This window comes from Brienomyrus brachyistius, unplaced genomic scaffold (assembly GCF_023856365.1).
Source record: "Brienomyrus brachyistius isolate T26 unplaced genomic scaffold, BBRACH_0.4 scaffold35, whole genome shotgun sequence".
NCBI classification, from domain to species: Eukaryota; Metazoa; Chordata; class Actinopteri; order Osteoglossiformes; family Mormyridae; genus Brienomyrus; species Brienomyrus brachyistius.
The window spans coordinates 3,651,927-3,717,702 of NW_026042310.1; the positions used below are offsets into that span (position 1 = coordinate 3,651,927).

Genomic DNA, 65,776 nt, shown 5'->3' on the forward strand with positions numbered 1-65,776 from the left:
GGTTAAGTGTGGCCGGCAGTAGATTCTTTGTTTAATTTTCTTTTGTGGAGCGAAACACTGCGATCCACGCTTTCAGGGGTGAAGACTTGGTCCATGTGTTCCCGGCAGCGTTAACCGCTTCTTCTTGTCTAGTTCAGCTAAAAGTAGTCCAGTGTGCGACGGGACATCAAACTGTGCATCTAGCATGGTTTGTTGCTACGGTGAATGTTATTATATTCACCTCCGGAGCTATCAAATCAGTCTCGTTTTTAAACTTCCCATTTGAGGGCATGCAGGCAGGCCGGAGATAAGACATGGTATAGATAGGAGTGAGCACTTCTGTTTTTTTGTGAAGTACCAACGGAAGAAACTCAATTGATCTGATAGTTCCCATTGAGAGTTCAAATGATAAATTCTTCAAACAAACGCAAAACACGGGGGGAAAAAATCCCACGCTTTTGATCCAGAGGAAAGCAAGCTACAATTGCGATATAACAACTTGACATGACAGTTTAAAGCAAATATGCCTAAATGGGTTACCACTCGGGCAAATTTCCTAGACAATGCATTGTACGCATTTTTTATACTACGTGTCTGACAGCCAATGAGCCGTGCACATTTCTTATATTTTATTCTTGTAATAAAATAAAAATGTCACATCCGGCCATCAGAGCAGAAGCCAATGAAAACAATTTACAGGAAACTGAGGCGGGAATTTAGAAACGATGGAGGAACAGCTGCGTCCTCCGCATAATCTCTTTTGCAGGTGTTATTTTTCCCCGGGAAGCTTTTGTTAGTGTGGTATAACTACAGTCCAGGCCACTTCGCATTGTTCGCAATATGTCTCCATCACCATTGTTGGTAAACTGTTAAATCACTTATTGCATTGTTTCGTCGCAGTAAATACCAACCGACTAATAAATAAATCGATAACACACAAAGTTTACGCCCCCGCGCACGCATCCACAAGCACTACAGTTCACATAGTGCCCTGGGATGCACTGGCCAAAGAGGTTGGGCCGTGTTACAGTACAATTTCACTATAAAACAACCCTGATAGGGAATTAACGAGGGGAAAGGTAAAGGATACTTAAAAAAAAAAACAGTTCTTGCCGCATTACTTTCTATTTACTTTTATAATGAATAGCCCTGTGCTAAGAATTAAGTCCGAGATCTTGCAATAAGTTGTGAGTGAATGGTGTGTGTGTGTGTGTGTGTGCCCTGTGATGGGCTGGCCCCCCATCCTGGGTTGTTCCCTGCCTCGTGCCCATTGCTTCCGGGATAGGCTCCGGACCCCCGCGACCCAGTAGGATAAGCGGTTTGGAAAATGAATGGATCTTGCAATAAGTGACCGGTAGAGGGCGCTAAGACTACATATTAAGTGTAAAGTAGAAATGCACAGGTGTGTAAGTACCGATAGTAATCCCCTCATTAAAAATCGTTTCGTTATATTCTGGCAAGATTTTCTACTACATTAAAGTGATATTCGTGGCTTTTACCATTTTGTTAAGGATTTCTTGAAATCCATATACCTCGCAGTGACTGCCGCAGTGTGCGACGAACAAGAAACACACAGTTGATTATTCATCACTTTATTGTGAAAAAGGTGAAAAAACAAACGATCGCACACCTGGTTCTTGAATGTGTGTAGAAAAAAAAGGCAGTTATTTTCCCCCCATTTGAAACCAGTCTTTCCCTGTCCTATATCACCAGTGACTAGCTACTGGAATGGGTGCATGTACAGCAACCATAACCCAAACAGGAATGTCTTCCGCTTGATACCACCCCACACAAAATGACCCACAGACCGTAACAGGCACACTAGGTGAAAAACTGCTGCTGAGGACTTCAGTCGTATCTACAAGGACCCTGAGAGGATGCTGATCGAGATCTGAGGTTGTACTTAATATAGACGAGCAGCCTGTTGGACAATCTGCCACTAAACAGCATTAGAAATAGCGGGCAGAGGGAGATGCGACTGACTTCCGGGTCAGTAATACTTTGGAATAATTTGACCAAATGCTTATATACATGAACAGACGTCTAGAAATGACAGTGTTCCTAAAGTATGGATGCAAACAGGTGCCAGACTATTCATGAGGTAACAGACATATTTTCAGCTGGTCTTCCATCCCTCTCCTTCTAAACACACACACACACACACACACACACACACACAATTAAAGCTCATCTTTCATCTTCTTGCCACTGGGGCGCACCATCCTCCCGATGAAGAGGATGGACTTGCTCCGGTTGTCCTTCACGAGGAAGATGAACGGGTGATCGGCGTAGAACAGCTTGGGGTTTTTCATCTTCTCCGAGCCGTAGATGCTGGTGTCGAACGGGTTCCCCGGCGTGTCCCACTCCAAAGAGGAGACGTGTAGAACGTTGGACAGATACAGGTCCTTCTTTCCCGAGATGTTGGACAGGTCGGCCTTAGCTTTGTCCACGGCTTCTGTCAGGCCGAGCTCTCCGAGGTGTTTCTGGAAGAAACAGGGACTCATCGTCCTAATTGAGACTCTCAACAACAAAGTGTTGGACATGTCCTGCACAGTCAACTACATCAGGAGGAACCCCATAAATGTAGGATTCACACATGGAGGTGGTGGTCGATATTCACACTGCAGTCAGTGTTTCTCAACCCACATCCCCGGGGCCCACATTTTTGCTCCCTCTCAGCTCCAAACACACCTACATCAGATATTCTGTGTTCTTAATTGGCCGGGAGCAAAAACATGGACTGTCTGAGTGTCCCCATGGATTACCGTTTCTTATCCCAGTCCAAGTGTCTTGTCTAAGGCTCAGCACCCATTCATTTTTGTTGAGTACTGACCTTGGACTGACCCGGAAACCAACCCTTCATGACGCGTGACGGCCGGCAGAGAGGGGACGTGTACCTGTAGGTCGTGGCTGACTTCCACGCTGACTTTGGGCAGAGACACGGCCACCGCCTTCTCCTCCTGTTTGCTCAGCCAGTCGTCCAGTTGCTTGCGAGTCAGCAGCTTCTCCAGCCTCTCCAAGGGCTCCATTTGGTACGGCAAGATGACGACCAGGGTGGAGAGCTTGTGGGCCAGGGGCATGCTCAGCACATAGAGCTTGTTGTCCTTATCCTCGTAGAATGGATAGAGACCTGACAAGGAATTAGGATATTTATGGTGTAAATAGGCTCTTATTTGTATCACCCAAGGATTTAAATTACTCATGGGAGTTTTACCTGCACAAAAATATTCTGAGGGCAGAAAGAAAAATGATTGGTTATTTCCTTGAACCAATCAGATTTATAGGTGGGTTCAAGAAACTAGAAGTGAGACTAGCCAATCAGAGGTCTTGGTCCCACCTCCTCTGCATTCCAATGAGCATCTGAATTTGCCATCTCTATGGATGTCCCGGAAGCGCAAATATGAATCCATGTCGATAAAAACTCACCTGTGCGGTGCATCATGGGAAGGGAAATGGTTAAAGAGTGATGCACCAGGAAGACCCGGTCGTCAACCATCTTGTGGTGGAACTGCTCGTGCCAGTGCGCTGTGCAAAAGGATCAGCGTTAAAAATGTCAGTTAATGGCTGATGCTGGGCGTAGTCTGGTGGACCGTGTTCTCTTTCGGTCGCTTAACGTTGCAGCCCTCTTTGTTCAGGAATGACAGATTCCACGTGGTGCTGTAGTAGGAGTTAGACTCACGTTTGAAAAACATGGCGTTGATGATCACAGCTCCGTCCGTCCTCTCCATGTCCTTGATGACCTCGGGCAGCTTCCCGCCGGTGGATTTGGACGTCCACGTGTTGATGGACTTCATGGCGGTCTTCTTGTCGCGGAAGTTAATCTTGGAGTGCTCGACGTTGTAGAACTTCTTGCTGCTCTGGACGAAGTCGTCGGCGAAGCTGATGGAGGAGGGACCGTAGAGGCGGCTGCCCAGCTTCCAGGTGACGTTGCGGGCTGTGGAGTTGCTGACGTCGGTGAGGAGCTCAGCCAGACCTGCATGCAGATGCTCATCCAGCACCTTGTTGGCCCCAAGCACCGCTTTGACCTGGGAGGGGGTGGACTCCTTGCCAGCCAGAGCTACCAGACCCAAGGCGGAGGCCACCACCACAGGTGAGATAAGGATGTTCTCCAGGTCCTTCTCCTTGGCCATGGTATGGTAGAGACTGAAGGCCAGGCTGGCGCTGTTGTCAGCCATGGTGGCAGCGTGGCTGCTGAGAGCCTTCTCCTCGCTGGAGGCAGCCATGACCAGGAGGCATAGAATCACCACATTCAGCATCAGCATGGTCTCAAGAAGTGCTACCTGGAATAAAACAAGTGTGACAATTATATCTTCGGTCTGAACTGCTCGCCTCCACATAGCCATAGAACCATAGAAAGTGTCTGTAGTATATCATGTGGCCCTAGCTGGGACTAGACCCAACAACCTCCTGTTAAATATCTTAAGTTCTGAACTTGTGTCAGGTATTAAGGTGCTGCGAGCAGCTTAGTCTGATGCATAATTAAACTGTAGGTGTGGTTATGAACTGGGCAACCTGGGACATCTACTGTAAATCAATGCGGTCATTCTGGGCAGGGAGTAGACACTGTGCAATTAGCAGTAATACACCGAGTGTCTATAGAAAGTAATGCAATGTAGCAGAGCTGCGGTCTGGCAGCTGTGGGAAAGCATCCATGAAAGATAAACCTGGACGTTTTATGTAACAGCCACGTCAGCTGGTGAGGCGGGACAGCCCACTGCCCCCAGAACAGGGCCAGGAAGGGCCCCCATAATCCGGCTTCGGTCTCATTGTAAGGTGGAGAGGTTGAAGGTTCTATTGATTTTAGCTGGCAAGTCGCACTCCTCGAATATTACGATCGCAGTCAAAGACTGACCCGATCCTCCCGTTACAGGTTTATATCTAAGATGTGATATTTAACCCCGAGAGCTGCCCGCAAACGTGGTTCCGCAGACCCGCATGATTCTGCGCATGTATAAGGCGTGTAAGGACAAGCCGCGCTCCTGTGCAGCTCAACCAGTAGACAAAACAAGGTCATGTTTACGGTACTCGGCATCACGAACAAATATCTCCTCAAACACCCAGCCAAAATACGCATTCCTGGTCCAGAGATTCAAAGAACGCCTTAGACGATTTTAATCTACATTTCCAAAACTATTTGTGAAGGTGGTGCTCAGAGCATTTCAAATTTTTACCTAATGCAGCTACAAGTGAATGAATGGGGAAATTATGTTATTAATGTATACATGTGCCACTATAGCCGATTTAATGCAGTCGTTCAGCCATCGTGATAGATCAGGGTAATTCAAAACAAAAACAGTCACGTAATAGAATAATCCTATAGAAAAAGACAAATGTAAGCGTTCAGATAGCTTTAAATATCATTTTGCCCAACTAACCGTATATTTTGTCCGAGTCCAGTCCGAATTTTTGACGTGGGGGACAAACAAGGATTAGTTCGCCACTCCCCAGGAAGGAGAAACTTGGTATTCTGAATTAGTGTTTTATAGCCTATATGCCGAAAGTTAGTTTGAAGTTGAAGACCGAAAGCGACACACAGGCTTGCCGCTAGACACAATGCAAATAATGCGGGGGACCGTTACTTAATATTACCGTTAAACAGTTTCATTTCCCCAGTCACCTCCCACTACTTATCATATTCCGTGTTTGCACCCAGTTCACAGTTTCATTTTTTGTATCCTAGCATCAAATATTATTGACAAATGTTGTTTTCCCCCAACTTCTGCCGGTTCTTCATGGCATTGCAAGGTAGGTTTGCCCTATTCCAGTGCCAAGCCGCGCGCATATCACACCCTAAACGTCCTTACCTTCTCCGGCTTCTGCGTCGTTTCCTCCGGCTTCCCTTCCGGGCCGCTTGCAGACTGGCAGACTTTTCAGCGAGTCCTTTATACCCAACAAAAGAAACTTCTAGAAGTTGGGAACGGGTTAAAGCAACGAGAAGCCCCGTCGGGACCTGAGACCTCCCACGGTATCCAGTTGCCAGTGCCGGTTCGGCTACGCAGTCCTCCACGTCCTAAATCCCCGCCCCTAATTCCCAAGCGGGACTAACCAGACCCCGGCCGCTCACTGCAGGAAGCGTGTAATCAAAAGGAAGACGCGGATCTGTCTTATTTTACTTGCACCTGGTGAACGAAAAGTTAGGAAAACTTTATTGCTAGTAAATGCTATCATTTCTCCTTTAAAATTATTTCTCGCACATTCTTTGCAGTGCCAGGATCCTGGATACATCATAAGAACATAAGAAATTTACAAACGAGAGGAGGCCATTCTGCCCATAAGCTCGTTTGGGGAAAACTTAACTAATAGCTCAGAGTTGTTAAAATCTTTTCTAGCTCTGATTTAAAGGAGCCCAGGGGTTTAGCTTGCGCTACACTAACAGGAAGACTATTCCATACTCTAACTACACGCTGCGTATAAAAGAAGTGATTCATCAAATCCGTTTTTAAATATTATTAGAAAATCCAGCAGTATCAGGGAACAGAATCATAACGAAAAGTCATAAATAGTTTAAAGAGGCTTTAAAAACACATCTGATAAATTCAAAACATATTTGCTGCATTACTCAGTGCACTGTTGACATGCGCAGATTGCTCGCAGCCTGGTACTAATTTGTTGTAGAGTTACAGACTGATGAACTGCCAACCCGAAACACGGTTAGATTTGTTGCTATGCGCAGGTGTCGATGAATTAGGCCTATGAAGAAATAATCTCAGTACATGTCAGTGAGTAAAGGACACATGTTACACTGAGTATGGAACCAGAGATAGCCACGCCTTGGGTGGAACATCACTGCTCCCCGAGGTAGTTGTGCGTAGTGTACGTGTACGCGCACAAATCGTCGATCTGTAGAGAGAAACTGAATAACCAGGTGACGCTCAAAGGAATATAAGACACCCTGTAATTCGATGCTCATCATTTTAGTTTAATTTTATATTATAATCTCATATCCTTAATCTCCATTTTTATTGCCCACTTTGCAGTCACTTTATTTTTATTGTTATTTTAGTCTTATTATCTTTTTATGCTTTTTTGTTTTGCTTTGTATTACATAATTCCTTTGAAACATAATTCTGGAAGCAAGTGCAAACACGTGTCATGTCAATGTCCAGATGTGTGTTTGAATTTCTGCCAAACACGGCTTGAGACTTGTCAGCACTGGACACCGTTTTAGAAGCATTTCAGAACCAGTTAAACCATTGCGGTTAAACAACTCGAGAGGTAAAGCGGTTTTTACAGGGGTGAAAACCATCCACACGGCCAGCGAACCGTATAGCAGCAGAAAATCAGAACCGGGAGACAAGGAAGCTCATATGCAGCCCCACGAGAGGCACTGAGGCAGGAGCTTGCACCGTGGCGGAATGTACCGGGTGCTGCTATCGCATTGCATTGTAATGCGCATTGACTCCCCGGAATCCAAAACACGTGGATCACGTGACCGATGGAGCTGCCGATGAATGCCGGTGTAGGCAAACAAAGTGAATTCATGCTTTTTCATAATGTCTCCCAAGCCTGTGGACTTTGTGGAACAACAGGGCAAGTGGGAGGAATGGGGTCATGAGTGTGCTGTGGGGGGAGGGGGGAGATTATGGGACAGGAAGCATTTCCTGTAGAGGCACATCCTGCCTCCCATACACAGAACGGTAGCCGCGGAGACGGGAAAGGGCACCCACGCACAGCATCTGGTTTCCATGGGGACGTCTTCTGATTGGTCAGCCTGGCCTTCGCTAGCTAATCAGCCCGTTTGGTGTCACCCTAAGGTACAACAGCAGCTCCATTCCAGAGAGTGGAACCATGCGGCAATAGCCTTCATGAATGCACCCGCAGAGGGAGCCCAGGATGTCAGTCACGTGGAATAGTTACCCTACGGACACTGGGGTTTGTGTCCTCTGCAGTTGCTCAAGAAGCCTTTTCTGGGGGGGGGGGGGGCAATTTTCAGACTAACATCCACTGGCATCACTTCGTCTTTCGACGTGCTGCTAAAGCGGCCAGGGAAATGAGACCAGACAGATCCTTGCACCTTACAAGCCTCTCATATTAGCCCAGACATTAATAATCAACCTCTCTTTTTTTTGGAGAACATTAACCCAGACATTAATAATCAACCTTTTTTTGGAGAACAGGTGTTTTCCTTCTTAATATGGTTTGTCGGGCCATTGGTCAGGCCTGTGACCTATGCTGAAGTTCACATCATGGATTAAAGCCCAATCTGGGAGCAGCAGACTTTTCACTGGACTATCAAAATGGAATTAAGGAATTCAGTGTTAATTCTCATAGTCAGGGGATGTTGGACAGGGACAGAGCCCCCATCCCCCAGCATTCCAAGGAAGGCCTTGCATCCCATGATGTAATACTTTGAAATGCATTATGAACACTGGCTCAACGCGCCGCCCCTTAATGAACACACCCCACCCCACTATCCTTCCCTTAGGCTGACCTATGGATCTATTTTTACATCCCTGATTATGACAAAGGGCCTACAGCATTAATCCATCTGGAAATGTCAATGGTTCCAGAAAGGTTTAATAGGGAAAATATCTTGAACAGAACCTCCCTGGTTACCGACAGGAGAAACAAGCCTTTGAAAGAGAGTCAGAGTTATTGTGAGTCAGCGCCTGGCTTAATTGATGTATTTTTAAGAAATCTATTTCTACTTAGTGTTGCTAACTATACCCTTTATCGACTGAATTGTATGTCTGACCATCGTGGCGACCACCTGGAATTCACATTAGGTTGCGCTACACTAACAGTAATAGCACTAGCAGCAATACCGCAATAACATAATGTGAATTAATTAAAACCGCCAATCAATGTCCTTTAGTGAACAAAGTGCTTTGACAGAAGCGCGCTAAATCGCCCTCTAGTGGCTAAAATTAAAAGAGTTGGTGCCACCTTACGTATATACTAATAGCTATATAAACTATTACTGTGTATATACGATGGCACGTCATATATGTATGATGGTTATTTTCAGGAAAGTTTATATGGAAAGTTCTGTACTGAGTGTACTCAAATTAACAAATAGGATCCAGTAAATCCTTCTCGTTTTAGTGGAAGGTGACGCAGATGATGCTCCAGCCCCCACCGTATCTCTGGTAGTCATGCTGCGAATAGACCGGTTAATTTACACTGGAGTGACATGACACCATCGGTTTTCTCCTAGGCTTATGCGGCGGATGTCATTTCCTGTTTATTTAATTGGGTGACGCTTTAAGATGGTGTCTCTTCTGCATTCCGCAGTTTGCCATCCATTTATACAGCTGGGTATTTTACCGAAACGATTCGGGTTAAATACCAGCTAACGTTGGGCTACAAGGATTTATTTTTGACCACTGCGCCACCTACCGGCCCTAACCGTCAGTGACGGCAGCCCATTGAAACAGGTCTTCGCGATTCTTGAGCTTTTCAAATCTGTCACTGCTGACTACAAGTCATGGACATTTACTTTCCGTACAGGCTTCTTGATCTAAAGAAATGGACGAAAATGCAACGATAACGAGCAGGTTAATGTAATTAATAAGACACAAGGGGGATATGCGAGGGCGAACATGAACGGAACCGTGCAGATGCAATGACAAGGCGGCTGCGTGAATCCCAAGAGTCATTTCGTTCAAAACGGAAAACGGAATAAAATAGCGTGCCCGTTAGCGCATTCTGCCCATACTGACGTATTTTTTGTTGAAATATACAAAATCTCCTTTTATCTGACCATAAGCGGTTTATGATAAAGCAGTTATTATTTTTGAAGTAGCGGCTCGTGTCTTTTTATACGTCGCCATGGTAACGCCACAAACAGCAGCGCACCCCCTAACAGTAAGAAGTTTTTATTTTAATCTGGAGACACTTCGGCTCTTTAGAGACTTGCGATGATTCATGTCTTCGTAATAACCTCATATATTATAATAGAGGCGTTTTAAAACTTCCGCTTCACGTAGCCTGTACTGATTCCACAGCCGCGCTTTTCGAAACGCCCTTTCTTTCTAAGGCATGACAGGGTACAATAAACCTGATGTAAGAGAACATGCATAAATATACGCGACAATAAATGGAAAGTAAAATGTCAACGCACTTTTTGGGAATATGACCCGTTTTAGACTTTACATAGACCATTACACGGCCCTTAAGAGAAATTGCAGATTCAGGCTAATGGAAATGAAAGCAGCTGCTCTCTCGTTTACCACACGCACGGACCCTGAAATATTAATACTGAAGCTTCCTCCTTAACTGGGCGGACACCCGGCTTTTTATTTATTTAAAGTAGCCAGCGCCAATTTAAAGGTCTTAAAGACACGCATCGAGCACGTTAATACGAATGGTTAAGTTCTGATTTGTATGTAAGGTACTTTACAGCCGCCTGTCACATTAATCCTCTTAAATACGGGCGGACAGGAGCGCTCCAGCCGAACAGGTCCGGTTACGACTGAGAGCGGCGCTCAGACTGACGGGCAGCGCGCCCCGCAGCGCAGGCAGGGCGGAGGATAAGGGCAGCCGGCTCCCGGGCGGATCGAGCGCTCTTTAAATTGCTGTTTGCTCCTCGTAGTTATTAAACTGCAGGTTCTGGGCTGTCAGCTGGATTTGTGATTAAGACCCAAAGCGACAAGACTGGTGGATACAAACCCGCTCAGCTATAATCACAAAGCAGTCCTGATAGTGTTTTTGTTTTATTATTATTGTGGGATTTTGGCATCTATCTCCAGTGGAAAACCAAGACACTCCGGTCGAATTGGTTGGTGTAGCGTACCAGTGGAGCAGAGTTGAAATAGCAGGTGAGTATTTTCGGGACTCTACAAACGCTTTTGTCTTTAGCAAACATGATAATCTTGTGAGTTTAGTGAGTTCCAGTGGGCATCTTGTTTCTGGTAATCCGGCTCAAAGCGGCGTGTCCTGAGCCTGTGTACGGGAATAGCGAGCCTGCCTTTATCTGAAGTTCGCCAGGTTAAAACACGGTGTCCGGGTGTTGCGATCAATCGTGTAGTGGTAAATAGTCGCTTAATGCGAATGGTTTGCGTTACTCGCCCTGCTCCTGAGAAATTCTGTCAAGCCTTTGGTTTGTTTCCTGGACGACTAAGCGCTCAAATCCTCAAGATTAATTTGACGGGGTATTAAGTTCCCGAGCGAAATGAATGTCGCTGCTGAAAACTACAGTGCTTTCATTAATTACAAAGCTGCGTTATTTAAAACGAAGTTTTGGGTTTTCCCCAGGTGAGCGTTGGTCCTTTCTTGAGCTTTTTTGGTCTAGTTCATTTAATGCAGGCATGCTGTTAACCCCCAAAGCACCGTAGCCTACTTGTGGAGTATAAGCGAGTTTGTTTGCAACCAAGTGCCGCGATCTCCACGCACATTTACATCTTAATTGTTAAAACGTATTAAACGTCATATGACGAGATCAAGCTTGGTTACTCATTCCTTTCAATTCCGTCTGTCATGCATAAGTGTGTCATTAGTCACGTGTAATTGCTTCCATCGGACCTTTTATTGTACTTAAATGTATAGAATTGTGTGTGTGTATAACAGAGTGATTCAGTTTCTTTCGCCTATGAATAATAGTTTAGTGGTGTGTGAGGCATCACGAAAACAGAAGGTGCGTCCAAAACCGTCCGCCAGAAAGCGGGTTTCAGAAGTATTTCGTACCTTGATCGCCATAGTAAAGGTTGTATATATTTAAGAATCACGATTTACTTATTTCATACATGATAATGGATACTGCAGGTGAACAGCTTGAACAGAGGATCCGCTTGATTTTTTTTTTGTTTTTCCCACAGATGTGGCAGTTGTACCAAAACAGGAATCCCCCCCAAAAAATGCTGACAAATTCATGTCGTCCAATAAAACAAAACGTGTTGATTGAATCTCAGTTTAAACTCGAAATAATAGCAGATTACGGTGTAATTTATCAGATTTTCTATCTATATTTACTTTTCGTATGGATGTAAGGCGCGGTTCGTTAAGGTCTTGTCGATGTGGCGAGTTAAAGCTGAACATGAAACTCGGTTTAAAATCGATACTGGTGCGGATGATGCGCTCTTTGTTGCAACATATTGATTAAGAAGAAAAGTAGGCTGTTGTAAATCTCCGAAATCCCAACCCCAGGTCCTCCATCTAGAACACCCCCCCTTCTGAGGTCCAGATGACTAAACAATGTGCTATAGCTATTGTGGACCTCCCCCTTCCCCCCTCAGACATCACAGAATAAAATGCCTTTCAATGCCTAAACGTGAGACTTCATACTTCCTTTGCAGAGGCTCTGATGGACATGAGCCTAGTCTGATTGCTCGGTGTCATCTCTGGAAATACAAGCTGCGTAACATGAGCCGGCGATGAAGGTTCCGCGGCGCAGCGTGTGCGGTTACCGCGCCGGGATCCGCACGCAGATTGCGGCTTCGCCCGGGAAAAGACATCGCCATTGATCGCTGAATTTTTAACACTTCGGTTGAAGGATCCTTTTTATTGCCATGGCAGAAGACTCTGGGGAAACCATCCATAGATCAGTCACATTTTATAGATCCCTTTAGATAAGTGCCTGAGTAACAAAAACGGTTTTTGGACTGAGTGTAGGGACGTTTTTGAAATTGATTCTCGTCAGACTTATCCTCAGAATCCCCTGTCAGCCTGGGTCATGTCATACTATTTAGTCGTCGCTCTATAGACGACTATAGCTCTAAGGAATTAACCGGACCAAGGTGAGTTTCTTTACTGAACAACAACATATAAACTGAATAACTAGCATGCACGTTACAAGGATATGCAAATAAGTAGCCTTCTTACGAATCCCATCAGGACATATGAGGGGTCCCACCACCGGACCACACCTGACTTGCAGTAATGTACTACTAATTTAGTCAATAAGCAAAAACGGAAAAGAAGCCCTTAGTGCTGATTCTGGAACATGACCCTGGGTTTCGGAGGAGAGACTTAAACACTGTCTCTGGTTAGCTGCTGTTAGCTTTCTGTGTGGGTAGGTATTTATTAGCCAGTGCAATGAATCTTGGAAATTTACGACCGGGTTGCCAGTTCTCGCCCATCTGGCGTAACACTCACGCTTTCTTACTCCCACGCGCACGCAAGAAATCTAACGACAAATCTATATTATTCCATTATAAACCTAGAATTAGCTACATCAAAAGCGTTGGGGTAGTCTGCAAACTCTACAGACTACTCGTTCAACTATTTATAAGGCAATAAAACACGTTCATGTAAATGTGTGTGCAGACTAGTCGGGAATTGAAAATCTTACACCAGTCAGCTGACCAAAGTTGGGAACCCTGTTAAGGTGAAACAGAAGAGAACCGTTCTGGCCTTGTGGCCAGAAGGCAGCTTTCCGTGTGATTTGAGCGGACCCTCGTGTATCTGCGTCAGTTCACGCCCCCTGCTGTCAGTACGGCTGAGTGCGGGGGTTGCGGATGTCAGAGATGTGTTCTGCCCCTGAAATTAATTACATGTTTCTCGCTCTCTAAATTAGCACTACCGGCTCTTAGGTGGATCTGCAAAATGGATTAAAACCAGTGCTTGTTTGAGGGGGAAAAAAAGATTTCACCACAGTTTTCTCACATCGGCCTAAGTACTCTTTGGCTTTGTTCAGCTGCATTGGCTTTAGAGCTGCTAGGATTGATTGGTTTTTGACATTTACAGATAGCGGTGCTTGAGCCCGTCATGGGGAAATGTCATCTTTTGTTTTACGTGAAAATGTGTGCTTCCAGCATATCGACCGGAGCGGCCTCCATTTCTCATGTCCAGTCTAATTGGTTTGTTTTTCCCTCTAAATTTTCGGTCCGCACCGATCCCCACGGAGCTGTTTATCTCTGTTTGAATAGCCTATCAAGAGCTTCTCTCGTTCTCAGGTTGTTACGCAGGGAGACGCGGTTCTGGTTCAGATCGTTCTGTTCTTTCTGGTCTTCAGGGCGTCCCTGCCGCCTCTGAAATAACCTGTCGTAATTACCCTGCTGTTCTATCTGCTAATCGGTTCGCAATTATTCCCGTTGCCTCCTTACTGGCGACGGACCGCGTTTGAGGCGTGCTGCTGCTGCAGTCCCATACTTCACTAAACGACAGCGTGGTTTGAGGATCGGTTTCACGCGGAACTCATCGCGCTGTCTTCTGGGAGCAGAACGCAGAACCGGGTGATTTATTCCTACGAATTAGAAAAGCTTTTCTCGTGACCTTTTTGGTCGTAGCTTTAAGGCCCCCCACCTTACTGCGTGGAATTTCAGACATTAGCTGTGGTGTAACGGTGTCCTCACACAGGTTAAAGGTCAAACTCTTAGCACGCGTAGCAGACATGCAGGGTAACGTAGTACAGCTTTAATGGGCTCTGAAGTGAAATCGTGACCAGAGTACCAACCCCCCCCAATCAGGTGTACTGGGAATGGAGAACGGGACCTGAGGGACATCAGGTGAGGCTCTGAAAATGACCCCTAAGGGTATACGTTAGCCCGTTGCTAATGCCACATTGAGTCAGACATTATTCTCATAGCACAAGATGAAAGCAGGTATGCAAGTAGCTACTCATTAGCATACGTTATGGACTGTATGATCCACAGTTCTGGAATCTTCCTTTTGGGGCAGGACTTGTTCTGAAGGCGGAATGGGTGTTTGTACAGACGACGTACGGCTCTAGTTATGCGTAGCTCGAACCTGTTATTTAACAGGGATTTTAATCTAGTCCTTTATATGTTTTTAGATTTACTGTTAGCCGTTTTGAAAGTTTGGCCTTATTGAGGACGTGATCCCCGCCCCCTTGTTGGCAGGGTACCCCCCCCCTGGGCCCCGCCCCCTTGTTTGCGGGGTACCTCCATGGTTACCTTGTATGGATGGTGCTGCTATCTTAATAGTAAGCGGTCCTTCTTAGCCACCTCCCACACCCCACACAAATCCTGAAACGATGGAGGCCTCAGTGTCATGGAAACCATCGCACGGAGCCGTACACAAATTATGGCTGATCGGGACAGCCGGCTGCATATCTGCAAGCCGCTCTCGCAGCACGGATACCGTCTCCGTGGAGGCAAAGAGCTGCTGGGGGGTGGGCTACAGAGGCCCCTACCAGGGTTGCTAGGGCGGGAAACGGTTTACGATAAGCTCCCCTTGATCACTGAGTGTTTGCAAACCTCTCGCAGTGACTGCCGTGTCAGTCTGGTTTCCGTGAAGGGTTTTGAGAGACCAGTTTGCTGAGGTAGGTGTCCAGTGGGAGAACCCGGCTCCCAGTTTCACCAGTCTTCCCAGCTGATATGAGTACAGGATGTGTTGGAGGTTGGGGGGGGGGGGCATTTTTTGGTAAGCAGTACAGTAACTAGTTACCGTAAGGATTACAAGTGGATTGAGCTGCTTAACCAGTCCTGCTGTCATGGATATGAAACAAACAGTGGGTTAATCTCACTTCCTTATGTCAGAGTTAATTAACATTGCCGGCCTTATTGCCCTGGGGGGTTTAGTACTTTTAATTTGTACTCCCTGTTACCATCAAAGCCCAGATGTTTACTGTATACAGCAAGCCAGTAATGGGTGGACCAGTGACATTAAAACATTTTTAACGCTGCTGATATTGCCAGTTAATGGAGGCAAGGACTTTATGACGTTCTGAGCGGGATTGCTGAAAAACTGAGCCAATCTGGATGCTTTCGGCAACTTTCCTTTGTGTTTAATTTCCCGTCAGGGCTAAAAATAAGAGCGACACAAAGATGGATCTCCCCGTGGTATTTTTAGCCGAAATGTGATCGGCGAACCTGCCACAGGTGGAGTCGTGGGATGGATCTGGAGATGACGGCGGACTGCTGAATGATCAGGAAAACCGTGCCTGGTCTGGGAGCTCCTTCCTGGTCTCCCCACCCTGTCTGGGAAGCAGGGTACCTAGTCTGGCCTGTAGCTTAAATCCTGATTAATATGGCCCGGTTAGGAACTTCTCAAGGTAGAATTGGTGAAATCCCAGACCTCTTCTGGGGCCTGTCAAGATAAATCTGCTGAGATAAATTCACTAAATGTTGATTAGAGCTGCAACCTAATTATACTTCTGAAGGATGCCAGTTCTGCATTAGCGCCTGTTATCCCCCCCAAGGATGAGGAGTGTGTCAAGTAACAAATGGCTGAGCCGCTTAAAACTGTGTTCCTGTGCAGAGCATCAGTGGTTCTTTAAAAATGGCTGCAAACGCTCGTCTAGGGCGGGACCTGCTATGTAGCGTCTCATCCTCTGTAGCGATGTGCAGAATCGCTCCCCCCACACACCCGTTACTGGTGTCTGTGGCGGCCTATAAATGTAGGAAATTTGAGGGGTTAAAGATCTGGGGGAATCTTTCAGGGGATGGCATCTGATTGGCTGGGTTTCTCAGGTGGTGTCTGAATCCTCCAATCAGAGCCCTCAGGGGCTGTAATCATCACTGCCCAATGCCTGCTTGAGGGTCGCTGCCATAGGGCCCTTGAGTAAGGTGCTTAACAGGAAGCGCTTCAGTGAAGTGTTCAGCTGTTTGGGGGTGGGGGGGAGGGATTAGAGAGTGCATATGGTGCCAGATGCGGGTATCTGCTGAACACGACTCGTACGCCCTGTTGGACCAAGAGGAGATGCTGGTGGGTTGAAAGGAAAACATTATCTTTGGAGGAGAACATGCTGAGGGAGATTAGATTATACCCAGTATTTTGTTGATGGCGGGGGGGGCGCTAAAGAATAGCGAGCCTGAAACTGAATATGCCGACCGGTCTGAGGTGGGGGCAGCAGCCCCCTCAGTGACGGCTGCCCCCCCCCGATCTGAAATAACTGGGCCCTCAGGTCTGTCACGAGCTCTGTGTATTACTGTTGAATTCAAGCTCAAAGTTTTTGACATTCCCAGAACATTCTGGGTTCGGATCCCAAGTGCTCTTTAAGCAAACAAGCTCTCTGACACTGCCCAGGATGGCGTTGCCTGAGTCAGCTCTAATAAGGCCCCCTCCCCTCGGCAGGGGATGGGGGATTCTCGCTGGGGTTGCTGTGTGTCAGCAGTTGGACACTAAGTGAAATGAAATCCTTTGTTTTTGCTCCAAATTAATAGTTTTAAACTTGTGTTTTGCCAACCTCCTTCTGCTATTTAGGGTTGGCCAAATCATGCATGAGCTTTAACACGAATGTCGGCCGCAAAATGAAGGTACTCTCTCTGCAGTGGATCGTCTGATGTTTTATATCCTGATACTTTGTGGGGTTATACAACATAAATTTAAAAACGGTGAGTTAATGGTGGGAACAAAAAGTAATGTCCGCGCCAAGATGTTTTCTAGTGCCAAGACGCCAGGAATTTTGATGCACGTGATTGCACTTGGGGGCGTTGTTGGGGCGTGGGTGCTGCTCTTTGTCTCTTCCTGTCTCCCGGCTTTCGTGTAACACGCTTCACATACTTTCGTTTCACTCCCTGCTACCACGTGCTGTTCTCCAGGTTAGTTGGAGATCCAGGAGTGGTTTTAGCAGCCAGGAATGCAGTGTTCTCATAGGTGAACAACGGCAACATCATCTTCTGGCATAAAGCCCTGGACAAAGCCACAACCCCAAAATATAACAACAACATCTTGCCTAAGGCCGAAGACAAGAACAACAATCCCATAATGCAGCAGCATCTTTTTGACTATGGCCTTAGAAAGAACATCCATCCATGCATTTTCCAAACCGCTTATCCTACTGGGTCGCGGGGGGGTCCGGAGCCTATCCCGGAAGCAATGGGCATGAGGCAGGGAACAACCCAGGATGGGGGGGCCAGCCCATTGCAGGGCACACTCACACACCATTCACTCTCACACGCACACCTATGTGCAATTTAGCAACTCCAATTAGCCTCAGCATGTTTTTGGACTGTGGGGGGGAAACCGGAGTACCCGGAGGAAACCCCACGACGACATGGGGAGAACATGCAAACTCCACACACATGTGACCCAGGCGGAGACTCGAACCCGGGTCCCAGAGGTGTGAGGCAACAGTGCTAACCACTGCACCACCATGCCGCCCCCTTAGAAAGAAGAATAATCCCATAATGCAACAGCATCTTCTTGACTATGGCCTTGGAAAGAACAACAATCCCATAATGCAACAGCATATTCTTGACTATGGCCTAAGACAGAACAACAATCCCATAATGCAACAGCATCTTCTTGCCTATTGCCTAAGACGGAACAACAATCCCCATAATTCCCCCTGCCCTATCAACCTCTAAATTTCCTTCCACATCATGCTGTTCGTTTTCGTCATACACGTGCCTGTTAATGACTGCTGCTCTGTGTGGCACACGGGTATCTCCTGCCTGCTGTGGGAGGGGCTGTCTGCACTGTAGAGTCTGCAGGAAAATGTCGAGCCTTCAGCCGACTGGCGTGAATGAAGTTCTGACTGGGTGAGGGATCGTGCAGTTTGAACCGCGGAGGTTGTGAGTGACTAATGAATTGGACAAAGTATGGCGTTGCGATTATACTACAGGTTAAATGTGACACAGTGTCATTAGAAGGGAATCGCAGTGAAATATGATCATTGTATAAACTCCAGGGTTAAGAATCCGCACTCTAATTGCTGTCGGTTTTCATGCCGGTTCCGCCTTTTGCTGGATTCTACGGTTTCTGTTTAGTTTTTTTACAATTTACATATTTAGCATATAGATTCAATAAAAGTGACATACGTTTCAGAATGTTGCTCAGGGACACGGCAGCGAGACCGTGGGATCCGAACCAGTGACCTCCTGATCTTAAGTACGGCATCCGAACCCGCTGAGCCACACCGCGCCCTATGTTTCCTGGGGCCGGGTTCAAACTTGTTGTAACTGGATCAGTGCTTGTGGGAGCTGGAGGATAAATATCTGAAGGGCTGAAAGTCTGTTGACACGCCTCTTTTTTTTTTTTTTTTTTTTTTTCTTTTTTCATCTCCTCCAGGATCGACCCCCCCGATGGAAAGCTAGTGGCACTGCGGAGTCAGGGGACCGTGGAGATATGGTCAAGCACCAACCCTTGCAGGTGTACGAGAGGCAGCTGTGCTTGTCATGCCTGACTGGGATCTACGGCTGCCGCTGGCAGCGGTACCAGCGGTCGCATGACGACAGCACGAGGGTGAGCACCACCTTCTGGGGAATCGCGTGCTTCCATAAGGAAATCGCCGAAGGCTGAAACTGGATGCTAGGGGGTAATGTCGTGGTTAATTAGGGCTGCTTTAAAACTTGCTTGCTGATTGGCAAGTGCAAACGCAGAGTCGTAGCTGAGCCTTCGTTAACGCTTCCTAATTGCTGTCTTAAATATTTATGCAGTTCTGTCTGAGACCCTCTGCTGGTGCTGTGATCTTCCACACGCCCACTCAGTCACACGATATCTGCCATGAAGCTAAGTGTTCAGGAGAAGCTCCCACTGTTACGTGAGAACACGGGGACTCCCCAGACAGTTCGCATTTTTGCCCCCCCCCCCAGCATCCAGCGCCGCTGCACTTAGACATTCGGTGTTCTTCATTTGGCTGGAAGTTGAGAGGGAGCAAAATTGTGGACATGGCATGATCTAGTCAGTTTTGTGGATTACATTTCTGACTGTTGTTATGAGTTCAGAGTGCGCTTACTACATTTGCGAGTTGTGATCGTATTTTCCGGTCAGATTGTATCGCTTCTGGTAACTAGTATTGATGCACCTGTCCATAATGGGGGGTGGGGGGCGCGGATACCCCCATCCTTTATTGAAGTCTGGTCAACGTGGTTCTCTAAGGAGTGATTTATCTTAATTAGCACAGAAAAGCTCATTTTATTTCAGAGTACAGGCAATCCGTGCTGCTGGTCACAGTGATGGCTGTTACTTAAAAATATGTCCTGTGCGAATTGTCTGGCTCGTAGTCCTGGTCGCTGGGTGTATTTTTTACGTTTGCTTTGTGACTCTCATTATAATAGGAATGTTTTTTTAGGCAAATACCACTTCATATATTGGCCCACTGTGTTTTTTGTGTTACCAGCAAGTTGTTTAAAAACAACTAGCTTTGCTATCTCTGAGCTCTGCACGTAAGTAAATAGGAATGACTTCAAAATCTGTTTGTTAAACACGCGGACAGCTGATAAAGCACGGTGTTGAGAGTTCGCCATGGCGACGAAGCGCTCCCCCCCCCCACCCAGAGCAAGGTGCTGAGGTTCAGTAGGGGGTGAAATCCTGCCCTTTTTCTCGTGTTTTCTCTGCTTGTGGTTCTCTGATTACTGAGTACTCAACCGTTACTCGTTTTCAGTACTTAAATACTGTAGGGACCACATGCGTGCTCAAAGGGGTGTACACCTTGAAGGGCTGTGCACCTCCACCCATGGGAAGGATGGCTGGTAGGGGTGCAGATCAGGACATGTCACCGGGTCTGTTACTCGGGCCTCGAAGCTCACTTCGTTACTGCCAGGGCCTGCACGTGTCATTACGGGAGCCTATATTTATGGTAACACTCAGACTGTCATCCATTCCTTTTGGTTTCTCAGCCTCTGTTGCTGTTTTGCTGATTTTCTTTTTATCATTTTTCAGTTGTCTGCAGTAGTGGGCCATGGTCAGCAGGTGGCCCCTTTTGACGACAATGCCTTTGATCATGGCGCTTCTTGGGGTGCGCTTACATTAGGCGATCCACATCATGCCCGAGCACCTTTGACCCCCCCCGAAGTCCAGTTCATTTGACACATGTGATCGGTCCGTTACCGTAAGCGGGCACGGTTCAGTACGCATCCGTGCACAACCGCGGAACATTGACGCGACGGCAATGTCGCGACTGAGACACTGTATGTGTACCGGACCTGGAAGGAACGGATGGGGCAGGCTGTACAGATTGGGCATGCTGTACAGATTGGGCAGTGACAAACATTTAACAGACATTGTGGCAAATGTATCACTTTGGTAGAGATGCAGTGTTTGCTGGAAATGTGGGCTGATAGAGGATCTAGAAACACTCAGGGATACTATTTCCCCAAAAATCTTTTTTTCTATGTGCAGCACGATTAAATGAAAATCGTTGTATTGCATATTCTGTTAATCTGGAGTGCCATGTCATCGCCTCCAAAAATGGATCCAAATAGACCACAAAATAAGGAAATTAATCATGGACTCCCTCGTACTGTGAGAATTCTTTTCTTCCTGTTTACGTCAACACATAGTCGCACAGTGATGACAAAAGCGTGCTCAGGCTCGGAACGTCAAGTGCAACGTGAGTGCAGGCCAGTGGGGAAGGGGGGGACAGTCGTGCCTAGGTTACAAGGCAATCAGGCCAAGCGTGAGTATGCCCTAACATGCTCCCGATTGTCTGTGGTCACTCCTCGCAAGGTGTTGAGGCACATTTGCCAATCCGTGACCTTGAGAGCAGGCCGTCCTCCGCAGGGCTTCCCGTCTCCCCCGCTGAGTCGTATCGGAAACGGAGACGCCGCCGCTGCTGCCGCACGTGTGTCCCCAAGTCCTAGATTAATAATTCAGGACTGAGTGTGGTTTCCTGCTGCCTTAAAGACCCACACAGAACCTCGAATCTCCGCGCCCTGTGGCTTCCCAGCCTGTAATGCACCGGATTCAACCAAAGAATGGTCACTTTTTAGCTTTTGCATGTGGCTCAGCAGGTTGTGCCTGTGACCGGAAGGTTGTTGGTTCGAATCCCATTCTCTCCTAAATAGTCACATCTTCATTAGGCCATGGAGTATAGCTCTTAACCCTTCAAAAATGCTCCAGGGACAGCGGGAAAATGGCTAACCTTGAGCTTCAACACCAAGCTGCTGTATACGAAAACAAAAGCATCACTTTTTATATGTTGCTGTGTGGTTTTATTTATGGTGAAATAAACACACTACAGATTTGGTTTAGGGACCCGCAACAGGTGCTTTGAGGGTCCCTGGTTAAGATAAACAGCGTCCCTTCCCTGAAGCAACCCCTGCTTTCAGAATCTGGTCATATCACTATGTCTTGCATCCTGCCTCCGCCTCCCCTCAGTCTGCGAACTTGGGTGATTCTCAACCCAGCTTGCTGCACACCTGCCAATCCCAGCCAATCAGGAACACTGAATACCTGGCGCAGGTGTGCTGGGAGCTGGGAGGGGGCAAAAACGTGGACTATCTGGGGGACGGTCTCCCTCCTCCTGTGAGGCCGCACACTCAGCCAGCCAGATGCGGCCGGCTCTGTGGAATGAGCAGCCCTCACGGCTCTGACCTCTGACCCCAGCAGCTCCTTACATCACGTCCCATTGGATTGTGTAGCCGCTGTCAGATGTGTACCAGCCAACCCCTCCCCCGTTAAGATACCGGTCAAGTGTATTGTTGGCTTTTTGCCCCCTTCAGAAGTAAGCTTGCTCAGCCTTGTTGATGTTTCCTATGCTCTGTTCCCCACCCCGGAGAGCGGTGACCATCCACACAGATCCTCGACCACCTCCTGTGCATAATTAGTGTCATTAGCTGCACATGCATGGGAAGCATCAATTTGCGGGTCCCTTCAATCCTGACCCCGCTGGCATCTCCCTCTTTGGCCGGGTGAGGGGCGGGGCCTGTTGCCATGGTCACATGGTCTTTCCAGTCATCCTTCTGCTCCTCTTGGTGGTAGCACGCCTTATCCCGCATCCCAGATGGTCCATGTCAAATCACACGCATGCAGTGACTACATTCTAGAAAGCTCGTTTTCATCGGGGGGGGGGGGGGGGGGCTTGAAAAGTGCATGTGTGTGAGGATCCCTTTCTGGGGGGCTGGGGTTAGGATTTCTTTCTGGGGAACCTTAGTAATCCTCTGCTGAAAATATTCAGATGCCAATTTTGTTATATTGCGAGAAGGGTAATTGGAACAGGTTCCCTGAAGTCATGCATATTTGCTTTTTACAAGGCGGTTTCTGGGAATTTTATGGTGGGAGCTGTTTTCCTATGCCAGACAAGTTCTAGCGTGCTGGATTCTCACATCTGCTGCACACCAGTGTTTTCATCAGTGTCTGTTGGTGTTTTGCTGGTTCTCGATCCATTCTCTCTCACAGCGGATGTTCCCCTGGTTCCCGATCCGTTCTCTGTCGCGGCGGATGTTCCCCTGGTTCCCGATCCGTTCTCTGTCGCGGCGGATGTTCCCCTGGTTCCTGATCCGTTCTCTGTCGCGGCGGATGTTCCCCTGGTTCCTGATCCGTTCTCTGTCGCGGCGGATGTTCCCCTGGTTCCTGATCCTCTCTCTCTTCTGTCACAGTGGGAGCGACTCTGGTTCTTCATTCTCTGTGCCATCTTCCTCCTGGTCCTCGTCTGGACCTACTTCTGGTGGGCCACTCAGAATGACTACAGCGAACTGAACTGGTGAGTTTGGCTGGGATTAGACCCTTAGACCCTTCTGGTTCTCGCACCCTCGGCATACGTAACACCCTTTACCACTCGGCCCCAGAACGTCACAACTTCCTGAAAATACACTTAGTAATTAAATACTTCAGTCGATAAAATATTCATGGACACAAAAACAAGCATTCCATTATTTAAAGACATCTGTTAAGCAAAATAATAACGTAAGCTGAGGTCAGAAGTGTTTCATGGCTGAAGCATGTCATGAGTATCGAAATCGAAGCCTCGCTGCGTTGGGGAGACATTGGCCACTTTCCAGGCTCATCTTCATCTCCTCTCGCCATCGACCGTCTCCACTTGGACGGCAGTTCTCCTGGGTTGGGTTTCCGCCTGCTCCGGGACGACCTCAGGGTGTCTCTGGTGTTCCCCAGGACATTTAAGGCACCATTACCTCCTGCATTAGGTCGTACTGTTAGCTAGTTACCAGTTCCACTGTTTTAACTAGGTTACTGATCCTAACCCACTTACCCCCACCCACTCCTCTCCCTCTTGGAGATGTTCACATCTCCAAGCATCAGGATCCTTTATGGCTCTGAAACGTTCCTTTATGGGATTCAAGTGACGGCTGCTCGTATTTGCGATTCTCCTCCCGCGTCTCCTGAGGGCAGCTAATTAAATCACATGAGCTGAAATGCTTTCTGGCCACGGACCTGTAAGCTTCGGGGTCAGATGTATTCTGAAGTAAATTGCCCTGCACGTCAGTTTATTATATGTAAGCACTCTGCAAGCAATTAAGTGGATCGAAGATGGATAAATGTAAGCGCTTGATACGCATCTAAATTGCTCAAAATGGGACTGAATATTTTTTGCACGTGAAATTCAGGCGACTTGCTTTAAGTGACCAGCAGGGGGGGCTCTCCTCAGCCCTCCAGTGCACTTTCTCAGCCAATCTGAACTCGCTGGACTCGCAGAGGCTATTGCTGCCTGAAGGAGCTAGACGGAGTTCACCTAAGGGTCATCCCCTGACCACACAGGCATTGCTCTATCGTGTAGGCCAGACCTGCATGTCTCTAACGGGGAGGCCTTTCTCTAGAAACCCCTGTGCAACGAGGCCTGCTGGGAAATGTAGTCCTGCCTGTGAGTCCACTCTACAGCCTTCTCAATTCTTTCAGCCCTTTCTGCTAACCCAGTCGCTAACCGCTTTTGAACATTTCCGTCATCAAACCCGGTTACTTTAGGGTCCTTCCCAGTACCACAGTGGGCAAGGCACTGCTATAGTCCGCATTTCATCCATCTTGCCTTTCAGGCTGCTGTATAACAGATCGGGGGAGTGGACAGACGGGACTGTTACCATAGTTGCTGCCACAGCTGCCGGCTTCACCTATGTTACATTTTTAATGGTGAGTTGTCATCGCCGGTGTTCACACAAGCATCGCTGCCAGTCCCTGCAGTTTCCTCTCCCTGGGCGTCGGCTGGAGGACCATTTATGTCACACGGACATGTTTGTGGAAGCTGAAGTTTCCTGGGGTGTTTCCTCCCTCCCATACAGATTTTGGCAGTATGTCACATCCCGGTGGGACAGCAGCTGCACCTCTACTGGCTGCACAAGGTACCCCCCCCCCCCCCCAAAACGCGCTACCTCTCTTAGTCCACATGCTGCGTCGTTAACATAAGCTGCTGCACCTTTTAGCGTTGTGTGCCGCTGCTAGCATGAGATGCCATCCTTTAATATGGCATGCAGTTACCACATGACCGGTGAGCATCCAATCAGATCTGTCAAGTAATCGTAGCTGGCCAATCTGGAGATAATATGCAAACGATGCGATGAGTTCTGTCTGAAGTGGGCGGGGTCTCGTCCGTCTGCCCTCTGAAGGTCATGCTTACTGCAGCGTTCCTGACCACAGTCGTTGGGTTTATTTACATCAACGGCGTTTGGGGTGACGAATGGAAGACTGTGCTCATATCCCTGCAGGTGAGACGGGGTTCGACCCCCACTGCGGCTCACTGTGTACTCCTGCACGCTTGAGCCGTGTTGTGGCACTGACACGACAGTTTGTTTACAGGTCATGGGCCCTGTTCTGCAGCTGGGAGCCCTCACTGTCATCACACTGCTGGCCTGGGTGGTGGCGGGACAAGTCGTCCGTGCTGAGAGCATGAGTGAGTCACGGGGAGTCCTGATTAAAGGTCAGACCTCCCTATGTGGATGGGAGAGTTGCCAGAAGTGTAATTCGGTGTCTGTTCTGGATTTTCCAAATAAGACGACCTGGTCTAAACCCACTTTTTTTTTTTTTGTTTCCTGCCATTTCCTCATTGTTGATCAGGTGACTTAAGGAGTTTCAGGTTTTGTTTTTCGCGTACGGAAACCTACGCTGTACTTCCGCATAGTGAAACAACCTTTCCACCTGCTTCCTGGATTGTGTGCTATGGGAGTATGTAGAAGGATGCAAAGGCAAAATGGAACTGCGTAACAAAAATAAGAATAAATAATATTAGCATAAGAATAAAATTGCAATAAAAAAAATATAGATCGCAGAGCCGTAACATGGGTGGATGCTAATATGACACGGATGTCCTACCTCCCCAGACAGCCAGGTGGCGCTGGCACTGGCCTATCTGGCTGTTCTGCTCACCGTCTACTTGGCCCCACTCGCTATCTCTTCCCCCTGTCTGAAGGGCCAGGGGAACTTCAGTACACGGCCTGCTGTCCTTGGTCGCCGTGGTGCCCCCATGGTGAGTCGGTTGGCTGGGGGGGTTGAACGGGGCATCCTCTACAGCTTGTTCCCGCTTCCGTTGCTTGTTCTTGTGTGGCTGTTCCTCATGGCCGGTGTCTGCTCACTGTCGCCCCCTGCAGCTGGCGCCGGAGAACACGCTCATGTCTTTCCGCAAGGCCTTGGAACAGAAGGTCAGCGGGCTGGAGGCAGATGTGGCTATCAGGTGACTGTGCTGCCTTTTTTTTTTTTGTGGGGGCGGGGGAGAGTAACAGGGACCCTGTGCTGAAAGTCAGGGTCACTGCCCCGCATCTCGCCAGTGACTGCTCACGTGGGCGTATCCCGGGTGTGATTGACAGCCTGGACGGCGTGCCCTTCCTGATGCGGGCCGGCTCGCTGAGGAGGACCACGGACGTGCAGAAGGTGTTTCCCAAGCGCCAGTGGGAAGACGCCTCCTCATTCAGATGGGCGGAGCTGTCGGCCCTCAATGCCGGCCGCTGGTTTGTCAGGGTATCGCTTGTTATTCATTTATGCAAAGTGCTGGCTATGATTGGTCCTCGGCCTTGGGTAGCTGTCGCAAACCTTCACTGCTGACTTTGAACAGATCTTCTGTCAATATGACGTTATGCTTAATTTTAAAGGAATGTATATCTCCGGCAGGATGACCCCTTCTGGACAGTGAGGTCTATGACCCCCCAGGAGATCAGCTGGGCGGCCAACCAGACAGTGTGCAGCCTGGCGGAGCTGCTGGCGTTGGCGGTGCAGTTCAACACCTCCGTGCTGCTCCACCTGCAGCGTCCGCCGCCTGCGCACCCACATCACCTGACCTGGCTCAACGACACCCTGCAGACGGTCTTGCGCTCTGGTGTCCTGCAAAAGCAGGTAGGGATGGACTTCCCGTTTGCCACTGAAGCGATGAGAATTTGACGCCTTATCGCTGACAGCCGTAATCCTTGCAAAAGGAGACGTCGGGGCTAAACTGGTCTTCTCGCGATTCTTCTACGGGACCTCAGGTGCTGTGGACCCCTGACTGGGAGCGGGATATGGTCCGGCGTGTGGCATCTGGATTACAGCAGACCTCTGAGGAGAAACTTCCCGTGGATGCTCTGCATGAACGAGGCCTCCTCCGCCTCTATCTGCGCTATGACCGGCTTTCTGCGACCGAGATCCGGTACGGCTTTCCCGCCGCAAAGATGCTTGGACGTTTGAGAATGAACGCTTCATAGAGAGAGGCTGCATCGGCGCCCCCTTCTGGTGAAGTCGGCAGCTCTCTCCAGACTTACCTGGGCGTTTTTGCTTGCCTTTGTGTTCTAGGGAGCTTTCCTCGCAGAATGTGAGCGTCACTCTCTTCACAGTGAATGCGCCGTGGCTGTACTCGGCACTCTGGTGCAGTGGGGTCTCCTCAGTCTCTTCCGACGCCCCCCACATCCTAAAAAACGTGCCTTCACCTATCTTGCTCGTGGTGAGATCCCATTCTGTGTGTCTATATCTACAGGGTCTCTCTTTCTCCGTTACGCTGTTACTGATTTACACTTTGCTATGTTTCATTCTTGACCTATTATCGGTAGAGTTCTGAACTTTATTGACATCTAGTGGCGGAATGGTGTAAGTGGGCGTTTTTTTTTCTTCCATTATTTCAGAGCCCTGATAAATACTGCTTGGTCTGGATAACATCGGATCTCATCTCATTTGCCATTGTTATCACAGTGTTTACGTTCCAGAGGTAAGTAACGCTACAGTGAAGCAGGCTTTATTAAGCTCGTGTGGATCTCTTTGAGCCCGGAGTCAGGCTGTGCCTTTGAGTGATGTAATCGTTGTCATGGCGAATAACAAGCCCTTTGCCCGTCGGCTTCCTGTATTGTTCCCCCATGTCTGCGCATTGCCTTCGGGCTCAGTAATGGACTGGTCCCATCTGTGACTAAAATCACACCCTCTCAAAGCTTTACCAGTATATCCCTGCAAGTCATCTAGCAGGCAGCGCCCCCTTTAGGGGGGTGGACTGAATTGCTGTTTATAGGCTCCACCGGGCTCCACGCTCATGGCGTGTATCAGCATCTACAGCCACTACTCTGTTGTTTCCCAGCCTGTCTTGGTCTTTCTCTCTTCTGTGGCACTCATGACTCTCAGCTGTCGCATAACCAGGTAATAAGTTCCGCGATGCCTCCTTTCAGCATCCCCGTCCTTCCAAGTCTGTGCTTACTCCAGCTGCTCCTGGCTTACTCCAGCTGCTCCTGGCTTACTCCAGCTGCTCCTGGCTTACTCCAGCTGCTCCTGGCTTACTCCAGCCGCCCACCCTCTCTCAAATGCCCTTCTGTCGGTTCCGAAGCTTTAACCCTTTAACTGTCTCCTGCTTTTAGAAGCTGACTATAGATGGAACTGATTTGTTTCTACGGACATAACACTTCAGAGGATTTTTGGGAGGAATAATCTCACGTTTTAATCAAATAAAATGTTTGCTGCATGATGCTCTGACCTGTAGCTGGCGCCCAAACATGGTCAGGCAGTTGAGGGCACATGGACAGAGTCCATAGATGATCTGGGAGGGTCATCTTTAGACGCTTTAGAGTGACAGAATCACAATTTGGTGCCTCTGTACAAGTTATTACGCCTTTACGTAGTGATGGCTAAATGAAGCTTCATGAACCATTTGCTGTATTTTCTCTCCCCACTAGATGGTGCTCTTTTTTTGCTTTGGGGCATGCTTTGAGTCTTTTTTTTGACTAGAGAGCGTCATCTAGTGGGGTCAGAAAATACAGCAGATGGTTCATGAAGCCTCATTTAGCCATCACTACCTTTACAACACAGTGGCTATTTGGTAAATTGGTAGGAGTAATATTATGCTTTGATTTGGGACTGCTTGTGGCCACAGGTTCAGGAACAGCTTTTTCCAGTCTCTCTCCAGGCTTAACCTTAACTTATAGCTAGTGACTTGTTTGTGGTTGTAACACCTTAACCAGTTACCAGTACGCTTACATGGTGGTGGATGAGAATGTCCTTGATCTTTCTAAGTAAACCTGAAAATCCTGCTCTCTGGGCTGCAGCTCTAGCCCTCAGAGATGGGGACTTGAGTCACTGACTCACAACTCGTCACTGACTCGTAACTCGACTGAGGGAAAGACTCGACTCGACTTGGACTTTAGGGCACGTGACTTGAGACTTGAATTTGCAATGTTTTGACTCGAGACTCGCCAAGGAGTGACGTGTTCCCATCCCTGCTGGCCCTCTAACAGCAGATTGGTGTGAGGGCTGTGGGTGGTGGTGCAGTCTGTCGCCCTCTTGTGGTACAACTGTGTCTTGCCACAGGTGGCGAATGAGCGGCATGCACCGTTATAACCCTGAGCAAATCATGCTGAGCGCGGCGGTTCGGAGGTCCAGCCGAGAGGTCAGCCTCATGAAAGAGAAGCTCATCTTTACAGGTACAGAAAATAGGCAGGCGGGGCTTGGAGCTTCTCTCTGTGCTTCACCTTACTCACCACCAGGGGGAGCTGCTCCAGCCATGTATATATTTACTACTTGCTTGCTTGCTGAGTGTTTGAAAGTTGAAGGTCACTGGCTGCTTGTCCCATGAGTCTTGTACTACCCTCCATGTGTACTAGAGCCCAGCTACGCCCTCCCCAATCCCCCAAACCTCTTCATAATCCTCCTCCTGGATGAGTATGGTTGGGTGTTGGTGTCCTGCATGCACTCATGCTAATGGTACCGGACGAAGGTGGGTCCTGATGTGGTATGTTCAGAATCAGATTGAACTTCTGGTTCAGGACTTGTGCTCTGTTGCCCTCTTAAGCATGGGGGCGGTTTCATATTTGTATTTTATCACTTTTATCACAAGCTTTATCACTAACAGTGTGCATGTCCCACTCCGGTCTCCACAGAAATCGACAATGGCATGGGGGGCACCGAGGGACTGTCCCTGTACACAGAGAATGGGTACGACTGCTACACCAACGAAGGTGTTTCCCATTGACTGTGGTGTCACCTAGTGGCAGCATCTGGAACTGACGGGGAGGCACACTTTTTGAAGCGTCCCCCTTGGACGCGTGCAGTGCCTTTCCAGGCGGTGTGGACCATCTGAAATGGGTCGGCACCGCTCAGCTTGTGGACTTCGGTTTCCTTCTGGGACTGAGACGACTGTTCCGGCACGTTCTCTGTTGCGGCTGGCCCCTCCCCCGCCCCGTGGTCCCTGACTGAAACCACGGGACTCTTCAAGTATGAGGCCCCTGTCAGCTGACCGTTTGAATCGAGTCCGGTTTACGCTGGATATACTGTCACTGTTGTAAATGGACCCAGCAGATGCAGAATGTGGATCTGGGTATCCATGTGCAGTCACTGTCGCCCGATGATAGGCAGAATCAGTGGGTGTGTGTGTTTATGTGACGTGTTAACATGTAACCCCCCCCCCCTACACACACACATACACACGTGTGCCATTCTGCGTAAATTTTATTCTGTACGATTCCCATTTTAATGAGAAAATTGCGAGAACGACATTTGTTCTGTTTTTATACACACTTTCCCGGCATGAACCCCTGAATAACGACGTGCTTTCTTGGCTTTTTAAGAGGTGTTGTATTTATTGCAAATTTTATTAAATGTGACATGAAATCCAGTGGTTTAAGGCGTCCATCTGAGTACCACAGAGGTGTGATGACGTAATTGTAATGCTGGCTGTGGCTTTGTGGGGATGGCCGTGTTCAGAAAGGGATGCGCGTTCTGAATGAGCCTGTCCAGACTGAGCCTCACCAGCAGATGGCGGCAGAGTGCTTTCTAAAGGAATTCTGCTTCAGGCAGCTGAAATGGAGCGGACGGGCTGTGGCTTTCCAGGCTCCTCGTGACAGTCATTCAGAAAGTACGCAACTCTGAAGCCGGCAGGAAAATGAATCTACGACGGCGGTTCCCGCAGGTGTGGATTGGGGCTGGAGGACCGTTGGCTCATGGGAATGGCGTCGGAGTGCCGCAACGGCGACCTTCACGTGAGTGGGGGGGCAGGGGGCGGGGGTCAGACCTCCCATGTGTTCTTATTGTTAAATGCACATAACTGGCGCGTCCTGCTCTTAAAGTAGGGACATCAACAAACTGTACAGCGATGAAAATCACAATCGGAAACAAGTTATAGAGGAAGAACAGAACACGTGTGCAGAGAACCGCCCCCCCCCCCCCCCCCCCACACATGCAACTCTTACCACAACAAGTATCAGTCAGATCTGATTCATCAGCCAAAAACCCCATAGGTCAGTCATAAGGTCTTTGTTCACCGCATCCCTATGGCCTGGAAACTGCCCAGACTCTCAGTGAGTGGGTCATTCCAACTGCTGAGGCGGGACGGGGGACGTTCAGGTCTGTACTATGACGGCGTGCTGACAGGGGGCGCCGTCGGGGTAGTGTCTGCTGTTTTTTTCAGCGCTCTCCGGCGTGACGTCACTGCCGGAGTCGTGGGCAGATCCGGCGCCAGCCCCTTTCTCCTCGTGGCCGGCCCCTTTCTCCTCGTGGCCGGCCCCTTTCTCCTCGTGGCCGGCCCCTTTCTCCTCGTGGCCGGCCCCTTTCTCCTCGTGGCCGGCCCCTTTCTCCTCGTGGCCGGCCCCTTTCTCCTCGTGGCCGGCCCCTTTCTCCTCGTGGCCGGCCCCTTTCTCCTCGTGGCCGGCCCCTTTCTCCTCGTCAGCGTCTGTTAAAGGAACAGAAGGAGTGAGGGAGATACCTCTCTGCTACGGGTAACGCAGCAGTCTGTGTTCATCCCAGTAGCGGCGCCAGAAATGATAGCGTGTGTGAGCCAGTAGAAAATCAGGTGACTTTCACTTGGTGACAAGATCACATTACAGAGTCGACTACATACATACATACAGTATATATTTATCGGTGTTTAAATGGCATCACTAAGACCAAATGAAGAAGGTGGCAGAAAAGTGCTGCTGAGAAACAAATAGATTTTTCGTGCCCAGATCTAATGACGTGCCCAGATTCCTCAGACACAATCGTTTTATCGTACTGCGTTGCTCTCTGTGAACGTTGATGGGGGGGGGGGACTCATGCTGGTTCATTCCAATGAATTTAGTGATCATGTATGTGCCTGTTCATGTCCTAGAATTGCTGGCTATATGGCAGAATCTGTTGTCTGTTCCTAAACCTTCTAGGCCTTCTGTGACTTTTTGTTAAACCATCATTGACAGAGATGCCGCTCGGAGAACTTAAATTCACATGAAGCAAGACAGATCAAAAGAAAGCTAATGGCGAAAGGTGGTTAAAGCACTCGGAGGCATTTTAAAGTTTAGTTTAAAGAAGCGGTTCCGGGCAGTAGTTGTGGACACGCCGGTGACACTGACGCCACAGCAGCTTCACCACTGAGAAGCATGACTTCCTGCCTCTGTGTGACCATCACTTCCTGCCGGTGTCTTTCCTGAGTCGTGTTTGGGTGCAGTTGTCACTTTCAGGCCCCTTCTGGTTCACACACGAGCAAAACAATTCAGCACCGTCAAGCTTCGCCACTCTTAGGACCCCAGAATGCACCAAAGGGAACAAAATAAAACGATAAGATGATCGTCACGTGACGATATTGCTTCAGTATTATTTCAACCCTGATGTAAATGTACTTCATGGATTCAGGATGAGTAACGCAACAGGTCACGTGATTAGACGCTTCCAAAACATTATACTATTGAGAATGTCATGACTAAATTCATATGCAGAATGTTTCAGATTTTTAAGTGATCAAGAAATATCTAGGCAGGTATTTGACAAACTCATCAGTAAAAGCAAAACTGAATATATTAAATGTGTTAAGATTTCAGATAGATTGCAAAAAAATGTCCTACACATACATTTGTGCACAATCTGTGTTTCATAAATGTCAAGTACATTAAACAGATAAAGTATACTTTGAAAACTCATGAAGTATGTATTTCTTTGTTCTTTTGCTTCAACCCAACCGGAAGGGGACTGAGAGCGGCGGGTTTGAGAGAAGCGTGAGAGGAGCAGGACCTGAGAGTGGTTTGGTCTGAGTGGTCGAGCCTGATAGCAACGGGGCCTGAAAATGATGTGAGAATGATGGGGCCTGAGACCAGCCCTGTGAGTAGCTGGGCCTGAGAGTAGCTGGGCCTGAGAGTAGCTGGGCCTGAGAGTAGCCTTGTGAGTAGCTGGGTCTATGAGTAGCAGGGCCTGAGACCAGCCCTGTGAGTAGCTGGGCCTGAGAGTAGCCTTGTGAGTAGCTGGGCCTGAGAGTGGGCCTGTGAGTAGCTGGGCCTGAGAGTGGGCCTGTGAGTAGCTGGGCCTGAGAGTAGCAGGGCCTGAGACCAGCCCTGTGAGTAGCTGGGCCTGTGAGTAGCTGGGCCTGAGAGTGGGCCTGTGAGTAGCTGGGCCTGAGAGTAGCCCTGTGAGTAGCCCTGTGAGTAGCTGGCCCTGTGAGTAACAGGGCCGGAGAATGGCATTGAGTCTGCAGCCGTATATTGCTGCCTGTTCTCAGTGTCCTGACTGAAAGTGATACGACAGCTTTCATTTTCAGAATCATTCCACTTATGCTGGGTACATTTGTGCCCTTGAAAGGTAAAGTGGGCTATCCCACATTTTTGACCCCTACCCCCTTTTTATTGAATATTTTCAGTTGGATAAGTTATTATCTAGGTCATACCTCTGTGCTACCTATGATATATATCGATTGTAGGGTATAGGTTCACTGATTTTTTTGAAAAAATTTCAACTTTGGAGCTCATTTTCTCAAAACTTTGTTTATGTGGGATAGCCCACTTTACCTCTCAAGGGCTCACTTCTGAAACAGGCCATAATGTTTTCATCTGTTACCCTTTTTCCTGTGCAGTGTTTCATTAGAAGGTGATTATAAAGTGTATCTTGAGGTTTACACCGTCTAGCCTTTTACTGAGACTCTTGGTCTTTGGGTCCGCCTGTCATGCGTTAATTTCTCCGTCGCTCCCTGGCATCACTGGATCTTCTCTACATGCTTCAGTGTTCCAACATCACATTTTTCTTGTACTATACATCTCTATTCACTCTGTCCATAACTGTATGAAATGCTCTCATAGAGCTTTAAGCTCCACCCTGATGAGCCCAGTGTGCCCTGATTGGTCAGCTTGCCCTGCACGTTCCACACCTGTCTTGCAGTCTGTAGCCAGATCCTTGCAGGTGGGCAGCCAATAAGGTTACGAGGTGACCTCATCATGTTACGGAAGTAAAGGACGGAATTCCAAAAAGGCATGTCAGGCATATCAGAGCAGAGTAGTGTAAGTTACTCTTTGGTGTGTTCTTTGTACTTTGCAGACCGTTTACATGCACATAGAGCTACGTACATAACAGACTAAAGGAAGGGGGCAAACCACAAAAGCACAATAAGACCCCTTTAATTCCTTTGCACGTTTGCCCTGCTGGGGATGCATGCCACACCATCTGGGCCATGGTGCCCAGAAATAAGAACCGTGAGGTTCCTGGATTCACTTCAGTCTCCAAGGAGGTTCTTCCGGGCTTCCTCAATCAGGACGGGGCCGCTCCCTCTGAACATGTCATACCTGTCATTGTTAATTCTCTCTCTTTTCTATGTGATCCTAACTCTGACAACGGCTGGATGGGGAGGCCACGGCGATCAGGTCATAGTGCCGGTTCCTGATGGTACCGGTTTCGTTATGCCTGTCCCAGACCTCAGCCAAAGGGCCACGCTAAAAATACACAGCCGTGCGAACGTGCCTGAAGTTAGATAGCAAAAAGCAGAATAGGCGCAGGATGCTGGAAGAGGATTTAGGGGTTTAATAAAGTCAAACGCAGACAATTCTTGCAGCTGCACGACGACAGGCTCTGAAACTCGCTTTAGTACTTATTGTCGACCTTTAGCCTTCTGCCATCATTTGTTTGCAGAGCCACGAAGCCCACGGTTCACTCACCTTCCCCGTCGGAGAGGCTGTGTGTAGTAGCCAGCAGGAGGCGTCGCTGCTCCGGATCGGTCATGTTCAGCTCGCACAGGTGCTGCTCCGTCAGCTCGCGCAGGTCCTCCACGGTCTGGTAGCCATTAAGCAGCAGGGTGGAGGCGTGCTCCTGAAACAAGAGCATGAAAATTCCAAACTATAGGAAGTGACGCGTCTGTTAACTAGATAAGCCAAACTAAGCCTAATCCTATACTAGTTAAGTGGTTACGGAAGATGGGTGGAAATACGGCCATTCGGGCGCAGGTCAGACACGAGTTAAGATGGGTGTGCGGCCACCTAGTGGTGGATGGTGGGGCGTGCTCTTCTCAACTGAGGCAGGCCTCACCTCCAAGTGGAGCTTCTCGAGGAACTCCTGCAGGGTGGCCGGCTCGGGCAGCTTGCTCCTCCTCCGGTACAACTGGACTTTCTCCCGGCCAGCCTCCTCCAGGAGGTCGACGTAGATGAACTTGAAGGTTCCCACCTTGTCACGGAGGATGCCCGTCCAAATTCCCACGGGGGTCTTGCTGATAACGTTGATTACGTCGCCTACCTGGACGACGGAAGACGAAAGTGGCAATGCGTTCTGGTGAAACATGAAGGAGCCTGAACAAGACACACTGGGCGGAGCCTGAAGAAGGTCTAATGGGAACAGATTCACCTGCATTGCTGTAAATGCCTGAGATGTTGCATGTATGGTCCAGTTATTTATTAATTCACACGGCTGGTGTAAGATGCGTCAGAATTTGTCTGGTGGAGACTTAACCTGAATAGCTCCATGTGTCCCTTAATGTTCTTACAACCTAATTTAATCTTACGAGGTTCTTGCTTTGTTAAAAAGTTGTTGTATAGATCCTACTTCAATACTGCTTAGACTCGAACCTGGGCATTCATTGGAAGCTCAGCCTAGCTGCACTTATGCCTAGTCAACTCTGTGACAGCCGTACTGTATGTTTGTAATGAGCTATTTGCCTGTCTTAGTTTGCCACTTTGGACTAAGGCATCTGCTAAATCGAGAAAATGTAAATTCCTCTATTATGATATCCAAATCCATCTGACTGAACGATATTGGCGTTCCAATCAGCCGGTGGACGTCATTGGCAGACTACCTTGAGTCTCAAGGAGTCTGCGTCGTAGGGGCTTGGGACGAAGTCCGTGTGGACCCGGGCCCGGCCGCAGAACGGCCCGGCGTACGGCAGCTCCACGTCCAGCCACAGACTCTGCCGGTTCTTGGATCCACTGCCGACTCCGCCTGAAGAGAAGGTAAGCGAACGGTCCGAATCACTGCTGGGATCTGGGATTTAATAACCCAATAAAGGTGGAGGCAGCCCGGTTAAAATGTCAGAGGTCCTGTGGTATTAATACAGGAGAGCAAGTCTCTTTAGGGATGGACAGGATGATCATAAACCCACAGAAATTGGTTTCATTTGCAGGAAAGGACCTACTGCTGTACATTAAGGAGAAACGCATCAAACGAGATGAACAGGCAACGTGAAGGCACGCTGACACGAAGGTGTTCGACAGGAAGCTAATAAACCAGAGGTGGGAAGTTCAGGTCCGGAAACTAAAAATCCAGACCAAGGTTTTGCTTCAACCAACCAGTTGAGTACTCTGTGAATGAGACACTTAATGCTCGGCCGGTTGGTCAAAATCCAACCTCTACTAGAGGTTGGTCCACCTCTAGTAAAAATAAAATTAGGGGAGCGTGTTGGGGAGTCTGGGTGGGTTACTCACTGGAGGAGCTTGAGTCGCAGCTGAGGCTGTAGAGGGTCTCCAGTGAGCTGTTGCCCCTCCTGGACCTTCTCCTCAGGCACTGGACATTACCTTCAGCCTGGCCCCCATGCTTCTGTCCCGCTTCCTCGACCTGGGGGCACAGCGGTGCGTCACCAAAGGCTGTGGACGCTCCTTACTATTAAACTAAAGTCATTTCGTCTGTGTCACACATCCGAGGCTGATAAATCGCACGACCTTAATCGCTTGTGCGTTAATCTAGTCTCCGCGCGGCTGGTCGGGCTCCTCAGCGAACCCTTGAATTCTCTCTAAATCCCCACCTTCTCGTAACTGCTAAACTGACGGTTGTACGCTTTCCAGAGCACGCAAACGGCCATCTCACTTTCTCGTCAAAAAAAAATCTGTGGGCTGTTCGGCTCCTACGTCTTTACGGCGTCATACAGTCTGGTCCTCATTTCACCAAAGCGCCACCCTCCTGTGCAGGGGCTGCTGGGCAAACCAAGTTTGTGCCTGGGTGCCATTTCAAAACCACGTACGAGACGTAAGCAGAAATACATGTACGCAAATAGAAATGAAGTTAGCAAGTAGCCGCTGTTACATTTAGCTGGATGACGTGTGACGTGGAGATGGGGAAAAACCAGAGTTGTTTTGGGGTATGCGGCTAGGTAGCAAATACTGGGAAAAACTACAAGCTGGACTGGTCTGCCATCTACCTTGCTGGCTGAGGTTAGCTAACTGATATAAGATTAAACTCATAAAGCAGCTTCACAGTATGTCTGCTAACACCACAGATGGACTCTGAGGGCCCTCCAACGCACCCCGCCCGACATGATAAGATTAATAATATCAACAAAGAGAATTAATTAAACACAATTCCTTTATTTTCACTATGAAAACCAGAATAGACAAATAAAGCAGGTTTGTCATTGCAATTTACCCTGTAATCGGCTGTCCTCGGGGGCCCCCTGCCAGCTCAGGGGGCCCCAGGACATTGCCTGCCCTGTCCCTACGTCTGACTAGCACATTGATTACACAGCTACCAAAGTAGACATATGCATGATATACTTTGACAGTTTTAAGCTAATGCAGTACATAGCTGTGGGACAATAGCACAGAAACAATTCAGTTGCCTTCTCATACTTGGGGTAGCACATTTACTTAGCCAGCAATTGGAAACAGCTCGAAAGTAGGATTTATTCACAGGGATCAATAAAGTGTGATCTGATGGTGGAAACTCACTAATGGCCAGATTACGCTGATTTGTAAATGTGACAACCATGTAAGCACGTGATTGGTTGACTGAATCATTGAGTTATACCTCACACTTTAACAAAATATTAGGTATGGATGCACTTGCCTACCTAAACTGACTGGCACAACCCCAACCTCCTACGTGCTTTTCTGGTCGACGGCGTGCAGGTGCAGTCCTATCGCCCCGGACTCTCACCGTTTCCTCCGAGAGAGCTTTGATGTAGCTCCTGCCCATCCGCTTGCGTACGGTCATGGAGATGGCTCGCATCTTCTTCCCCAGGGTACTGGCCTTGTCCTGCTCCCCCTTGGGCTCCGAATGGCCGTCCACGCGCTGTGTGGTAATTTCGAGAAGAATTTATATGAATTTTCTATCCAACGTCACGCCGCTGTCGATGTGTTTAAAGCACAGGAGCACGTGATCGCGAGCTGTAAGGACATACCCGATCGGTCCCGAAGTCTTCGATCTTCACGGGTCTCGAAAACCGAAGCGCTTCGAATCGGCCGAAACTTGCTGACCGCTGTTTGAAACGAGAAACTGTTAGTATTTGCCTCAAAGCTTTATTTTGCAAAGTACGCTGGTGCGCTGAGATTTTCTCATTGAATCATGCTTTATTCAAAACACATATCAGTGACCCCCTTTCAGTTAACGCATGTGGCTGTAGCTGTGCCACAAATTTAGCTAACCCGACACTGTATACAAATTCATTAAATAACACGAACGCGTTTACTAAAACGCTTTACTGAAGGAGAGAAGTGACAGCATATTGTTATGAGGAAAAGTACGTCCTTGCACTTTGCCCACTCAAATAGTCCATTTGTGACACTGACAATATGTCACCCATTTCACTGCAAGTTCTTCCAGCATAACTGTACATGTGACACACATTTTTTAATAATACAAAAAAAAAAAACTCTTTTCGGTGATGTTTTACGTTTACCCGATCGTTTATTTCCCTCACGCAAAATAGCATATGATATAGATTTGTCAAAAGCACTGACCCATCGCAATGAATCGAGAAAAGTGGATTATGTAAACGGTTAAAAGGAAAGAAAAGCGTAGTGGGAACAGCTGCGGCCAGCGGTGCGTGTCTCTGCCATTTACTGCCTGTCTGCGGCCTGCTCTGAGTCACTTAGCAGAAGTATGGCACGCCTAAAGGAAAGCCCCGCAGGTATTAATACAGGTATTAAACTGCGTAAACGAAGTCATGCGTGGTTTCCAACATCTGGCGTGACGCTCACGCAAGAAATCTCACGGCAAATCTGTATCATTCCATCACAAACCTAAAATTAGCTACGTCGAAAGCTTTGGGGCAGTTTGCAAACCCTACAGACTATATTTGCAAGGTAATAAACCTGTTGCATTCATGTAAATGGGAGCGCAGACTTGTCTCGAATTGACAATCTCGCACCAGCCAGTTGACCCACGTCGGCAGCACCCAAAGGCATTTTAAATGTCAACTGTAGAACAATGCTGTGCTATTTAAAACCAGGCAAGGTAGGGGTAAAAACCACAGCAGTGACGGGCAGAGGTAACAGCTCCCCCCGAGCCGGAGCGCAAAAGCGAGAGCGACACTCGGGCATTTTACACAACACATTTTTATCTGCACGCACTTGCAATAAAAAGATATTCTGGATGTGCATTACATAGAATTTTGCATCTTTTGTCATATAGGCTACTTAAATTTCCTCTAGCCTAATTACTCTTGTGCACTTTTGTTGCTTTACACGAAGTTTTTCAGATTTCCCTTGATGGTCTCGCCAACTTCATCTATGCTCAGAATCCACTCAGAGTTGATAACTTATCGTCGTACCGCTTATCTCCTACCTTCGGTTTATGGCTGGGTGATGGTTTGTCCGAAACGTTGGAGTGTTTCCTCTGAAGCATCGCGCAGATTGTGATCCGTGAGGTCTATGTTTAGAAAGCCATCGCGTCGCGACATTAACATGGGACTGATGGTGAGCTGTCGCCCAGGGGCAGGTCGGGGGTTTGACTTCCTCAAAGCGTAGCTGGTCATATCCTGCATCTTACATCTCAGAAAGAGGCCGGGGAGTGTCGAACAGCTACACTTAACATGTCGCAGCCATTCACGTAATTACGTATAATAATGTCACTCAGACAAACGGGGATCAGAGTTTAATGTGCTTCGTTGGGCAGTGGTGGCTTAATAGTTAGGGAAGTGCACTCGTAATTGAAATATTTCAGGTTCGAATCCCCGACCAGCAAGGCACCACTGAGGTACCCAGAGCAAGGTACCGCCCCCAAGCACTGCTCCCCAGGCGCTGAATTACTTACCCCCTGCTATGTCACATATGGCTTAAACACAGAGAATACATTTCGTTGTTGTGCACTGTGGTGTGTCAACAGTGACAACTAATCACTAAATACTTGTACGATCGGTGTTCATCGTGCTTCATTCAAACCACATATCAGCGACGCAAAGACTTTAGACAACCCGATGAATCGAAATCTGTGCGCATCTAGACCGATTTCTTTAAATTAATGAACGAGGGTTTTGATAATTACGGTTGGTAGGCAGGCTAGGGGATGTAGATGTTATGCAGATGTAAAAATCCAATAAACAAATGAGAAAATAATCAGAAATCCTGGAGATACTTTGAACCTTCAAACGTAAACCAAAAAAATCAATCAATCAAAGGTTAGACGCATCCTACACAAAACACACATTCGCCATATTCAGACGTGGATATACAGTCAGGTCCATAAATATTGGGACATCGACACAATTCTAATCTTTTTGGCTCTATACACCACCACAATGGATTTGAAGTGAAACGAACAAGATGTGCTTTAACTGCAGACTTTCAGCTTTAATTTGAGGGTACTTACATACAAATGAGGTGAACGGTGTAGGAATTACAGCAGTTTGTATATCTGCCACCCACTTTTTAAGGGACCAAAAGTAATGGGACAATTGGCTGCTCAGCTGTTCCATGGCCAAGTGTGTGTCATTCCCTCATTATCTAATTTACAAGGAGCAGATAAAAGGTCTAGAGTTCATTTCAAGTGTGCTATTTGCATTTGGAATCCGTTGCTGTCAACTCTCAATATGAGATGCAAAGACCTATCACTATCAGTGAAGCAAACCGTCATTAGGCTGAAAAATAAAAACAAACCCATCAGAGAGATAGCAAATACATTAGGTGTAGCCAAATCAACTGTCTGGATCATTCTTAAAAAGAAATATCGCACCGGTGAGCTTAGCAACACCAAAAGAGTTGCAAGACCACGGAAAACAACTGTGGTGGATGACCGAAGAAATCTTTCCCTGGTGAAGAAAAACCCCTTCAGAACAGTTGGCCAGATCAAGAGCACTCTCCAGGAAGTAGGTGTATGTGTGTCAAGGTCAACAATCAAGAGAAGACTTCACCAGAGTGAATACAGAGGGTTCAACTAAAGATGTAAACCATTGGTGAACCTCAAAAACAGGAAGGCCAGATTAGAGTTTGCCAAAGAACATCTAAAAAAGCCTTTACAGTTCTGGAACAACATCCTATGGATAGATAAGACAAAGACCAACTTGTACCAGTGTGATGGGAAGAGAAGAGTATGGAGAAGGAAAGGAACTGCTCACGATCCAAAACATACCACATCATCAGTGAAGCATGGTGGTGGTAGTGTCATTGCGTGGGCATGTATGGCTGCCACTGGAACTGGTTCCCTTGTATTTATTGATGATGTGCCTGCTGACAAAAGCAGCAGGATGAATTCTGAAGTGTTTCGGGCAATATTATCTGCTCATATTCAGCCAAATGCTTCAGAACTCATTGGACGGTGCTTCATAGTGCAGATGGACAATGACCTGAAGAATACTGCGAAAGCAACCAGAGTTTTTTAAGGCAAAGAAGTGGAATATTATGCAATGGCCAAGTCAATCACCTGACCTGAATCCGATTGAGTGTGTATTTCACTTGCTAAAGACAAAACTGAAGGGGAAATGCCCCAAGAACAAGCAGGAACAGAAGACAGTTGCAGTAGAGGCCTGGCAGAGCATCACTAGGGATGTAACCCAGCGTTTGATGATGCCTGTGCATTCCGGACTTCAGGCTGTAATTGACTGCAAAGGATTTGCAACCAAGTATTAAAAAGTGAAAGTTTGATTTATGATTGTTAATTTGTCCCATTACTTTTGGTCCCTTAAAAAGTGGGTGGCAGATATACAAACTGATGTAATTCCTACACCGTTCACCTGATTTGTATGTAAATACCCTCAAATTAAAGCTGAAAGTCTGCAGTTAAAGCACATCTTGTTCATTCCATTTCAAATCCATTGAGGTGGTGTATAGAGCCAAAAATATTAGAATTGTGTTGATGTCCCAATATTTATGGACCTGACTGTAGTTCAGGTGTAGAAAGTAAAAATCCTGACCAATATTTTGTTTCTACCAACCGGTTGAGTACTCTTCATGTGACTCTTTATGTCATGTGAAACTGGTTTGCTGAATTAAAATCTTTTTTGGATTTTTATTTTCTCTACCTGATCTATCAACTTCTGTCCATATCCATCCAAAGTGGGTTTCCCGAACTAGGCCGACTAACCAGCAACTGTTGTCCGTAACATTAAAGGTTAATCAGGACCTGGGCGCCCATAGGTTATTTCCGTTAATATGCCTAAATTTTAATCTTGCGTGTATTTTCTTCGGTTTTGTACAGGAAGGAAGATGCTTTTATATTCAGCGCACTGCTATCGTTATTATTACCCTGCATGACGACGATAATGTTAGGAAGGGATTTTTTTTTCGTGCCGTCCCCTGGGTAAAACCCGCAGGTTAGCGATGTCAGGAAGAGCCGCTGCGACAGTTTCCGACCGATCACCATTTCGTTATGAAAACGCACGAACAGCGGCGTTTGCGGCGCCTTTAACGCGTCTGCATCTCCGCGACGCCCTTCGGTATCCTCAAATACTGTCAGCACCGAGAGGAACCCACCCCTTAACTAAAGTGCAGGTATAAGGTAGTTCAGAAAATGCTACGTTTAGGCTGATTCACTGCAATCGGCTGAAGGCGCAAAGCTTTTCTGCGTTTGCGCTAGTGACGAGTGTTATAGCGAAAAAAGTTTGCCTGCCTTAGCTGCATGATGAGGGATGCCTTTCCTGGTAACGCGGTGACCAAAATAAAGCATCCCCCTTAATTCAGCATTTCTGTTGCTCCTATCATCAAGTGTTTTTTTTTTATTTGTATTTGAGAGTTTCATGAGTTACTTCTCCAAGTTTCAAAGGTCTAAACAGGGGATTCGATTCCTGGCAAGTAACTTAAATATATCCTCACATCCTCTTTTTTATGTTTATACTGACTACAGTATCAAGCACGTTTTTAATACAATTCAGAGACAAAATACGATGTTGTATGATATGTTACACAGCCTACGTCATTATGAGTTTACGTAAAAAGAAACGCACGTTTTCCACTTTAAAAGGCAGCTTCGCTTTCGCTGTTTTCAGTGGTGCGCGCTCCCGAGACAGACGTGTTTAAAGGAACTCATTGTTTTAGATTGCACTACACTAACAGGAAGACTATTCCATACTCTAAATACATGCTGTGTAAAGAAGTGCTTCCTCAAATTTATTTTATAATGTTCTCCCGCTAATTTCCACTTATGGCCACGAGTTCTAGTATTTAAACTAATATTGAAATAGCCATTTGGCTGAAGAGCATCCAGGCCTGTTAGAATCTTACAAACCTGGATCATGCCCCCCCCCCCTTAGTCTCCTTTGCTCGAGGCTAAACAGCTTCAGCTCAGCTAACCTCTCCTCATAAGACACTCCTCTAAGACCAGGAATCATTCTCGTCACCCTGTGTCGCACCTTTTCCAAGGCAGCAATGTCCTTCTTAAGGTATGGTGACCAAATCCACACAATATTCTAGGTGGGGTCTTACCAAGGAATTGTATAATCATAGAATCACCTCCCTTGACTTAAACTCCACACACCTAGAGATGTAACCCAACATCCTATTGGCATTTTTAATTGCTTCCCCACACTGGCGAGAGTGGGACATGGAAGCATCAACATACACACCGAGGTCTTTCTCATAATCAGCTAATTTTATTTCAGTGGAACCCATAAAATATCTGTACTTTATATTTCTGCTCCCTGCGTGGATTACCATACATTTATCTATGTTAAATTACATCTGCCAGGTATCAGCCCAGTCGCTATTTAAATCCAGATTCCATTGTAGCCTCTGTGCTACTAGATCAGTATCTACACCAGTATCTATACCACCCACCTTGGTGTCGTCTGCAAATTTAACCAGTTTTCTGTATGTATTGGTGTCAATATCATTAATGTAAATTAGGAACAGTAGTGGTCCTAAAATTGAACCCTGCGGTACCCCACTATGAACATAGGCCCACTGTGACATTGTGGCTCTAATAACTACTCATTGCTTCCTGTCTGTTAACCAGTTTTCAATCCAAGCTGCTACAGTTCCTAAAATCCCTGCAGCTTTGAGCTTAAGCAAGACCATGGTGACCGCCCCCTTATCTGGAGCCAGTTACAGTTATTTCACAGGCTTATAATTAGTCAGTTAACATGCACTGCAGTGTTCAGTACCTTAATCACTACGCCTCCTGCTGAACACAGACTGATGGGGATTTACTCTCCAGGTCTTCATACAGGTCAAGGTTAGTGACGGCTCTCTGGTCATCCAGGTCATGTAGCTCACAAGATAGATGATCAAGGGGATGGAAAATCATACATGCATGTAAATTCAAATCCTGCATCCCTCAGTGTACCAGGGGATAATGGCTTAGCAGACTTTTACTGGCCCCAGTCATCGTGCTCCCATCTTAACGTGAGATGTTTCTCTCTTTGGTCCGGTCACTTCCTTCCGGACACTTTCTCTCAGAGCTCCTGTGATCGCTGTTATTGTGACTCGTTGGCGCCTCCTGCAGTCTACGACAGGCCGAATGCTTGCTCACATGACAGTGCACTCAGCTGTTTGGTCCGTTTCGGCCCCTCCAAGTCCTGCCACAGCCTGTCCCCCCGCTTTCCGAAAGGTCACCTGCTCCTATTCATTATCGAGGCCTAAAATACCATAAACACTCATGTCAGTTGGGCAGAGAAACACAAGGTAGGAACTGACCTAAATGTAGTGATTATTTTTTCCGTCACTGCTGATTTGCTTGTTTGCACGTCTGCATCCGACTTATTGTCTCCCCAACATGCTGTTCCAGGTTGTTTACCTTCATTGTTATGTTAGGTTGCCACCTAATTCTACACTACGGGGGAGTAATTTTGGATTAAGAAAGAAATCAGAGGGAAAAGCCAGAGCAGAGCTGCCCACGGCTGAGTGAGGGGCAGCAGTTTATCTGTGAGTTTATCTGTGAGTTTAACCGAGTCGTTTTTTCCTGCAGGTATTACAGCACAACAGAGGTGTTTACCAGGAGAGGACAAGCAAAGTTAATCAGATACTTTTGTGTTTTACACTTTAAATTAATTTTATTTATTTTTACATAGTCCTACTTCCTCAACTTTTTTCTTAGACCAATCGGGGTTGATGACTTTGAGCAGCCTTACAGCCACATGGAATGCTGGGAAGTCTGCAATTCTGGGTACCAATGGGGGTCCTCCGTGGCTTGTAGAGGTCATCCACGAAGTCCTCCTGAACCAAAACGCCATGCTGCTCCCCACTTCCATTTCAGGTGGCATATTTGGTGGCGATTCACTTTATAAACCGACCATTTATGCTGCCCCCTTGTGGACTGGACTGTGTGTGTGCGCGTCTTCATTTCGCTCGGACCCGGCTGGGAAAGAGCACCATACTGTGAGCCGGTCAGCAGATCACCATGGCTTGGGATCTGCTCACAAGCTCAGAAATTCCAGGACTGTCCACGTCCTAACAACCAGTCAATGGCATTACTGTCCGTCTTGACCGGATCTTTTTTGCAGATCTACCTGATCTCATTGTTACGTGCTTTATGTGTGTGTCTGTTTGCATTATGTTTATGTTACATTGTGAGGAGGATTTGTCAGGTCCCCACAAAGATCTGCTACTGCAATAAAAAAAAAGAGCCAAAAGTCTTGTATTTTGTTTGGCTACTTATGGTTTAGGTTGGGGCTGGGTAGGGGTTAAGGGGTGTGTGTGTGTGTTAGTGTGTGTGTGTGTAACCAAATTAGTTTTTAAAATCACACTGGTGGCTTCAGAGGTACTTTAACTTGCAAAACTAGCTCTTTGTTAAGGGTGACTTAGAGTTTGACCCATTTTCACTTGTGTAGTAATGTGGGTGAGGTGCCTCGCTCACGGGCATTACAGGAGCTAAACCCGTCCCGGCTGTGAAGGTAACCAGACCGGGCAACCGGAACGTCCTTCACGGGTGAGAGGTGCGGGAGAGTGGTCCAGGGCTGGAGATAAATATCTCCCATTCGCAGATCCCCATCTACTTAATGTTTGGACGAGATCCAAAGAATCAGCGTTTTGACCTTCATTCACATGTCAGAGAAAAGATTGCGATCCCGAGAAATAAACGAAGTGGCGTCCAGGGGAATATTCGATACTTTTTGGTGTATTGGACAAACCGGTGTCTCGCCGATAGGGGCGGATTTCTATATCTAGGATCCGTAGGTTGACATGACTAGGAGGGGGTTCTCCCAAGTGGGCCGCCTGAGCTATTTTTTGATGCGAAAGAGAAACGAGAGAGAATAAACAAATAAACCACAGCATGACGTCAATAATCCGCCAACCAGCGGGCGGATTACCAGAGATTTTTTTTGAGCGGGGGAATCTATCGGCCAAATTTAGGAAGTTTCATCATTCCGTTTTGCTCGAGGCAGGGCGGGGCTCCTGACGTTTGCTGAAGCCCTACGCGGTAGCCTGTGAATTTAACCTTTGTCTGATTGTCTACTTTAGAAACAAGAATTTGCAAGCTTGACGAAAGATTTAAACATTCGCCAAAACATTCATTACAGCGAAAATTGTCTGTTTTACTGAAATGACAGTCATCTTCTATGCTCTGCGAAACCACGGTTCTCGAAGTTGTACTTTTTTTTTTGTAGATGTATTTTTCTAGTTGTGAAGTATCCGATATATGAACATGGGTCATGTTACCCAGATGTTCCACTAGATGGCGCCACACTCACGTATAATTTTTAAGACCCATCAGCCTAAACAGTACGACAGCGTCAACGTTGCATCACAGGTATCAATAAACACTAACACATCAACAGAATTTCTCAGTATCTAAGCTGTTATCGCTACGCAGAAAAGCAACATGTGTCAGTCTTATCAGAGGTTATCAGTAGCTGGCTTTGTAAAACACATTTCTAGTTTATGTCGCCATTGCGCCTCTCGGGGCTGGATCTGAGAGTGTAAGTGATCAAAACAGGATTGTGTGTTACCAGATCATAAAAGCCCGTCTGCTCAAAAACGCAGGGGCACTGAGATCATCTTAAAGCTGTAAGGAGCTTTGGCTGAACGCATCGAAAGCTCGGCGGTGAGTCACACTGCGGTGACTCAGACTGTCAGGCGAACTACATGCTAATTAAATTGTCACAGAAGTGAATTGCCGCATGTAGTATATTGGCCCAAATGAGATCAGGTGTTTCTCAAACCTGGTTTATTTCAGGATCAAGGCAGGTGGGGTGGGGGGGGCTTATCCAGGCTGTTATTTCACAACTAAGTTTCAGCAGCCAAGTAATACAATTAATCACAAATCCACCAGCAATTGGTCCCATAATGTGACCCAACACCCCCCTCCCCCCCCCCCAAAGCCTATGACCCCCATAAGGAAGCCTTTCACATCCCAGTGAAAAGGGCACCTCTTGATGGTATCTATGGACCTGCCCCAACTGGGCCCCGCCCCCCTCCACCACATACCTCAGCTGACCTCTGACCTCTGATCTTCTTCTTACCGCTCAGGATTGGAAGCCTTGTCTTTGAGTTATGCTTCCATCTTCAACTCCCCCACAGGAGTTGACCCTCCGTGACCCCTGTAATCAGAGGTACAAGGGAGGGCTGCGTTCGGCCCGATTAATCTTCCAGGACACTTCCCCTCATTTCCTCTGCCTTCCACCTCAGCACCTGCCCCCCCCTCATCCCCTGTGCCCCCCCCCCCCCCCCCCCCGGTGACCCTGTCACCATGCCAGCATTAGTGTATAGTCTTGACGCTCAGTGGTCTTTAGACACCTAAACATCTCCAGATAAAGGGAGGGGGGTGTGCGGAAGCAGCCCCACATGGGGCGGAGGTGGGTGGGGGGGGTTAATTAAGTCATTATTTGGAGCGGATGTGACCCCACGCAGTGCTCCAGGTGAACAAATCAATCTCTGCCAAAGGTCTGCAAAAAAACCCTGCGGTCCCAGCAGCCTCTGGGACGGCAGGTGGGCCTGAGCGGCGGCTCAGCCTGGGTGCTGCCGCCCGCCGTTGGATAAGGGAGAAGGCAGAGAGGCTCTGCGGCTCTGCGGATTATCTCAAACAGATGAGCTTCTATTTGCAGTCCTGATGTTTCACCCCTTAATGAGCACAGAGTTTGTTCTTCACTGTAAATCAGACAGTGTGGCCCAACACCAGCACTGGACCCTGACCTGCGTGCATTACAGCGCCCTCTAGACAAGTTAATCATCACCTGCAGGAAATCTGAAGCATCTTAGTGGTATATTTTACTGTGGTCTGAGCATATGTTGCCTTAAACATAGTAATCCATCCACCTTCGAGCCATCGGAGTGCAAATACGTACACTGCGGGCGACTTAGAGGCGCTAATTAGCCTAGCCGCGCGTCTTCGGTCTGTAGGGAGCACGTGCGAACGGCGGCACTCGGGTATGGGGAGCCGGTGCTGGAGAGATCACGTGAAGTAGGACGTGACCCGGAGTCATGGGACCGAGGTGAGCTTCTCTGCAGCCTGCTGCCCCAGGGAGGGGGAGGAGCTTAATCCTGACTCCACCCTCAAAGCACTACGAAGTCCACCGAGACCCGCAAGCTGAGCTCCTTCCTGCCTCCCGTGGACATTTCCGTCCCTCTACGTCCCCTTATGATCTTAAACACACCGGAGATGGTCTGTTTTTTTTTTTTTTTTTTTTTTTTACCAGGAAATGCTGAATTTTTCATGCGAGCCGTACACCTTCCTGCCTACCCAGATGTAAATGGACCCTAATCCCTCGCAATCCCCCACGATCACCTAGGTCCGATCTGGTAGGACATTTCTGCGGGCACTCAAGGAGAAAAGCACCGTTCACGAGACGGAAAATGAGAAGATGGTTCGTGAAGTCCTCCTCCCAGTGTTCAACCAGGCCGCAGGTTCCCAAAAAAAGTTTTTGCGGAGGTGTGTCTGTGGAGGCGTTTCTGTGGAGGCGTTTGTGGAGGCGTTCGAGCTGGCTCTTCTTTCTAATTGCTACAGAGGCACTTTGCATTACCTAGAAATACTCTCCCACTGTGCCGTGTTTGCCTAACCCTCCACACGAGCAGATAATGATCGCATGAACAGATCTATGCAAATACTGACCGGCGTCATGCAAGCATGATCCACGCATCCTCACACCAGTTATCGGACCTGTGTTAATTTTCTCTTAATCAGCTTCCGGATGACCTCTGACCTCTGACCTTTGAATGCCCCACGCACAGGATGTACCTGTTAGCTGCCTGGCTAACTGCGGTGACCTTTGCCTGACCCCCCCCACCCACCCTCATCCGGATCGAACGGCTCTTCATACGCGGCTCTCGGTTATCATCCGTAATGATCCCTGTGGTAACATGGGTCTGAACGTGGGAGTAGACCGTTTCACTTTGACTGTGCCAGTTTCGCGTTTTACTTACGAGATGCTTGCACTCCAGGCGATCACCTTGTAGAAGCGTAGAGCATAGGAACGTGGTAAATTTTGGTTAGGGTACGTGACTGCCTTTAGTACAATACAGTCACGTCAAGCAGGGGGCGTATACAGGGGCGGGGCCACAGGGGCAATGGCATAAAGGTGATTGGTCTCCGGAGTGCACCTCCCTTGTCAATCACCGATTCAAAACATTCCATTGGCTAATGACAAGGTCCGCCCCTCTGTATGAATTTTGGCCCCTATAATGCACCCCAGCTTAAAAAAATCTTAGAATCACCCCTGACATCAAGGTCACCTACGCACGAAGTTTCCGTGGAAGGTTGGTCTCGCAGGCAGAATGACAAGCTGATCTCTACGCCGCGTTTTTACAGCACTGCCTAACTGGCACTTTCTTCAAAGTGACTTTAAAGTCACCGTTTATACTGCTGCCTCACACAAGCGGAGCAGCTCTCGGGGTAACCCCCCCCCCCCCCACCTCAAGGGCGTGACAGATGCCCCCCCCCCCCCCCCCGGAAGATTATCCAGTCCTGAGCACGTCCTTAACCACCAGGCAGTCAGTCGCCCCATAGTGCTTAGAAGTTGCCGGAACAGCATTATTTACTCGAGCAGTCTCGATTCAGGGACACCTTGAGTGGAGCTGCTTTACCCGCCGAGCTCCGCGCTGCCGTTGTTTCTCTGGCCCGCGGTCGATTTTACGCCGCCTGAAATCTGCTTCTGTGTGTATCCGCTGTCCTGGATGATGTCACTCGCGACGCCGCAGAGTTCCGTTTCCATTACCACTGTTGATAAAGGTTGAATGCAAACAGCAATTAATTACTAATTAAAGCCAGGCACAGAATATCTAATTATCCAGCTCTGAATTAACACTCGTTTCGTAGCACAGAACTGTAAATCTCGTTATTCTCCTGAATAACAATATTTAAATAACGACATAAATAGATAAACAGATAAACCTCCGAATGATGTTTTTTCAGGTCTTAAAAAATAATGATTCTTTCATGACCCATTAAATTCTCAGCTGGAAGTTCAGCAGTTGGAATGTTTAAATGTTGGGATTGGCGTTGATTGTATACCTTCGGGGGTGGGGGGGGGGTTTGCTACTCTAGGACTGCTGGAATATCCCAGTTGAACCCCCCTGCCAGGTATCGAATTCCCGGGAAAACGGGCTGGCACCTGTGATTTCTGTGGGGGCCGCCTGGCCATCCGTTGATAAGTTTTTAAGCCGGGATCGCTGGCTCTAGATGAGAACTACGATTCCCCAGCAGAGTGGTCCAAACAGGAGGGGAAGATGGTTCCGTTCCTCTGGTCCGGTGTGGATCACAGAAAGCAGCATGGAGGTCTGAATCCAGGCTTCCATTATAAAGCGAACGGTGCAGTTCGTTTCGGATCTCGGCTGCTCAGCCCTGGGTTCGAGTCACCAGACACCTGAATGGGATGCTGTGTGTCTGATCAGTCTCAGCTCGGAGTCTGGGATGAGGGATTCGTCACCCATACACCCTTCTACCTCACGCTACCTCCCAGGGGAGCCAGGACCCTGACAATCCTCTTGCGTATTCCCATTCGGCCCAGCGGAGCACGCAGCCTGCCTGCTGCACCTCGAACGCTCTGATGGAAAGTACACCCCCTCAAGAAAGCGGCCTGCCTGCTTAAGCTGTAGTGGGAGGTCAGCGGTCATGCGGGGGCTGGATTGGGGAGGGGGGCTCTGCTCGCCGGCCAGCTTGAGGTGAACCCTCCCTGCAGGAAGGTGTTCTGCTGCTTAGTTGAGATGTCAGTGGAGCGTGTTCCTCCTGAAGGTCAGCAGACTCTAATGAGGATCTGCTGGGACAGAGCTCATTACAGCCCAGCGACGCCTTGCTCGGGATAACCTAATTATTCCTGGCATGAATTAGATAAAGGGTCTCACTGGCTCCCCTTCCTGAAGGCGGGGGGGGCGGGGGGGGGCGGGGCTTTTGGGAAAATGTAATCCCTACCAAAGCGCCCCGCCTCCAGGAAGAGGAGCCAGCGAGATCCTCACCACCCCCTCATTGGGCTCCTTCCAGTTCTTAATTGCGCAGTGCATGATGGGATATGCGTTCTCAGCTCATTCCGTTCAGATGAAATATGCGCAGTTAGGTCAGGGTCCGAGTCTGAGGATCCGCCGCAGGTTAGCGACTCACATGAGCGGGTTTTACCAGGTGAAGTGCAGGTCATGACTAGCAAACGAGCCTCCTTGCTTTCGGCCTCCAGCCGGTTTTCCGGCAGGTCCTACCGACTCCCACGGACCACCGTCCTGTTGGACTGGCATCACCGCCGATAATAAAGAGCCCAGTGAGGTCTGTAACCGCCCGTTGGGAGGAGGAGGAATTTGGACTGATGTCCAAAGTGGCGTCTGTGTGTCGAAAATAATCACAGTTTCTCACTTTGCTAAGCGGAGAAACCTAAAACTGAAAGGAATTACGACGTACGGTGGTTAATTGGCAGTAAATCTTTCTCATGCGAGCAGATGGGGTCCGTGTCTATATTGTATTGATATGTTTTCCTCATTTAACCCTCTGTGTGACGTCGCTGACGCCCCTGCCTGTCCTATAAACCACATCCTCACGATGGTCGTCCTCCTTCCTGAAAATCAGCTGACATTTCGCAAGGGGAGGGGGGGGGGGGCATCCAGGTAATGCCATGGTGGAGTGGAGGCTCGCGGGAAGGGGTGGCGGTGACCCCTCCCCCCGGTGCCTGACTAAGGGACGCGGCAGAGTGATTCAGAGTATCCGTGAAAAAAAGCACAGAGTCTGACCGGCTTTTGAGCAGGGGAGCGCTCTCTGTGTCCTCTGAACCCCAGCCATGAATCTGCAGGGATAAAGACAGCAAGGGCGTGCCTCCCGCCGATGCCGGCCAGTAGGTGGCGCAGTGGTTAAGGCATCGCCCCCGAATGGCTGCATCATCAGCGCCTTGATCAGATGCTGCTTCGTTACATGTGAGGAGCCTCAAAGGTTTTCATAGTCACTGCTTCCTTTTAACAAAATGTCTCCTAAGAACTCGGGTAATTTATGGGGGAAAAAAAGGGACTGTATGTGTATAAATGTGGGGGAGTCTGTGATGTCACTCTGAAGCACGTCACTGATAAACACGCATGGCGGTGGACACGCTCAGCGCTGTCCCAGACGCTGGTCCGAAAGGAGGAGCTTGGGCGATGACGGCATCGGTGTTGGCAGCTTCGCGACTCTGTCGCTATATTTAGCGAGTTTTTAGACCCCTCTAGCGACTAAAATAAGTAGCTCTGCCAGAGTGTCTCTTTGGGGTCACTTTCGCCCCAAGCCAGGAAAAAGGAGGAGGGTTGGAATTGTGATATAAAAAAAGAAACTGAATAAAGTTCATTTGTAGTTCTAAACGTATTTAACCACCTTTTGTCTCTCCTACAGCGTCCATTACAATTACATGCACATCGCACATTATGCAAATGAGGCGATGGCGTCTTTTAGCGACTTCTAGCCACTTTTGGGACAGCCAACCGCTACTTTCCTAGCTGAGGAGTTTGGCAACAGTGGACGGCGCATCCATACCTGTATGGCAGGAAATGTGAAGATTCTCATCTCGCTTCAGGGGGGAGGGGGGCATGACCAGTGTTGGGGAAGTTACCCACAAAAGTAATTCACTATAGACAGTTCAGGTCCAGAGAGCACATATCTAGACCAAAGTTTTGTTTCAACCACCCAGCTGCCTATAAAGAGTCACAGTCATAGAGTACTCAACTGGTTTGTTAAAACAAAACCTTGGTCTGGACTTATAATTCTGGACCTGCATTGTAGGTCCATACTGCATAACACAGGGCACAACATGGGGCCCGGGGCCCAAGGCTTGCAAACAGCCAATTGGCTCGGCGTGGAATCGATACGAATCTGATCAGATCCTCTGATTGGATCATTAGGCTCTAATTCACTGTCACGGGAGCCGACTCACTGCAGACGGATCCTGCATCGACGACGGCGTACACATCACGGACCGGGAAGGGTGGGGGGAGGCTATAGACCCGTGCAAGCTGGGGGTGTCTCTTTGAGGGAATATATTGCAGTGGCTGTTAAGCAGGTGGGTTTCGGTAGGTAATTACAGAGGGTTGATGTGCCACGATCGAGCGGCTCATCAGCTATAAGGCGAGATGGACTGCGAGAGAAACAAGCGAGCGATGCTGGCGGTTGGCCGTTTATGTTAACGCAGTAATAACAGCGAAGCGCACAGTATGGGCTGAGCCCCTGTCCCCATTCCTGAAGCCCAATAAAACGATGCTGTGAGATTTACAGCAGACAGGCATGACTCAGCGCCAGCAGAGCTACCCGGACTCTGACCGTTGCCCCGTCGAGCACGGGACTCTCAGCTGAGTTTAGCGCCAGCGGACCTGAAGAAATCCAGCTGACCGTTGATCTTGAGATCTGGGAGTGAAATCAGGCCATGGAGCCATGGGTAAAGCGGAATTTTTTGGGGCTAATCGGCCAGTCAGATCACCTCAGGAGTGAAAAGCCGCGAAGCTCCGAGCGGCTGGCTCTCGATCCGTCGCCGGCCTCGTCCGTTCAGAGCGTCGAGCGCTGACCGTGATACGCTCGAACGGGCAGAAGACGAAGGGATTGGCTTAGCGACGTTTGTGTTGGTCTGAAGTCCAACGAGAAGCAAGGAGACTTTCAAGGAGGCAGTCCAGTACAGTCACAGTCCCTCCACAAAGAAAACAGACGCCCAGCCAGAGCTGGAAGTGTCCCAGGGGTCAATGTGTGCGTGAATCCGCGATGATGCCGCTGTCAGGCACCGGACTGGGGGACGAAGGTCAGCTGGCGCTGGATCCAAAGATATCCCGTCCGTGCCCAGAGAAGCTTTCAGAAAAGGAGGTCTTTCACCTTCTGTGTGTGTTAGTAAATGTTTAAAAATAACCGGCTCTCAATAAAAGGTTTATTGAAAGTTACGTAAGTCGCAAAGGCACTGGGGATAGGGTCGTTAGCCCTTTGTGTGGACGCGAGCATTTTAGCATTTGGCGTGTGACTGTGTTGGACGCCCCGCGGTGCCAAATCGGGTGGCTGGTTTTTGGGAAGGATCACTTGGTGGGCGATGGGGGTCATCTGGGGTCGTCCGGGATGGTCCATGTCCAGGTGCAGCTCCTCCTGTTTACTGGCTGCTTCAGGTCACCCCCAGCTGCGGGTCATACAATCTTCCTCAGGTCAAACCTCCCCCCCCCAGTTAAACCTTGTCTCACACCCCCTTTTATCCCACCTCCCTCAGTCCCACCCATAAAACACACAGGCAGTGTGGAAATGAGCTCATGTCACTAAATGTCGTCAGTGAGTCAGGTCGGGGGTGGTGGCTGGGTGAGGATCCCCTGGTTCCACGCCCCCCCCCCCCCATTAAGTAATTGCCCGTTATCAGTGCGTTTAACATAATGACATTATGGCGAGGTCATAAAAAGATTTAAACCCTTGTAATCTGCCGCACCTAGACCCCCACCCAAACTCGGGTTGTGGCTTAATGCCAGCGTATCGAGGAGTACCCGCCAACCCCTAGCACTTCAGCAACTGCTCTTTGAGCTAGAGGTTTGAGTTCCTCTAAGACTGCTTCTCAGCCCCATCCGCGGGGACCCTGTGATTGTCCACGTTTATGTTCCCTCCCAGCTCCCGGCCAAGCAGGAACACCCAATACCTGGTAGAGGTGGGACTTAGGATGGAGTAAAAACCTGGTCCGTCAGGGGGTTCTGGAGTACCGGGTTGAGAAAGACTCCTCTAACATACGTGAAGGGCTTGGTCAGCGTCCCTCCTCCCCAGACGTGGGTGGGGGTGGATGCACTGCCTTGGTCGTGTCACCTGAGGACCCCAGGGCAGGAAACAGCCTTCCTGTTAAATCCTGGCCGAGGTCAATAAACTAAATAATTCACTAAGGTCATTTGCTTTGCTCTGAAACCCAAAATAAAAAAACACACCATGGTATTCCGTAACCCTTCGCACACTGCCCTCATCCACCCAACCCCCTTCTCTGCACCCCCTCCAACCAGACTCCACCTGAATGCATCCCCTCTCCACCTTCCGCAGCTCACCGCCATGTTTACCCATCAAACATTTCTTTAAAGCACTCACGGTCTTTCAAAATGGGCTCCTTCACTGGGGTAGTTATGACAGGCGCCCCCTAAGGTCAGGTTAGGGCATTACGCACAGATACTGTCCACAGTGACATTAAACCCCCAGCAAGGGCTTCGCCTGGTGGTGACTCTTTGCACATGGGGGGGCAGTAAATGCAGGAGAATGTCTATAATAACTGGGATCAGAGCTCCAGGTTGTGTCCTCCAGCTGTTTCTAGAATGAACTATATATGTGTCTCGGGGAATTCTGGGAAAAAGCATCACATGTTCCCAGTATCTGGTGCATGGGGCCAATGGTCCGATCGTGAGGTTGATTTGTATAGATGTTCTTGGGATGTTGTATTTGGGGTAGGGGCAGATAGGGTAAGCGGAGTTGGTGGGGGGGGGGGGGGGATGTCCGTGTCCCTATGCCCCATGTCCCGTGTCCAATGTTGTCGGTCCCAGCTGTGTGATTCCTGCTCAGTGAAAATGTGTATCTCAAAACAACAGTGAGTCCAGGCTAATGGCCAGTTTGTAAAACAGTGACTTTTGATAAAAAGCTTTCGCCACCACAAAATCCCTTTGGCTTCAGCCTGAAATCCATGCCGGCGAGATCTGACGTGTAAATCTGACGCGGACACAGCTGCCCGAGGTCTGCGTGGCCAGTGGCCGCTTCTAAGCGCGTATCGATCGAGCCCCAAACAAATTCTATCCAGGGACTGAGTGCAGAGAAAGCCTGCAAAGTCCACTGTAACCCCGGCGTGAGTCTGGACTTGCTGTGTTGGTTCTGCTGACCCTGTCAGGGGGTGTGACGGCATCCGGCGTTCAGCGGCGTCACATGGGTCAGCCGCAAGGTCAGCTGGCTGTCTGACGGAAAAGCCCAGAGAGGCGGCCAGTCCCGGCGCTCTCGTGCCCGTGGCCGGCATTCGGTGCTCACTATTTCCTGCAGAAACACACCTGTCCTTCGCGTCGGGGGTGTGAAAATCCGACGCCCCCCCCCGCCAAGATGACATGACATTTTTGCCAGGAGAACAGCAGCCTTCGATGGCTGCTGCTGGGCACCATGTAACCATGGGAGACAGATAATTTGACCAGAGGGGGGCGCTATAAGCTCTCAGGGAGCCAGGTTATCTGAACACACGTGTGACTATCACAGAAGACAGGCAGACAGAAGGGCTTAAGAAAGAGCTTTAAACCTGGGATGTATGCATTGGTGGAGCCACACTGATCCCTTATGAAATTTGATTGGCCCCTGGAGTCCCCCTCCCCTGTCACTCACCAATTCAAAAGATACCATTGGCTAATAATAAGGTTAGCCCCTATGTAGGAATTATGGCCTCTCTTACCTCTCAAAGGCTCGGTCACACAGCCATACGTTATTTGAGGCATCATGTTTGGGTTTGCCGACGAGCCGGAGCAGTGTTTTGCCTTCCTTTGTCTTAAAGCCACACTGGCATGAATATTAGATGAAGTGTCTTCAGGCCGGTTATCGCCGGTCACAACTGGAAACAACTGGAGTAGCGCAGCGAATGCGACGCACGCAAGAAAGGCGGCCAATTCTTGCCCGAAATTTTCCACACGTGCTGGAAGCTGCATTTACAGGCCGGCTGCTTTTAGCCAGGACAGCGGCCGGCCTTCTTTCATCGGGGGGGGGGGGGGGGGGGGGCTAAGTTTGGCAGAGCAGCCATCTTGCTGAGAGTAACGTGCTGACTCAGAGGAACAGAGGCCAGCCCAGAGTAACCGGGACAAGGTTGGGGTCCAAATGGGCCGGATCCCTCCACCATGTCGCCTCTGAAACTTGCCCTGACCTTTTGACCAGAGCGCCCTTTGGCTCAGCTGGGAGTCGTTCCCTCGAGACGGGTACAGCTTGTAACACATGGGGCAGTTAAATGAAAAGACCCCGCAGTAAATGGTAGGTGATGCCGTTTATAGCGCAGTAAAGAACGAGAGGCCGGCCTATCGCACGGATCAGCAGGGTGTGATGGGTGGGTGTTCCTTACAGACCCCCCCCCCCTCCCCCAGAGCAGCCGAAGATTAATCAAAGTGCACTGGAGTAGCGACAGGACATGCAAGGTGGGCAACAGTTTGGAGCCCCAAGCTGAGAGGGGGTCCCCGCGGGCAGCCGATTACATAGCATATTGTAAGGACAATTCTACTTTATTTGTCTTTTCTGTTTTACACACAAGTGATAATAAAGGACTTGTGTTTAATAAGTTCTTTTTTGTTGATATTATTCATTTAGATATGCTAAAATAATGGCAATAAATTTTACCTTGTCGGGGGATGGTGAGTTGATGGTGAGTTTTACTTACACAGGATTGTTCTGTGGGCAGAATGAGAAATGACTGATTCAGAGAGATAACCAATCAGATTGTAGAGGAGGTGGGTCCAAGCAACTAGTGGAAGTAGGACCAACCAATCGCTCCCACCTCCTCTAGCTGCTTGGACCCGCCTTTTCTGAAATCTGATAGTTATCTTTCTGAACCGATCAATTTTCTTTCTGCCTTCAGAACATGTGTGTGTAAGTAAAACTCAGCACAAGCTGGTAAGTTGGGGGGCCCTATTGAGTTTTTTTTCCTTAGGGCCCCCAGAATAATGTTTATGAGATGAGCGTAGTGCTGCCGATTCAGATGCTGTTTACAGCAGCTTTAGACAGGCAATTCTCTCATTAAAAACACGGGCTTTCAGTCCGAAGCTTAGAGGAAACATTTAGGAGACAGCAGGGATCAGTGGCAAAGTGTAACCTTCTCTTGGTGCATCTGGACGGACGTGGAACTCCAATCAGCGGCCTGCGCTCCATCTCTGGACCCTTAATGACATTATTTAAAGGCGTCGCCAGAAAAATAAATGCCGTAAATCCCCGTGCTCTGAGCATATGTATGCTTAAGAGCAAGGCTGCTTTAATATTTCATCAGCACTGATCTGAATGCGGCCTCGTTTTAATAAAGCCCTGTAATATAATTCACCCCCTTTCGCTCCATTTTTACAAAATGCCATTTTTATTCAGTCGGAGTCTCTGCAGCAGCACATTAAGGGGGAATAATTGTAAGAACATGGAATGAAAAATGAAATAAGTGCTTATTGATTCGAGCTTTGAAATATGCTGCCCCCCCCCCCCCGCCCCCCAGTCTCACATGGCCCAAATCATGGCAAATCGAGAGCTGATAAGCCCAGAATTTAACACTGTGGACGGTTCGTACTTCATGGCACAAATCTGCCTGACTGTCTTCCTTCATACCACATGAACAATCGAGATGTTTTGGACCAATTTTTGGGGGGGGGGGGGTTCAGCTCCTGTTCATCTCAAATCCCTCAGTCTGCTCCAGAAGCCCAAGCGAACTCCTACAGCGTCAGCCTGAGATGATGACCATCACAGTGGAAGCCCCTACCTCACTTCAGGAAGTCACGGGGGGCATTTGGGGTGAGTGCATGGTCAGGGGAGTGCTTCTGGGAGTGACGTTCATTAGAGGGGCTTCCGGGGCACATGTGAAGGGGCACGCATGTGACCTGGCCATCCAATCAATGTCATTCCTACAGAACTGCTTGACTATACCCAGTGGCATTATATACAGTATATACTACCATATATATTGCCTCTCAAACCATACATTTCCGTGGGGCCCTCAAGCTTTGGGTGCCTCCTCTTGGCCACAAACAATCACTACATTAGCTATTAAATAAACACATTCCATTTTAGGAGATGCTGAAGCACCACTGTTGTTAACCAGCAAGCTAGCTGTGATATTTTTTTCTCTACTCAGTGGCTGTTTATTTGGTTTTTGAAACAGTTGGGGTGGGGGGAGTTTTTGAGAGGGCCCTCGGAAACAACAAATCACCCCTGGCTATACAACATGATGCAAGGTGAAGTACAGGCATGGTGAAGTACAGGCAAGGTGAAGCACAGGCAGGATGAAGTACTGGCAAGGTGAAGCACAGGCAAGGTGAAGTACAAGCAGGTTGAAGTACTGGCAAGGTGAAGCACAGGCATGGTGAAGTGCGAGCAGGTTGAAGTACTGGCAAGGTGAAGCACAGGCATGGTGAAGTACAAGCAGGTTGAAGTACTGGCAAGGAGAAGCACAGGCATGGTGAAGTACAAGCAGGTTGAAGTACTGGCAAGGTGAAGCACAATCATGGTGAAGTACAAGCAGGTTGAATTACTGGCAAGGTGAAGCACAGGCATGGTGAAGTACAGGCAGAGTGAAGTACTGGCAAGGTGAAGCACAGGTATGGTGAAGTACAGTCAGGGTGAAGTACTGGCAAGGTGAAGCACAGGTATGGTGAAGTACAGTCAGGGTGAAATACTGGCAAGGTGAAAGCACAGGTATGGTGAAGTACAGTCAGGGTGAAGTACTGGCAAGGTGAAGCACAGGCAAGGTGAAGTACAGGCAGGGTGAAGCAAAGGCATGGCAAAGTACAGGCAGGGTTTAGCACAGGTCGGGTGAAGCACAGGCAAGTTGAAATACAGGCAAGGTGAAGCACAGGGCAGGGTGCAGCAGACAATGTATATTTTACTATATATCTTGAGCACATTTCATAAGGCTCCATGTTGCAGGTCCTTCCTTGGTTATTCATATTGTTGCTGTTGTTGGTGTGTGCCCAGAACACACATGTCACAGGCACAGTGTAAGATGGCCACCTTTCTAAAGAGGACAAGTGCATCTCTCGTAGACCCAGAACGTCATCCGTGAACCGTAGCGTGTCCCTCAGAGAGCAATCACAGGAACAACACGGTCCCCTCGTGACATCACAAAACCGCAAAATGAAGCTGCGTTTTCCTCCAGGTGGATCCTGTCTTTGCTAGTCACTGTCACATGATCTTCCTGGTTCATAGCACACCAACATTGTGTTAGTGCAGCAGAACTGGGACCTGTACTGTCTCACGTCAACAAAGATTGGGTTGATGGCCTCCTGATTCTTGGTGACATGAGTTAAGGAAGGATGGCAGCGGGTACCGGCTCCTGGATCTCCCCTTCCGGAACCTCCATTACTCCCCGTAACATTGTGTGCCCTGGCACCCTCGTGCCTCGCACAGCAGGTGTCTGAACACTATATTTCATATTCTCCAAGCAAACCGATGTGATTTCACAGTGTACCCTTTTATGCCGAGATGTTTTTACTTCAGAAATTACACAGTACTGCTCCAAAGGCCTCAACAGTTGACATTTCTGTCATAACTGTGACACTTTCTGCTTCATTTACAGTGGTCACCTGCCTCAAAACCAGTTTTTCCCCCTCAGCACTCTTTCCACAAAGGACTCCTTGGTTTTCGGACGAAAGGCCCAACTACACAAAGCCTCTTACTGGGAAAGGGGCCAGGCCTCGTCAGATCTGGCGCGCCTTATCGGCGAAAGATAAAGCAGGGTAATGTCTATCGGGCCGCTGATGCATCAATCAAGATTACCCAGCCGCCGAGATTACCTCGGTTAAGCCGTGAGCGGAGGTCCCATTCGCGCGTGGGCCTCGAATTCAGACGCAGCCTGCATCCGCAAACCGGGTGTGGCTAGGCTAGCGAGCTAACAGCTAATGGCTAACGATTCGCCTGTCATGTCTCATATCTGCAAATATGCACGTGACCGTAGAAGAGGTTACCTGGATATGTGCTCGGGGAGACTGTTACGGCCTGTAAAATATTATATATGCTCTAGAACAGCAGCAGAAGGACCCATGAATGTTCTCCCTGAATATTGTGCCTTTCGATGTACTTTTGTGTCATAGTGTCAGAACCTTCCTTACAGCCGTCGGGTGCCCATGGCTTAAACAAACCCGCGTTTGACACGTTAATCAGTAATCCGTACCTCCAGAGCTGCCACCCAGAGCACATGTCCAAAGGTCAGGTTACAGTGTGCTGTTCCACCTTCCTCTGTCCCTGTTTGCACTCTCCGGAGCACTTTGCTCTTCCTGTTCGCCGTCGCTTCAGCTGAAACCGCAGGGTTCAAAGGTGAAAGGTCAGCGTTGAGGGGGGAAAAAAAGAGCCGGGCTCCTGCTTCTCGGAGCTGAGTTTATTTACCTCTCTGTGAGCCCCGTGATGCCAGCCCGGGCGAAAATAGCACTCAGAGTCCGCGGTTATGCAAGCGCTCGTTATTGGCCATGAGAAGCTGTCGTGGGGCGGAGGAGACGGTTCGACTCTTAGATTTAACGCTGGAGACTCACGAGGCTCGCCGGAAATCTGTCCCGCTAACCGCGGTTTGAACTTTAGTTTGGCGCGGAAGGTCTGTCACGGTCTGACGGGATTATTTTTTTTTTTGGTGTAAGAAAACGCTGCAATATCTCCATTAGCAAACGGAGAACGGCCGTGTGGCTAAAGACGCCAGCCGAAGGATGCCGCGAAATCCGCGTCGACGCTCTTTAAAGGCGGAACATCACCACGCATCGACGGAAATTTCGGCAGATAAGACGCTGTTCGCGTGAAACAGATCCGCATGGAAAATGACGACTGATTAAATTAGAAAAATCCTACATTAGAATGACAAATGTAACGAACGCGGTTAAAGGCCGTGCTCGCTAGCAGTTAGCTTGCGAGCATCTGCACTTAAAGCGCAATATTCTGGATGAGACCCCCAGAATGCCAGAGAGGGGGGTGACCCAAAAAGGCCGAAGGCAGCAGGGGCCAGTAAGGAGGCTACACCCCCCCTTGAAACCTGGCAGTCATAGCCAGACCCACCCTCCGGCTCTTGGGGGGTCCCTCTCCACCAATGAGGTTGGTGCTGGTGGCCCCGCCCCAAGTTTGCCCTTGTGCCCCACTTGCCTGGGACGCTCAAGGTTGCGTCCTTGGGAGGATTTTTCTGACCTGGCTGTTTCAGATTGGCTCAAGGAGGACTAATGAATCCTCTGAGGAAGGACGTGACGGTCGGCCCCCAGATGGCGTCTCACCTGAGTTTAACCAGTCCAACTAATCCAGAGGCCGTCGCTCCAACGTCACATAGCAATTCTACTCTTAATCTCAACAGTGGTTCTCTGCTATTATCATTTATACTGAATTTTCTCTTATTATGTTACTGTAATTACTGCCAGTAGACATTACTCTTCCGTGACATGTTTCCCATTCTGCGTAGTTACGTTATCGGTTTCCTGTAATGCTTTCCTCCTGCTCTGAAAAACGCCCCGTGAATGTTTTATTGATGAAGAGGAATTGACGAAATGTGTACTTTTTTGCACTGTTTGGGTATTTCGTTTGAACAGCACGATAAAGTTCGATCTAAGAGCATGCCAGAGAGAGGCGTCTAAATGTGAGATGATTTACCAGTGAGCGTAAATGAATCGGATCTGAACGGCAGGTTAGACTAAACGATCAAACGAGTATCAAACCCCACGAAGAGGAGATTTTAAAAAACGCAGCACTCCTGGAGCTGTCTAGTCCGCAGAATTTTATTGGCTGATAATAAATTTTAATAAAGTTTTAGGAGCGATTTACATGATGAGTAGATGACATAGTGAGCCGTGTTATGTGACTCTAACAGCAAGCAGGATCTTTTAAAAATGAACTACATACACAAATTTTGAGGGGGGGGGGGTGTTACCATGAATGTTTTGCTCTTTCTTTTCTCTCACCTGGTGTAGTAACAGGGAATTAAATTTCAGGGACACAGATTTCCGGTGTGCCCTTCTAGGCTGATGTAAGCGTGTAAACAGGTGTGAGCAGTCTATGAAGAACGTCAGTGCATTATCAAATGGCACACCGTCTAAAAGCACCAAGACACCCATACAGCACAAAGGTGATTCTTGGGACAATGGGGGCCCCCAAACGCACCCCGCCCGACATGGTAGGACCGTTATTTTAGCGTAAGTCTAAATTAATAATATCAACAAGGAGAATTTAATAAACACAATTTCGTTATTTTAACTTTACTATGAAAAAACAGAATAGACAAATAAAGCAGATTTGTCGTTGCAATGTACCCTGTAATCGGCTGCCCTCGGGGGCCCCCTGCCAGCTCAGGGGCCCCAGGCAGTTCCCTCCCCTGCCTGTTCCCTTCCCTAAGCCTCTGCTTACAGCTTCCAGATCTCACACTGCACTCTCCTCCGGTTAAAGGTCAAAGGTCAATGAGCCTCATTATTCCGACATTCTTTAGACGGTAGAGGTCAGGGAGGGATAAAACGAACGGCTGTATATCGCATGTCCATTCCTAGGACATTTAAGGCCAAGGTTCAAAGACAAAAGGTCAAAGGTGAAAGGTCATGAGAGGCAATTTAATTTTGAAATGCATATCCAGAGTGTTGTTATGAAGCAGTACATAAACATATGTACAGAAGTCATTTCAATAATTGTGACTTTGAAATTAATAATAGATTAGCAAAATATAAAGAATATTATTATGTTTCTGAGAAATAAATGCATAATAGTGAGCAGGATTGGACAGTAGGGCTGAGTGGAAATTTCAGGGCAATACCATGCTACTGTGTCCACATGACATTAACTGAGGATCATCACGTCTGCTCCGGTGCACACGTCTGTAGATCTTCAGCAGGCATGTACCTTCTGCTAGAGGTGGCCTTCGAGCGAGAAGACCCACATCAGAGATCCGCTTCCTGGCCACCTCGGGCCGGGCTGGACCTCGGCCGCAAGCGGCCATCTGGTTGCCTGAACCCCGACCCACTCCTGCGGGCCGTGACCTGGCTGGATATGGCTGGGAAATCACCGCTTTATGGAGGGAACCGGCCAGCTCCTGCAGTCATGGCGGTAGGTCCCTCATGCCTTGCCATTTTTGGGTGGGGGGGGGGGATTGCTTTCGTACTTTGCACCAACTGTCTCCATGATCGGAATTGTGGGGGCTAGAGCAATATTTTATTAATAACACATATTAAGACGCAGATAGAGATTACAGAAAACAAGTGCAGTTTAATTAATCCTCACAACATAAATGTCCAATGACTCTCCTATTTGACATATGGGCTGCGAGTGGATCCGTGTCAGGACTCTGTACTCATGATCAGAAGGCTGCTTGTTCAAATCCCATGGCTGGCAGAGTGATGTCACTGTTAGGCCCTTGGACAAGACTCTTACCGCAAATTACTCCGGGTACACTGGCTGACTCAGCTCTCTGATCCTGCACTTATAAGTCACTTTGGACAAAAACTGTCTGATAAATAAATAAGCACAATGCTGATTATGCACTTACATTTTCAGTCAGATTACCTGCTGGAAGATTTAGTAGCAAAATGTCTGCTGTACTAATTTTCATCATACATTACTATTTTAATATAACTTTTTTAAAGATTAATCTGTGCGGTAAAAAAAAAAAAAACAAACAAACGGACTTTTTAATGGGCTGGCGCGAGCCTGCAAAAACAGACAAAATGGTTTCCCGGTTATTGGTGTCATTAGTGCTTTACGGTGCAAAGGTCGGGGCAAGTCAGGAGCGCCGCTGTACCTTTAAGACGTGCGGAGGGAGGGAGGGATGGAGGGATGGATGAAGGGAGGGAGGGAGAGAGTGAGCGAGCGAGCGAGCGGGGGATGGTGAACGAGGGAGGAGCGCAGCGCACACTGCAGTCGTACGGCCGGGGATCCCTGGGATAAACAATCAGTCGCGCTCTTACATTGTTATTGTTCAGTCGCTACGGATGTTTTTATTATCGCCCCTTTAACGGCGCCGCTCCGCTGACGCGCCCGGGAACCACAGCCCCGGACCTGCGAAGGATTTCGCCCTTTCTGGAGAGCCAGCGCATTTTTCCCGGGAGTCCAGTCCACGTCGAGCCATCTGGTCAGCGGCGAGGGCAGGTATGCGCCGAGCCGGGCGACTCGGACCCTAGGAGCCCGCGGGTGGGAGTGGGGGTCCCCCGGCGTCGGAAACGCACGGCCGTCCGACGGATCGTGCCGTCGCAGCTCTCCTCTCGCCCATGTTGTTTGTCTTTTTTTTTTCTTTTTTTTTTTTTCCTTCCGTGCGTTTTTTTTTTTCGGGTTGAACTTGAGCATAGATCCGACGGCTCCGCTGCCGATGCGCAGCGTATAAAGAACGCGTCAGCCGGGGTGGCCCCGGGGCCGGAGGGGGGCAGCCACAGCCCGCTTTGCTGTATTGCATTAAGGTGAGGCCGGGCACATAATGGCTCTTCATTAATCAGGGGCTGATCTTTGCGTCACTAAAGCCGGAGAAGGCCGTGTTTTCAGCACCATCGCCTCCGGGTCTGCGGTGCTGCCGCCGGTGTCGTCTCTGCTCATCCTTTCAACCCCGCACCGTGTGCGTCTGTCCGCGTCC

General features: G+C 48.5%; 3 protein-coding genes across 6 annotated transcripts; 1 reads left to right on the forward strand and 2 right to left on the reverse strand.

Moving 5' to 3' along the window:
* Positions 1–1,555: 1,555 nt before the first annotated feature.
* Positions 1,556–5,971, reverse strand: LOC125721721 (serpin H1-like). Of its 2 annotated transcripts, none has more exons than XM_048997727.1 (5): positions 5,784–5,971; positions 3,659–4,259; positions 3,406–3,504; positions 2,877–3,109; positions 1,556–2,462 (listed from the first exon to the last, which is right to left on the reverse strand). In XM_048997727.1, exons 2-5 carry the CDS (start codon positions 4,239–4,241, stop codon positions 2,160–2,162), a joined length of 1,218 nt encoding a protein of 405 aa, XP_048853684.1. In that variant the 5' UTR covers positions 4,242–4,259; positions 5,784–5,971; the 3' UTR covers positions 1,556–2,159. The 2 variants fall into 2 exon arrangements, with proteins under 2 accessions (XP_048853684.1, XP_048853685.1); XM_048997728.1 differs by lacking the exon at positions 5,784–5,971 and adding an exon at positions 5,355–5,768.
* Positions 5,972–9,440: 3,469 nt separating this feature from the next.
* LOC125721709 (glycerophosphodiester phosphodiesterase domain-containing protein 5-like) lies at positions 9,441–30,478 on the forward strand. Of its 2 annotated transcripts, XM_048997705.1 has the most exons (16): positions 9,713–10,739; positions 18,832–19,005; positions 23,082–23,185; positions 24,471–24,564; positions 24,714–24,773; positions 25,038–25,136; positions 25,228–25,321; positions 25,749–25,894; positions 26,016–26,098; positions 26,232–26,382; positions 26,533–26,754; positions 26,886–27,043; positions 27,187–27,334; positions 27,513–27,595; positions 29,176–29,288; positions 29,745–30,478. In XM_048997705.1, the coding sequence occupies exons 2-16, from the start codon at positions 18,889–18,891 to the stop codon at positions 29,834–29,836; spliced, it is 1,764 nt and encodes a 587-aa protein (XP_048853662.1). In that variant the 5' UTR covers positions 9,713–10,739; positions 18,832–18,888; the 3' UTR covers positions 29,837–30,478. The 2 variants fall into 2 exon arrangements, with proteins under 2 accessions (XP_048853663.1, XP_048853662.1); XM_048997706.1 differs by lacking the exon at positions 29,176–29,288 and having other exon boundaries at positions 9,441–10,739.
* On the reverse strand, positions 30,251–39,738 carry LOC125721720 (SAM domain-containing protein SAMSN-1-like). 2 transcript variants are annotated; one of them, XM_048997725.1, is made up of 8 exons: positions 39,571–39,738; positions 38,186–38,263; positions 37,942–38,076; positions 36,498–36,627; positions 35,873–36,015; positions 35,113–35,316; positions 34,746–34,896; positions 30,251–31,531 (listed from the first exon to the last, which is right to left on the reverse strand). In XM_048997725.1, exons 1-8 carry the CDS (start codon positions 39,628–39,630, stop codon positions 31,203–31,205), a joined length of 1,230 nt encoding a protein of 409 aa, XP_048853682.1. In that variant the 5' UTR covers positions 39,631–39,738; the 3' UTR covers positions 30,251–31,202. The 2 variants fall into 2 exon arrangements, with proteins under 2 accessions (XP_048853682.1, XP_048853683.1); XM_048997726.1 differs by having other exon boundaries at positions 39,557–39,689.
* Positions 39,739–65,776: the final 26,038 nt, after the last annotated feature.

Coding starts and splice junctions, on each gene's coding strand:
- LOC125721721 (XM_048997727.1), bottom strand. CDS start 4,241: ATGCTGATGCTGAATGTGGTGATTCTATGCCTCCTGGTCATGGCTGCC. Junction 3,110..3,405: donor TCCCATGATGCACCGCACAG/GTGAGTTTTTAT, acceptor ATTCCTTGTCAG/GTCTCTATCCATTCTACGAG. Junction 2,463..2,876: donor AAGTCAGCCACGACCTACAG/GTACACGTCCCC, acceptor TGTTTCTTCCAG/AAACACCTCGGAGAGCTCGG.
- LOC125721709 (XM_048997705.1), top strand. CDS start 18,889: ATGGTCAAGCACCAACCCTTGCAGGTGTACGAGAGGCAGCTGTGCTTG. Junction 24,774..25,037: donor ACCTCTACTGGCTGCACAAG/GTACCCCCCCCC, acceptor TGCCCTCTGAAG/GTCATGCTTACTGCAGCGTT. Junction 25,895..26,015: donor GTCGCCGTGGTGCCCCCATG/GTGAGTCGGTTG, acceptor CGCCCCCTGCAG/CTGGCGCCGGAGAACACGCT.
- LOC125721720 (XM_048997725.1), bottom strand. CDS start 39,630: ATGCTTCAGAGGAAACACTCCAACGTTTCGGACAAACCATCACCCAGC. Junction 38,077..38,185: donor AAGACTTCGGGACCGATCGG/GTATGTCCTTAC, acceptor ATTACCACACAG/CGCGTGGACGGCCATTCGGA. Junction 35,317..35,872: donor CAGACTCCTTGAGACTCAAG/GTAGTCTGCCAA, acceptor TCCGTCGTCCAG/GTAGGCGACGTAATCAACGT.